The sequence below is a fragment of the Panthera pardus genome, unplaced genomic scaffold (genome assembly GCF_024362965.1).
Source record: "Panthera pardus isolate Hobbes unplaced genomic scaffold, ASM2436296v1 HiC_scaffold_8, whole genome shotgun sequence".
Lineage (NCBI taxonomy): Eukaryota > Metazoa > Chordata > Mammalia > Carnivora > Felidae > Panthera > Panthera pardus.
Genome location: NW_026527013.1, coordinates 5,021,460 through 5,080,952, shown reverse-complemented (window position 1 = coordinate 5,080,952; position 59,493 = coordinate 5,021,460). Strand labels below are relative to the sequence as shown.

The following is a 59,493-nucleotide window of genomic DNA, read 5'->3' as shown; positions in this document are numbered from 1 at the left end:
AGAAGGCACTTTAAGACCGAAAAGCAAAGCAAGCCACTGCGTAGAGCCGACAGAGTTGTGTTCAGGGTGTCTTACGGACAGGGGGATCGGGTGGGCGACCCCCGCATCCTCCGCAGCTACTCTCTGCCCAGTCCTGACGTAATCCCCAGCTTTTATGGAGCAAGGGGCATGGTGGTGAGGTCACGGGGTCGTTACCTAAAGTGGGGCCTTCTGTGCATTACTTTAGGGAAGATCAGAGCACCCACAGGCCTAGGATTCGCAACCCCCAGCGAGGTCATTGCACCTGGCGGGGGCCAGAGATGGAGTCAGTGCCGTCAGTGCTCCTAGCAGGTTATCCAAAGAATGAGATACCTGGTCTAAGCAGGACACTGACCCCTCAGAATGGGCACTGGCTGTGAGCCTAACACAAGATCCAGGGGCCGCCTCTAGGGCCAGCCACTAATGCATCAGCAGCTGGGTCACGGGATATCTGACGGTAAAGTCAGCTATATGCAGTTGGCTTGGAGTCATGACTACGTACCAGCTAGAATGGAAATATTTCCATGTCTTTTTAGGTTTAAGATATACAACGTTTCATTTGATATGTTTCCATATGACCATCTGACGGCTGCCAGGGCATTACCTAACACCTCCGTCTCTATCCCGTCACATAATTACCGTTTCTTTTTTCTGATGAGAACAGTAAGACCTAGTGTCTTTGCAACTTTGTTAACTATAATCACACTGCTGTGCAGGGATCCCCAGAAGTTATACTTACTCGTCTTCTAACTTAAAGTTTGTGCCTTTCAACCAATGTCTCCCCATTTCCCCCACCTCACCCCCACTCCTGGTAATGACCATTCTTTAAAAAAATTTTTTAATGTTTATTTATTTTTGAGAGAGAGAGAGACAGAGCACGAGCAGGGGAGGGGCAGAGAGAGAGGGAGACACAGAATCTGAAGCTGGATCCAGGCTCTGAGCTGTCAGCACAGACTCCGACGTGGGGCTCGTACTGGTGAACCACAAGATCATGACCTGAGCCGAAGTCAGGTGCTTAACTGACTGAGCCACCCAGGTGGCCCTGGTAGTGATGATTTTATTCTATTTCTACACATTCCACTTTTTTAGATTCCACATACAAGTGAGATCATAACAGTATTTATCTTTCTCTTTTGGACTTATTTCACTTAATATAATGCCCTCAAGTTCTGTCCTTGGTGCTGCAAATGGCAGGATTTTCTTTTTTTTTTTTTTTCTCCTGTCTAAATAATATTCCCGTGTGTGTGTGTGTGACATGTTCTATCCATTCATCCATTGATGGACACTTAAATTGTTTCCATGTCTTGGCTATTGTTGTGAGCAATCCTGAAATGAACATACAGATTATCTTTTTGATATCGGGTTTTGATTTCCTATGGTTATATCCCCAGAAGTGGGATTACTGGACAATATAGTGCTTGGCCAAGAGAAATAAAAGCATATATCCACAGAAGGATTCCCCCCACAGATGTTTGCAGCTGCTTTAGTCACAATTGCCGAACTCTGGACAGAGTTCCAACGTCCATCGACAGGTGATGTATCTATGCAGTGAAAACAGAATTACTGAGCCCCTCAACAATGCAGATGAATCGCAAAGACCTTATGCTCAGGAAAAGAAGTCAGACAGAAAGGACACAAAAGAGTGAGGTGCCTGGGTGGCTCAGTCGGTTAAGCATCGACTTTGGCTCAGGTCATCCTCTCACGGTTCATGGGTTCGAGCCCCATGTCAGGCTCTGTGCTGACAGCTCGGAGCCCGGAGCCTGCTTCAGTTTCTGTGTCTCCCTCTCTTGCTGCCCCTCCCCTGCTCTGTCTCTCTCCCTCTCTCTCAAAAATAAATAAACATTAAAAAAAAATTTTTAAAGACACAAAACAGCAAATACTTGAAGAATTCTGTATTAGGGCTCCCCAGAGAAGCCACAGCAAAAGGAGTGAGGGACTCCAAGGAATTAGCTCTTGTGATTGTGGGGACTGTCATGTCAGAAATCTGTAGGCCAAGCCATCAGGCTGGGGACCCAGGTAAGAGCTGATGCTTCTGTCTTGAGTCTGAAGGTTGGAAACTCAGGCAGAATTTCTAGATTTCTATGTTGCAGTCTGGAAGCAGAATTCCTTCTTTCTTGGAAAACTTCTTTGTTCTTAAGGCCTTCAACTGGTTAAACAAGACCCATCCGCATTATGGAGGGTCAGCTGCTTTTCTCAAAGTTGACCTATCTCAATGTTAATCACATCTTTAAAATGCCTTCAGGGGCACCTGGGAGGCTCAGTTGGTTAAGTGTCTGATTCTTTTTTTTTTTTTTTAAACACTTGTTCTTTATTTTATTTATTTATTTTTTAACGTTTATTTATTTTTGAGACAGAGAGAGACAGAGCATGAACGGGGGAGGGCCAGAGAGAGGGAGACACAGAATCTGAAACAGGCTCCAGGCTCTGAGCTGTTAGCACAGAGCCCGACGCGGGGCTCAAACTCACGAACTGTGAGATCATGACCTGAGCCGAAGTCGGCCGCTTAACCGACTGAGCCACCCAGGCACCCCTAAGTGTCTGATTCTTGACTTTTGGCTCAGGTCATGATCTCAGGGTGCTGAGACTGAGCCCTGCACCAGGATTCTCTCTCCCTCCCTCTCTCTCTTTTTCTCTCATAAACAAACAAATAAATACCTTTACAGCAGCATCTAGACTGGTGTTTGACCACACAACTGATCACCATACTCTAGCCAAGCAGACATAAAATTAACCATCACAAAGTCCAACAGCAGGATATTCTAGAAAATGCAAACCATATATTGTTGGTGGAGGGGAGGGGGACAAATCCTGGGGTGGGGACTGGAGGCAGAGGGAGAAGGAGGGAGAACACGGGGCTTAAAGAAAGTTAGGAGATGATGGAAAGGTTCTGTATCTCCAGCAGAGGCTTTCAAAACTCATCAAATTTTACGTTGTGAAAGGAAGCAGTTTCTTGTACATAAATCACTGCCTGATAGAATTGACCCCAAAATAAAGAGTGCCCACGATTCCACCGAAGTGTTTCATTGTGCATCGACGGAAAGGAACCCAATTAGTTTATGCTATACAAAGCGACCAAAAGACACGGGGTGTGAGTTTCTGTGGTGGGGTGTGGCCTCTGAAATTTGTTTTCCTGTAGAAGCTGATCTCATTTCACAGCGATGAACACATTTGCCCTAGAAAACTATAAAACATTCTAAATCTATACTTCCTCAAAAGTTAACCATGAGACAACCGAATGCCCACGGCTTCTGTTTCCTAACTGCACTCTGACCCGAGAAGCAGTATTCCTTGGGCATCCATCCTTGACAGACTCGGTCACCGTGTTTGGAACCAACACTGGATGCCATCGTGGGAATGCGTGGGGACTTGCTAATTCCTTTGGAGCAGATACCTGGCGATCGCCAGAGTTCCTACCCCCCCATACTCTCACTCTCCCAATTTCTGCAGAAACTCAGCGCCCTGGATGGTTTCTGCGAGTGCTGCATCTCACGAGGGCAGAAACCACAGCCCTAGGGATTGTTCCCCCGGATCTCACTCAGACGCTGCCAGAAGTAGGATGTGGACGTGCAGAAGCTTTGAGAAGGCAGTAATAAGCCATCATATTTGTTCCCCAAACACGGGGCCCCGGAACCCAGGCAAACAGAGGACAGAATTTGAGGGAAGTGAAACTCCAAGAATGTAAGAGGTGGTGGCCTAAGAAGACTGTGGTGAAAATAGGATTTTTTTTTCCCATCCCTCACAGGATTCCCATGCTCCTGTGCAAGGTGCCTGGCCGAGGGGGACACCAAAGTTCATCATGGGCTAAGTGGGGCACCCTGGGAGCACGCCTGCACCTGCCGGGGTGGGGGGCACCTTCTTCTAATCTTCACAAAGACTTGGAGCAGGCCAGCAGGGGCCACCATAGGAAGCTCTCGCGGGGGGAGGGGGGGGTTAATTTTTACTAATTTTTTTAAATTCTTGATCTCACCAAGCTCATTCTTCAGACCTCAACAGTGGTCTAAAAAACTAAAGAGAGAGGGGGCACCTGGGTGGCTCAGTCGGTTAGGCGTCCTGCTTTGGCTCAGGTCATGATCTTGCAGTTCGTGGGTTCAAGCCCCATGTTGGGCTCTGTGCTGACAGCTCGTAGCCTGGAGCTGCTTCGGATCCTGTGTCTCCCTCTCTCTCTGTCCCTCCCCTGCTTATGCTCTCTCTCTCTCTCTCTCTGTCTCTCTCTCTCAAAAATAAAGAAATATTGAATTTTTTAAAAAAATAAAAACTAAAGAGAGAGAGAAAAAAAACTGTCCCATGCTTGACTTGGTTTCCTGAAATTCCACTATTAGTCATTCCTTTGGACAAAAGCATTTCTCTTCCAGAAAACTCAGGGCATTGACATAACAGGCTCCTGAGAGCCTTGCCAGGCTTGATGATTCCTCTGCCCGAAACACAAATTTCCTCCCCACTTTTCCATGGTGCACTTTCTCCATGAATTCCGGCCTCAGCACAGACGTGAGGGAGGCATTCCCTGGCCACCCAATCAGGAACAAGTCCCCCCCCCCCCCAACCCCAGGGCTGGTGACTCAGCTTTCCCCGCTGACCCTTTCTGCTTTCAGAGGCCACTGTGTCCCAGGCAGGAAGGGAGATGCGGATTATATAAGGCCCTATGGGTCATCCTACGGATCCAGCCTGATGCCTGGCCTGTCTGATGTCTCTCTGTGCTTTTCCCAAGTGGATCAGAAGTGGGGGAGACTGGTACTTGGGGCGCCCGGGGGGCTCAGTCGGTTAAGCGTCTGACTCTTGATTTCAGCTCAGGTCATGATCTCACGGTTCATGGGATCCAACCCTGCATCAGGCTTTGCACTGACAGTGTGGAGCCTGCTTAGGATTCTCTTTCTCCCTGTCTGTCTCTCTCTCTGCCCCTTCCCTGCTCGTGCACACTCTTTCTGTCTCTCAAAATAAATGAATAAACATTTCCGAAGAAAAAGACGGCCACTAGAGGGCAGCACATAGCTTCAGATTAGTGCCTGAGCGGCAAGAGAGTTTAGGTGACCTGAGACCTCAGTCTTCAACACCAAGGAAACACAGCATTTTGGGTCCCTGAGGAAAGGCTGTCCTCGAGTAAATACTCCCCATGCAATATGATGGGGCCCTCCATGGAAATCTGCCGCAGGAAGAAACTTTGGGAGGTGACCGATATGTTTTTGTCCTTGATATTGGTGATGGTTTCACAGGTAGAAACAGTATCCCCAAACTCACTGTCATGCATACATTCAACATGCACAGCTGTTTAGGTATTGATCATACCTCAGTAAACTAGTTTTAAAAAGAAGAAAGGAAATCTGCCCCAAACCTGACTTCACTGAACTTCCACCATTAGAGAGTCATTCCTTTAGATTAAGCATGTCTCTTCCAGAAGATAACAAGGTACTGACTCAACAGCCCAAGTGGAAGCCCCTGGAAGGGATTAGAGAAATGGGAAGGGCCTTGAGACCACAGTAAAAGGTTCTGGATAGAGTCCCTTCCACCTGCAAGACATTTCACCACCTTCTTAACAGTACAAACATGAACATACCCATCAAAGACCCCAGATCCAACCTCCCCTTCCGGGAAAATCCTCGCCCCTCTAGGCCCTTCCATCTGTATTTCTCGCTCTGGCCCCATTCTGGCCTCTGGAGGCTGGGAGCGCTTGTATCCAGGAAGACCCTGATATTAAGACCTCCAGGCGTCCCTCGGGACGTGTCCTTCCCTGTGGCTTCGGGGGAAGGAATAGGGGTGTCATTAGTCAGCATGACGAGGCTGATCAGCTGTGAAGCCAAAAGCATCAGGAGCCCCTGGTGGTGCCCAAATCTGGGCCCATACAGACGGGCTTGTGGACAAGCACACATGTGCAGGTACACACACAGACACACTCACACACACATTCTTTCCCTGCTCTCTCCTCCCTTCTCCAAGCAGGGACCCAGGTCGGCAGAGCAGGTCAGGACAGTACTGCCACCGTCCACCAGGGGGCAAGCTTGGCTTTACTTTGCAGCCTTCTGCTGCAGCAATGCCTCCAGGTCGTGGGTCTTGCCTTTCTAGATGTTTCTGCCCGATCCAGGGGCTGCCCGCCTGTGTCTGAGGTCGGCCGCCACCAACTTCACGTACGGATGTCTCCATCTGAGTCTGTGAGTGCCCAGGAGAGGGCGCACGAACGAGTCTACTTGAGGGTGTGGATTTCCAGGGATGGGCTTGTGAGGGTGTCTGGCTGAGCCTCCGAGACGTGTCTCCACGTCTGTATACATATGCACGTGTGTGTGCGCACGCGGGATTGCCTGTGGACACAGCGTGGTGGTAGTGTTGTATCCGTGTGTGGTCCTAGTTTTCAGTCTGTGTTTGACGAGTTTGCAGGAGCATTTGGGTCTGGGGTCTGCTGGCCTGTTGCGGTGTGGGGAGCCTCACTGCGCCTGTGTGTGTCTGGACCAGTCTGTCTGCAGTTGCACGCGGGCAAAAGCTTTGTGTCTGGCTGTGTCCATCTGTGCGTCCGCGTATAATCGGCCGCTTGTGTGTATTTGGGGGCTGTGTTTCTTCCTGACCATCTGTATGTGCGTTTGTCCCGATGCTGCGGGGTTTCTTTGTGAGGCCCTTCGTGTACACGTTACGTCTGTGATGCGGACGGAATTACATGCTCCCCCAAATCCACATGGTGAAGCCCTCAGCCCCCCAGCACCTCAGAACATGACCTTATGTGGAAATAGGGTATTTGCGGATACAACGAGTTAAGTTGAGGTCCTTCTGGAGGCAGGGTGGGCCCCTAATCCAGCCTGACTGGTGTCCCCATAAGAAAAAGAACTTTGGGCACAGACATGCACACAGGCAGGATGGCTTGTGGACACTGGGTTGTGTGGCCGTGAGCCAAGAAGCTTCCAGAAGCTCAGAGAGGCACCTGGAACAAATCCTTCTCGGGCATCTCCAGACCGAGCACCCCCTTGATCTTGGACTTCCGGCCTCCAGAACTGAGACAGTAAATTTCTGTTGTTTAAGCCACCCCGTCTGTGTCCTTTGCAGCCCAAACAAGGTGATAGAGTGTGTGTGTGTGTGTGTGTGTGTGTGTGCGCACTCATGCACAAGTGTGTGTATGCATCCCCAGGCAGCCAGACGCAATTGATTGCCAGCATTAGAGAACCAGGACATTGTGGGGCTGCTGTGTGTAACCTTTCTGCACCAGCAGAGGGGATGAGAGCTGTGCCCTCGAACCCAGCTCCCCAACCATCAGCAGGCCCCTCCGGGGCTCACCTGAGGCCCCTCATCCTCACCACCTCCTCCGGCAGGTGTCTTCAGGAAGCCAGCCACAGGCTCTCCTTTCCTGGCCCCTCTGGGGGACACGTAAGAAGATAGGTCCTACACCGGGCCTGACCTGGGCTCAGTTTGACACTTAACTCCAGCCCCGCTCTCTCCCTTCCCTCCTAAGAAAAGTAAACCGGTTCCCAGATTCCACAAAGCACACCCTCACTTGCACCTCTCCCTTAAGAAATGTCCCTGCATTTTTCTTAAATACTCCAGCTCATTGTTCAGGTACCACCTTAGGTGTTCCCTCCTCCAGGAAGCCCTCCCTGACCATCCCCTCACCCCAAGACTGGATGAGCTATGTCTGTCTCTTTTCCCATAACCCCTCGCGTCCCTCAGTATGAAACACGTCACTGTGTGTTCTGATCACCTAGCTGATGAAGAGTCCCCGTTAGATCGTATGCACTTTGCAGGCAGGTCTGTGCCCGATTCGGTCACAGGGCACAAAGCTGGTGTATGCGTTTGCTCAGGCTGCCGTAACAAAGTGCCACAGACAGGCCAGCTTAGGCAACGGAGGCGTGTTGTCTCTCAGAGGCCAGAAGTCCAAGATCAAATGTCAGCTGGCTTGGTTCTTTCTGGGGGTTGCTCTCCTTGGTTCACCGATGATCCGTGAATGTCTGTGTCCCCATACTTCCAAGGACACAGGTCACATTGGATTAGGGCCCACCCTAACGACTTTGTTTTGATTCAGTCACCACTATAAACACTTCATCTCCAAATACAGTCACATTCTGAGGTCCTGCCTAGGACGTCAGCTCCTGATTTGGGAGGGGGTATAGGTTACCCCATAACAGCACGTGTCATTAACTGCTTATCACAAACACAAGTGAATGAATCATGAATGAACGATTTAAAGGTCTCTCTGGTCGATTCTCGCTTTGCTCCAAATACACCTCTCTCTGTGTGAGGATTAAACATTCCTGCCCTGTTAACGTCACTCTTAGTTGTTCAACCTGCTTTAGCCAGCGCAGTGCACAAGGGAGTGGTTCTTCCATTCTCCAGAAGAAACTCTGAGAGCCACTGAGTGGTCCTGACATCTCTCCTTTCTTTCTGCCATGAGCCTTGTGTATCCTGAGCCTGGTATGTCTCAAACCGTGTCTTCTCCTTCCGGAAACTTCTTCAGCACAGTCGAAGCTAATACACTAAGGAGTTGTTTGTAAGTCACGGAGATATGAAAGTCACTCGTTACTGCAGAACACGTGGCCTAAAGTGACTGACTTTACAGCTTGTACCGTAAAGACCCCCAGGTCTGGGGTGAGAGCCCAAGGCATCACTGGGGGGTCGAAGCTCAGCCTGTGGCTGGAGGACGGTGATGCTTAGGACCTCCAAGAACAAGTTCATCACCTCAACCTCATCAACACCATTGAATTAGCCCAGGTAACCACCTTAAGCAAATTCACGGCATGGCTCAGGGGGTGAGTCATGGGGGAGGGCAGAAAACCCCCACATGGTCCTGACCTCTGTGACTCCAATACCCCCTTTCCAGCTACATGGTCCTTCAAACACAGAAGACGCTTCCAGACTCCGGCGTCCAGATCCCGCACCTGGCCAGGTGTGCACAGGTGATGTCTGGGCCCTGGTTTCCTCTGCTTGAAGACAGAACTAGGAAATCTACGGTTCCCACCAGCCGCTGGAGTGACGGGTAAGAGGGTGGCTTTGCACTTCATCGCTGGACAAGTCTACACCCTCGGACAGGTGACTTCTCATCTTCCTCTAGTTCGGAGAAGTGAAGTCACTTTCCCAAAGTGTTACAGCTAATTTTCCAGGACCGAAACTGACCTGAGGATCTCCGCGGAGTCCTGGCCATGCAGCTCCGCTGTCCCCAGAGCTGGTTGTGGCATCAGGCCACGTTGCATGTTTGACAGGAGGGCCGCCTCTGTTATTGTGTGCAGGGGGTGATAGTCAGAAGTATTAACTATTTCCCCCCAAATCAACATATAGCCCATGGCCCTTCCCCAGCCTCCAAAGGGTTATTTCTGCAACCTTCAGGAGAGTTACAAAAAACCCAAACAGCTTTTTGGCTTTTGAGTTTCAAAAGCCTCTTTTAGTGGGGCGCCTGGGTGGCTCAGTCGGTTGAGCGACCGACTACGGCTCAGGTCATGATCTCACGGTTTGTGAGTTCGAGCTCTGCTTCGGGCTCTGTGCTGACAGCTCAGAGCCTGGAGCCTGCTTCTCATTCTGTGTCTCCCTCTCTCTCTGCCCCTCCTCCACTCATGCTCTGTCTCTCTCTCAAAAATAAATAATAAAACATTAAAACTTCAAAAGCCTTTTTTAGAGATTTTGCATCTTGGCTTTTGAGCCTCAAAAATCTAAAAAGGAAGGAAAAAAGAGGTTAGAGTGGAAGAGAGCCAAAGCATAAGAGACTCTTAAAAACTGAGAACAAACTGAGGGTTGATGGGGGGGGGGGGGGGGTGGGAGGGTGGGGAGGGTGGGTGATGGGTATTGAGGAGGGCACCTTTTGGGATGAGCACTGGGTGTTGTATGGAAACCAATTTGACAATAAACGTCATCTATTGAAAATAAATAAATAAACAAATAAACAAATAAATAAATAAAACTTAGAGATATATATATAAAAAAATCTAAGCCCCAAAGGATTCCTGATAAAAGTCTGGCCATAGCGGGTTCTAGGGGCTGGAGGGAGGAAGGACTGGGGAGTTGTTGCTTAAAGGAGACAGGGTTTTCATTTTGCAAGATGAAAAATTCTGGAGATTGCTTGCACAATTAATATACACCACAGTACTGGATGGTGCACGTAAAACTGGTTAGGGTGGTTAATTTTATATGATGTAAATGTTGCCACAATTTTTTTTAAGTAAGTCTAAAAATTAAAAGAAAAAAAAAATCTGGCCATGTCTGTGGAAGAGCGTTCACCACGCTGAAGCAACTTTTCCTGCAACAAGATAGTTCGTGGCTCCCCAAGGTGGGGGAGAAGAAACAGGTCCAGAGAAGCATCCCTGTACCCTATCCGCACACCCCTGTTTAGGTGGCTTCAGGGTGATACGGGAGGAAGAAGGTTCCCTGGAGCCCTATGGAACCCAGGGTTTAGCAAGCCCTGCAGACGTTCCCCCGCACCCTGCACATGGCACCTGTTGGGTAAGGATGGCTGCTCGCAGACACTGTGAGCACCCCGCCCACAGTTCCTCAGTACTGACAACATCCAACAGGTCAGCAGCTCCAGAAACACCTGTGGTCCTCCAGCCATCAGCACATGCACCGCCTAGATACAAGCTGTTCTCAATCAATGACTGATAGACATTGGCGAACACACACCCCAGCTCCTTGTCCTTCAACTGCGAGGCATGTCCTATGCAGACCTCCAGGGATCCCCAACGAGAATAAGCCCCCAAAGCCCACGGTTGTCACCTGCCCATCAGGGCTCCCTGTACTGCCTCCTTCCTTTTCCCTTCTCCCTTCTCTCTCCCTTCTGGCTACTTCCTGGGATCACCTCCCGGATTAACTTTGCACACCCAAATCCTTGTCTCAGGCTCTGCTTCTGGAAAAGCCCAACCTAAGACAGTGACCGTACAGTCTGTCACCCAAACCAGGACCCTTTGAAGAATGAAAAGGGTCGTGATTAATAACTACACCAGGACTGTTGCAGGTAAACCAAGAAGTACGGTGGTTCCACTCGGCATTTCAGGACAAACAGCCAGATGTCTGGCGTGTGCCAAGAGAGACACGGAAGACATAGAGGAAACAGAGGTGAAGCAAAAGGAATGACATCTGTCTGCAGATGGCAGTGTGATAGGTAACCTCCAAGTACCAGCTGTCTGCCCAACACCCTAGTGCCAAAGGCCCTGGAATTTAAACCTGATCTTGGGGGGAAACGGACTAACATGAAGTCTCCACCTCTTAGCAGAATCGGAGAGTAGTGAAGGTCCAGCACAGACAAAAACAAAGCAGAGTTACACTTTTTGTGATCTGGAATCTGTGAGTGTAAAATTCTTCCCTGCCTCATGGGGGCCCCATTTCCTTCGTCGGGTCTTATTTTAAATGGCACAGTAAGATGATAAAGCTGGGAGGCAGGGATCGGGGAGAGGACTTTCATCGGTGTCCCCATGTCCTCTCCCACCCTTCCCCGTCGTCCTGAACGACTACAGTCCTTCCTTTCGACATTTTATTAAAAGCTGTTGCCTCGAGCCCCGCCTTCTCGAGGGGCCCCAGGAGGAAATCGGTGTGTTATAAATTAACCGTGGCAGAGCATCATCCCAGGAGCCCTGCCAGCTGGACGCTGGCCCTCCACCATCCATACCGGTGCTCAGCCCGCTGGGACCTGTCACAGCCCCCTGGCCCTGCTGCCTGCTCATCCTGGGCTCAGAGCCTGGAGTTTCTCGTCTCTTGGCCACTGTGCCAAGCTCAGCAGTATTCAGAGTAATCTTCCTCCACGTAGTTGGAGGGGAACCAGCCAACCTGGAGAGAGAGGAGGAAGTGGTTAGGACAGCCTCTGCACGTTCCCCATTGTTCCCCAACACACCGGGCAGGTTCCCTCTCACCTCAGGACCTTTGCACCTGCCACACCTTCTACCTCAGAAAGTACATCCCCCAGAGGTATACATGGCTGACCCCCCTCACCCCGCCTTCCAGAGAGCTCTCTATCATATGTCACCCTATTCATGAGGTCTTCCTGACCTCATTTAAAATTGCAAACCCCACCCACCTCAACACCCCTTATCCCTATTCTTGGCTTTATTTTTCTCCATAGCACTTGTCAGCATCTTGTTGATTATATACCTTACTTATTTATTAGCTTGTTGTCTGTCTCCATACCCCTGCTACCCCATGAGCTCCCCAAGGGCAGGGATTCCTGTCTGTATTATTCATTAGATTCCCAAGAGCCTAGAATAGTTCTGGCACACAAGAGATTAATAAATATTTCTTAAAAGGATGGATGGATGGAAGGATAGACAGATGCATGGATGGATGGATGGATGCGTGGATGGGTGGGTGGGGACACAGATGGGTAGATGGGCGGGTGGGTGGATGGATGGATGGATGAGTAGAGGGGTAGTGGGATGGATGGATGGATAGATGGGTGGATGGATGGATGGATGGATGAGTAGAGGGGGAGTGGGATGGACAGGTGGATTGATGGGTGGATGGATGGGTGAATGGATGGATGGTGCACGGATGGGTGGATGGATACAATGATGGGTGAATTCATCATAGCCCAGACCTTCCCATATACCCCCAAAAGGCTCTCTCAAACCCCAACTGTCCTCCACTGCATACTGAACTTACCTTCCACAATTCTTAAAAAAAAAAAAAAAAAAAAAATGTTCACCTAAGCAATTATCCAGGCTGTTTTTTCATGTATGTCCCCCCCTGGTAGAACATAAGCTCCTGACCAGTGTCCTTATCATCATTCAACAAATATTTTTGAGAAGCCATTACAAGCGAGGCAGTGTTCTAGAGACTAGGAATTAATTCATGGGTTAAATAAAGAAGACTCCCTGCCTTTGTGAGACAAAAATAAGAACCAGGTAGAAACGAACTTCGTTTGTTAGAGGTCCCTCCTGACAGTCCAAATTCAAGCAGGCAAAAAAGCACAAAAGGCAAGAGTGGTCAGTTCCAATTATGCCTCTTCATGCATTCAATATTTATGTGCCACACGCTGTTCCAGGCACTGGTGACCCCGCAGTTAACAAGATAGACAAAAATCCCTCCCTCCGTGTCCCCCAAACATGCCAATCACTCTCTCACCTCAGGGCCTTTGCACATGCTGGTCTCTGCCTGGAATACTTCCCACCACCCCTCTATGATCTTCTCACCTGGCTAACTTCACTCATCCCTCAGGGAAAACCTTGGCCTCTCTGAAGTGCTTCTGACCTGCTCCCATCCTGCCCTGTGATTCCCCATCTCAACCCTGACCACTCAGCATTGTACCTGCTTGGTTACAAGTCTAGCGTCTTCACTAGACTATGAGTTTCATGAGGACAGTGCCTGAACAGCACTCATTTTTGTCTCCTCAGCACCCAGAAGAATGCCGGACACATAGTAGGCTTTCAGGAAATAAATGCAAGTTATGTGAAGGAATGAAGTCTTTATGTCCTTTCCTCCCCTCTGACCAGGGAAGACCTCCCCACCTGCTCCATTCCACAATTCCAGTACACCTCCACTAAAGCCAGGTCACCCCCATGCCCTTTCCCCAGGCTGCCAAGATTCACCCCAACTCACCCGGCCATAGATCTCCCCTCGCCACCAGCCCTGTTGCCCCTTCTTGTTAAGGATCTTGATGATGTCACCCTCCTTGAGGGACAGCTCTGATCGGTCCCGGGCACAGAAGTCATAGCGTGCTTTGGCTGTACCAAAATACTTGGTGCTTCCTGCTGTGTAGGGGAGAGCAGAAGTGGGCAAAGGGCTTGGAGCAGATACCCACCCACCATCTGGGGACAGTCTGCTTTCAGGAAGGTAACAGGAGGATGGAAAGTCCCTCAATGTTTCTTTGTGCAGAGGATTAGATGCCCTGAGAGGACACACCTGTACTTCTGGAATCATCTTTCCAGCCCAACCAGTATCCAAATTTAGAAAATAATGCCATTTGTGTCTTTTTTTTAATGGTTTCTCTATATCTATAATGAAAGAAACAGAGGAAAGCTATGGAAAAATTCATTTTACGCTGTTAATATTAATTATCCTCAAGAGGACCAAGGGTAGAAAAAGAGGAATAAAAGAAAGATGAACAGGGGGGGGGGGGAAAGACACAGAACATTTTTCATAGTAAAATATTAAGCAACACTGTGGAATGTAAAACTACTCTGTAGTATTTCTGCAAATGTGCTGAGATCCGTGTATACATCAGGGCAAATCAGCAATGTGCAGACAGATACATTTATTTCACTGGGTGATGGGGATCCTCCGTTAAGGATTGGAGTCCTGATGTTATGTTGCTGCTGCTTTTTCAAAAATGTAATATTTTAACAATAATTAATTAAAAAAATTTTTTTGTACATTTATTTTTGAGAGACAGAGTGAGACAAAGTGAGAGTGGGGGAGGGGCAGAGAGAGAGGGTGACACAGGATCGGAAGCAGGCTCCAGGCTCCGAGCTGTCAGCACAGAGCCTGCCGCGGGGCTCGAACCCACAGACCGTGAGATCATGACCTGAGCCGAAGTCGGACGCTCAACTGACTGAGCCACCCAGGCGCCCCACAATAATTAATTTTTAAATCCCTCTTTTTAAAAAAAATTCTGGATGTATAAGAATTCAGAAACTTCAGGATGCGCTCCAGCAAAATGAAATGTGAATCAGAGTAAGGAATTTAAAAAATAAGGAAAAATATGGAAAACAAGAAATACAGACACAGGCTAAATAATTCTTGATATTGTATTTGAGAAGTCAAATGCAATCGTTAAGAAAAAATTCCTTAAGCATATGTTGTAATTATTTTAGTTCACAGCAAACTGTATCCAACATCCCAGATAATGTCAGTGAACCTATGGGTGAGAGAGGCAATTTTAGATACTAATTAGCGCTTGATATTGACCTCTACCTGGTGGTTTGCTGATGGCTCTCCTCTCAGGCTCCTTGAAGGGGAACTGCAGGCAGGTGTCCAGAGACTTGAAGCAGTCCTTCAGGGAATTCTGCTGGTAAAATTCCACCAGCTCCTGGAGGGACAGAGGGACGGAAGCTCTGCCAGTGGGCCAGCCCATGAGGGGCCAGGGCTGGAAGGGGTTACAGCTACCTCCTCGGGTGCAACAGATCCCTCTTCTGACCTCCCTGGAAAGTGACTCCTGGACTGTTCCCCATGACGGGGGGGCTCATTCCCTTCCTGAGCAACCAGGACTGTTTTATGGGGAAGAGATCACATTGCCTAAAGCTGGTTCTCTTAACAGCCAACTCACTTGATAATGAATTTAACAAATAATCAACTTGCCTGATAACTAGCTCACCAAAATCAACCCCCCCCATGGATATCAAGAACCTTATTTTTATAATTATTATAATAAGAATAATTCTGTTTATTGAACACCTACTATGTGCCGGTCAGTGTGCAATCACACATCATCAGAATGTCCTAACAACCGTGAAAGGTGAATACATTCATGATTCCCCCATTTTAAAAATGGAGAAACTGAGTCACAGAGAAGCCAAGTTCCTTGTCCAGGGTCTCATATCTGGAAAAGGGCAGATCCAGAATATAGTCCCCTGGAGGAAAGGGGCAATAGAATGTAGTAGCTAAGACAAAACAGAATGTCTCATGGTTTGGAGTTCTAGATTTCAAAAATGCCAGTATTATGAAAGACCAAAAAAAAAAAAAAAGAAAAAAAGAGAGAGAGAGAAAGAGACATTTTAGAAAGACTGACAAACTATTACAAATGAAAAGAGACTAAGGAGACAAAAGCTAAATGCAATGTGTGATCCTTAATTATATCCTGGAGGAAAAAATAGAGCTATAAAAGATATATACGGGGCCATCAGAGAGTTTGGAAATTGGACTGCATATTACATAAATTTTGCAGCAATGCTCAACTTCCTGGGTATAATAATGATACTGTGATGAGGTTCAAGAATGTCTTGGCTCTTATGGATATTCATGCTAAAGTATTTTTTGAAGAAGGGTCTTGACGCCTGCAACTTACTCTTATATACAGCAGAATAAATGTGTGTAGGGGGCGGGGAGGGATTAACAGAGGACACAAAAGAGGTAACAATTAGTAAATGTACATGAAAGATTCATGAATGTTCCTCTCACTATTCCAGTAACTTTTTGGAAATTTTTCAGAAATAAAAAAAAAAATGAGGAGCAAAATTTTCAGAAACAAGTTTGGGAGAGGAAAAAAAATTGTGGAATAAATTAACAGTCCCTAACCTTTCGGGGAGCCAAAGATCCATTGGAGGATCGAGTGAAATCTGAGACCCTCGCCTCCAAGAAAAATACATTCAGGTATGTGCAAAATTCTGGATGTTCTACCAGAGGACCCAAAGCTTGGCAGGGATCCACAGACCGTAGGTAAGATCCATGTGTTAGACCCATGGGCTTAAAATGTCTAAAAGATTGCCCAAAATTACAAGGCACCAAACAGGCATTTGAATTCTCAGTGAAAAGATCATTGAACAGATGAGGTCTTGAAACAAGACCAACGCTCTTCTGTGACACAAGGTAAGGACAAAACATCGATTTCACCTGCATGTGAAATGGGATGTCCCACAGTGACTTAAGGGAACACTGGAGTTCTTTCTACAGCATGTCTGGCAGTCACTAAGTGCTCAGTAAATGCTCATTGCCATTCATCATCAGCCATCAGGGGAATGAGTTGAAGGCCAATTGTTCCACAGTGTTCTTTGAGAGGCTTCTCTGAGTGTGTGAAGGTGAGGGGGGGGGGTCCCCAAGATGGAGCTTCAGGGAGGACCCTGCCTCGATGCTGGGAGACTGGGGATGGGGTAGATTGGCCCTTACCGTAAGCCCCCGGAAAGCCTTCTTCTCTGTAATCCGGTACAATCCTTCTGCTGTCATGATTTTAATGTGTTTGACCTCAACATTATACCTGGAAGCAGTGAGAGAGAGGCCCGGATGGTCACTGGGCCCTGAGGCTGGGGACCCAAGCTCATCTGTCCCCTGCCAGGTGTCAGCCCCAGTCTATACACCCCCAACCATGGAAGGCACAATCTTGACAAATTCAGGGAGGGCGAGACCACTGAATCACCTTCCCTGATTCAGAGGGTTGTTAAGAAGTCACAAAGATCTTGTAAAGAAAGACACGCTCTATAACAGAGAAGATGAGATCTATCCTTCCCCCAAGACGAAGGACCTAGAATCTATAGGATGGGAAAAGAGACTCATTTCCACCTAGATGGCAGACCACAGATCAGTAAGGGCATGGAAGAGATATTCACATCTGCCAACAAGGAAACCTAGATAACAACAACAACAACAACAACAACAACAACAAAAATCTGACTACAGAAAACTAGAAATGATGAGGAAAGAAAATGCTGAGCTCTCAAAAAAGCAAGGGAAATTCCCAATGGCCAGAAATGAGGTTGAAACTAAAAACCAAGCTTATTGCATGAACTGCTACCCTACAGGGTTTGTTTATCTTGGTCACCAAGTATCTTATGCCTTGATGACCCCACAGAGACATGGGATGAGTTACTGGGTCCACGGAGGTGGAGTTAGCAGTGAGACCTGCCTACACCCCATAAGCCTGGACGGTCAGATGCTACATCCTCTAGAAAAACCACCCATCGCACAGGCAGCCAATAAAAAAGGTCTGTCTCAGACTCAACACAGAAAAGTCACCCTTGTGAATTCAGAACCTCGGACCTGCCCTCATGCAGGTTTTGGTGTTTGAACTTAAACCACATGTACAGCCTGGGAAGCTAAAGAATTCACCTAAAAACAAATCCACCTGTGGGTGACCCCAATGAAAACAAATGCAAAATCTCTGGAGACCCAAGCAGCAGAAGACTGCCACCAGGAAAGCCCCACCCGAGATCACAAGACAAAATTTCAGGGGCGCCTGGGCAGCTCAGTTGGTTAAGCATCCGACTCTTGATTCTGGCTCAGGTCGTGATCTCACGGTTCGTGGGATAGAGCCCCGTGTCGGGCTCTGTGCTGACAGTGCAGAGCCTGCTTGGGATTCTCTCTCTCCCTCTTGCTCAGCCCCTCCCCCTCTCTCTCTCTCTCTCTAAATAAATAAACTTAAGGAAAAAAAGACAAAATTACAAAACCAACCAGGAAACAAGTCACCATGAGTGAGAAGCTCACACAACAGACAGACATGAGTGAAGGGACCCACTAGCCTTGGGTCCAGGTGGCATTTCTGCCTCCCACTAGGATGAGCTAAATGCCTTTTGGAGACTGTCTGGGAGGCATATGTTTTTCTTGCAGGTATCAGTCAAGTAAAAGGAATAAGACGGATAAAAACACCCAGGACGCCACAGGGCTCAGTGAGAGATGGCTGTCAGGATAGTTCATTCCCTTCCTCCCAGGCTCCTTCCTGCAGCACCCAAATCACAGGGAGTCAGGGGTGGGAGGAGTTACTTAATGCTGATGGCAAATTCTGCTGAGTCCTTCACCCGCTGCCGCACCAAGAACGTCCCATCCGAGCGGTTGGTGAGGATACTTTCTGCCCCGGCGCGCTCCATGGGGCCAGCGTACCTGTCAGGATGCATCAGGGAGAGAGGTCCACACGGCCCCTATGCTTGAGCCCCCACGTTGTCATACTGAGGCCACTCTTTCCCCCATCCTGTGATTTTTCAGCAGGTGACAGTCCCAGGGCAGGCTGCTCCAAAATGGGCCACTTTGGTGTCAAGACTATTTTGGGTTAAAAAGCAATCAAAACTCTTTATCTTCCCCCCGCCGCCCCACCCGACCAAAAAAAAAAAAAGAAACTGCCCCAAACGGATTCGGACAGAGCACCTGCTGGGGGCAAAGAGCTGTCAGCAGACACGTCCATTAGTCTACGAACAAAGTACCACGGACACAGAGGAACCTAGCAAGTCCTGTTTGATCAAATCCTCTGTGACCCACGGCTTTTGAGTGGCCCAGCAAACATATGTGTACCAAAGATTTCCTCTTCTTCATCTTCCAGGGAAGTGCCTTCCTTCCCTTTCAAGTCCCACACCGCTGCTCCCTTCTCCTTGGTTCAGAATGACGTACATGCCTCCGTTTGCCCGACTGTCTTGGGATTTCAGCGTCTGGGTGGCGTCCCCACACACACAAAATTCAATTTGACTTTTCTCCTCTCACTCTGTGTCGTGTCAATCTGATTCTTAGTTCCCCTAGAAGGACCTTGAAGGGGACGGGAATTCTGGCTCCCTGACATGCCCTTTTATAATGAACTGGTAATCTCCTAAGTAAACCATTTTCCTGCATTCTGGGAGTTTGTGTTAGCAAACTGGGGACGACGTTGTGGGAACCTCTAATTTACAGCCGGTCGGTGGGAGGTCCTGGAAGCCTGGACTGGACATTGGCAGCCTCCTGGGAACCGACCCCTAACCGGTGGGGACTGCAGTCATCTCTAGGTGGGCAGTGTCAGAAATGAACTGAACTGGATGACAGCCAGCTGAGAGGGGAGAATTGCAGAACTGCGTAGATGTGGGGAAAAACCCACACGCTCGGCTGAGACTGTGAGTGTAGAAAAGCAGACGTTTTCCCCTTTACTCTGGAATTTGGCATTACTGGGACGGGCATTTACCGCATCCACACTACTCGCCCGTCTCTGTGGCCACCAGGACAGAAGCTGGATGAGAGCGGTGAGACACTAGCCTCGGAGACCAACTGCGAAGAGGGAGCCAAAATACTCCGCCAGCAAGGTAAAAGATAGCAAGTGAAGTAAGGAGTATTTTAATGCAATACTTTTAAAAGTCAAAATGATTGCCAAAGCAGCCAGAAAGGGAGCAAGGCTCTGACATGCACCGCTTTGTGGACGGATCCCGAACATAGGATGCTCAGAAAAGAGAGCCAGAAACAAAAGGCCATGGAGTGTGTGGTCCCATGTGTGTGGAATGTTCAGAAAAGGCACATCCACAGACAGGAAGGGGTCAGAGGTAGGTGCTGGGGGCTGGGGAGGCAGAGGGGTGACCACACACAGGGGCAGGGTTTCCTTTGGGGGGATGGAATGTTCTAGACTTATAGTGATGATGGCCACCCAACCTTGTGAATGTAGTAAATGCCACTGGATATAAATATATTTGTGCCGTAATGTAAATATATAACATAAAGAATATATATTAATATATTATATATTAATTATATACATAATTAATTATATGACTATATATTATATACTATATTATAATTATATATTATATAATATAGTATATAATATATACTATACTATAATTATAATATATAGTTATATAATATGTTATATAATATATACTATACTATAATATATGTTAATTAATTATATTATAATTAATATATCATATAATATATTAATATATGTTATAGATAATATACAATTATGCATGACACATAAATGTGAATATGAATGTATTATGTTATAACTAAATACATAACACACATACTATTTACTAGTTTTGGATGATATGTAATTACAGATGATATATAAATGTGGATATGAATATATTTATGCTGCAAATGTAAATATATAACAAATAATATACCATTAACTTGAGGTAATACATAACTATATATGATATATGCATGTGCATATGTAATATAAACATAAATACTAACATAAACGCCACTTTAAACGGTTAGTTGTACGTTATGTGGATTTCACCTCAGGTTTTGAAATGAATGCAAAAGAAAATCCATGGTGAACAAAATGCCAAAAGGCTTTAAATAAAGACAAGATCCACCTCCATACTCATGGTTTCAACTCTTTCTACCCCCAGCCCTGTCGGGTCCTGTCTTTATTTACAGTTTTGAGATTTTGCTTATCATGGATTTAGTGTGCCTTGCTTTCGATTATTTTAAATGCCACATTGAACCATCACGGATCTCAATGCCTGAGTGTTTGGCTGCCTCCTCCAATTCTGCACCTAAAGTGCGGGTCTCGCTCTCCTGATACAGTTCCACGCCTGGTGACCACATCCCAGCAGGGGAGGGCAGACACCAGGTCTGAATCCTGGCTCTGCTACTTGGCTGCTCTGTGACCTTGGGAGCTGATTTTGCCACACTCTGAGCCCCAGTTTTCTCTTCTAAAAAAAAGGAGGATAAAACTACCCTCTGCAGAGGACATTTCTGACCAGACGTGGCTGAGGCGCCTAACACGTGGTCTGTCAGCATCATGACTTTCCAGAGGCAGTAAGGTCAGGCTCTGGAGTCAGGCAGATGGGCTCCATCCCATCTCCGTTCCCTTCCTCACTGTGTGACATTGAACAAGTCACTTCCCCTCTCTGAGCCTCGGTTGCCTCCTTCTTCCCCAAAAGGAAAGGAGAGTGGCAAAGGGTTGGTATGAAAATTCAACGCGCTCCCTAAAGCACGGACACAGCAGCCATAAAAACAGTCCCGTGTTACATCATCTAAGAGGCCAGTGATCATAAAAGGCACTGTTCCTTCATGGGCCATTATGAAATAAAAACCACTACCCATAAAAGTAGGCAGAAGACTGATATTCCATCGATTGTAAAAGCGATTGCAATGTCAGAGATGTTAAAAACATGAAAAATAAAAAGTGCTTACTGTGTGCCAGGCACAGGACTAACAGCCCATTAAAGCCTTACAACAGCCCTAGGAAGCTAAGTCGGTTTTAGTCTATTTTCCGGAAAGGAAAGCTGAAGCACAGAGAGGTTGAGTTACTGGCCCAAGGTCACACAGCCGGGAAATACTGGACTCAGGATTTGAACCCTGTCAGTGGGCTCCAGAAGCAACACTGTAAACACCCGCCCCTCACTGCTCTACATTCAATAGGTGCTCAAAAAACAGGGGCGAGGGGCTGCTGGTAACATCACCACCATCATTTTCCTTCCAGTGAGGCCCTAATCGCCCAAAGTCAGGGACCTTCTTTTGTCTGCTTGCGCCTCAGCAGCCCTGGGCCCAGGGCTCCATTCAGCACTCGATGCCCAGAGTTCAAAAAATGAATGAGATATTGGTTTGGAGTCGCCTTCCGTGCCCAGCCAGGGAACCCACCCCAGGGGGCCCAAGTTGAAAATAAGAAAGGTAGTTCCACTCACCAGAGATGAACAGTCAGGTCCTGAGGGGGACCCTGGGGACACAGAGACCGAGACTTAGGGTAAAGAGCCAAGGTTAGCAACGGAGTGCAGGGTGCATCACTCATATACTCATTCACTCTGCCATCATTTATTGAGTGTTTATTATACGCCAGGCACCGTGCTATTCACTGAAGACACAGCCTCAGAATCTAATGGGAGAGACTGGTCCACTTCCAATCAGGGGTTGTCCAGCCACTGTGGTAGCATGACCCTCAAGTTAAGAATGGATTTTATGGGGCGCCTGGGTGGCTCAGTCGGTTAAGCGGCTGACTTCGGCTCAGGTCACGATCTCACGGTCCGTGGGTTCGAGCCCCGCGTCAGGCTCTGTGCTGACAGCTCAGAGCCTGGAGCCTGTTTCGGATTCTGTGTCTCCCTCTCTCTCTGACCCTCCCCCATTCATGCTCTGTCTCTCTCTGTCTCAAAAATAAATAAACATTAAAAAAAAATTTAAAAAAAATAATGGATTTTACATTTTTAAATGGTTGACAAAAACCAAAGGAAGAATAATATTGCTCGGCATGTGAAGATGGGGTGAAATTCACATGACAAGGTCCAGAAATTCAGTTTTATTGGGACAATGGTCAGGCTCACTCATTTGCACATCGTCTGTGCTGCTTTTGTACCATTTTGGCAGAGGTGAGAAATCACAAAGAGAGCATCTGACCCACAAAGATGAAAATCTATATTATCTGTCTGTTTACAGAGAGCCCAACCCCTGGTCTGAATACATGTAAACGTGCACACTTTCACCACATTAGGACGGCTATTGTAAAATAACAAAAAACAAACAAAACAAAACAAGAACAGAAAAATAACAAGTGTTGGGAAGGATATAGGGAAATTGGAAACCTTGTTGCGTTACGGGCAGAAATGTGAAATGGTACAGGTACTACTGAAAACAGACGGTGGTTCCTGAAAACCTAAAACTAGAATTACCATATGGCCCAGCGATTCGTCTTCTGGGTATCTACCCGAAAGAATTAAAAGCAGGGATTCGAAGAGATATTTACACATCCGTGTTCCTAGCAACGTTACCCATGATTGCCAAAGGGTTAGGTCTCCATCAACAGATGGACAGATAAACCAAATGTGGTATGCACACACAATGGATTATTAGCCATAAGAAGACGGACATTCTGACATCTGTTACAACATGGATGAACTCTGAAAATGTTATGCTCACTGCAAAAGCTGGTCTCAAAGGGACACATATACCACTCATCCGAGGTCCCTAGAGGAGTCAAATTCACAGAGACAGGCAGTAGATGGTGGGAGCCAGGGGCTGGGGGACGGGGTGGGGACTTAGTGTTTCAGCTCTGCAGGATGGAGAGCTCTGGAAATGGACAGTGGTGGTGGTTGCACAAACGTACGAATGTACCTAATGCCACTGAACTGTATACTCAAAAATGGCTAAAATGGTAAATTTTATACAATTTGTGTTTGACCATAATTTAAAAATAGTAATAATACGGGGCGCCTGGGGGCCTCAGTCAGTTGAGCGTCAGACTTCAGCTCAGGTCATGATCTCACAGTCTGTGGGTTCGAGCCCCGTGTCGGGCTCTGTGCTGACAGCTCAGAGCCTGGAGCCCGCTTGGGATTCTCTCTCTCCCTCCCCTTCTCTCTGTCCCTCCTCGACTTGCCCTCTTTCTCAAAATAAAAAAAATAAACTTAGAAAAAAACAACAAAAATAAAAATAGTAATAGAAAGAATGTGGAACTACCACCTGTATCTAGTTCTGAAACATCACTCCAAAAGAAAACCCAAACACATCATCCATTAAACAGTCGGTCCCAAAGCCCCCCACCTCCAGCATCTGGGAACCACCAATCTGCTCTCTGTTCCTGTGGATGTACCTATTTGAGATATTTCACACAAATGAAATGATTGCAAAATGTACTATACCACTGAAGCGTGCACTTTAAAATGGTTTTTATGTTTTTCAAATTTCACCTCAATTTGTTTTAAAGGGGAAGAAAAGAATGAAATATTCTGTGCACAATATGAAAAGAGCCCAAGATATATTAAAAGGCAAGCAGGGGGCTGCAAAATAGTATTAAATCTTCTGAATAAATCATGGGGCAAATGAGAATTGCTATTCATATCGACTTAGTATGTATATTAAGAAACTCCAGACAGACACTCATAAAACAAATACAATAGTAGCTATCTTGTAAGGTAGGTGGGACCAGGAGGATGGAATCCTTCAGTAGAAAGGAGAATTGTGTTTTTTTCTATCTTTTCTCAGAGCCTTCATTGTAATGAGAGAGAAGGAGGCTAGGACAGGTGTAGTTTTAAGAAGGCAGTACATTTGGAGGCAGAAATTGGAGAGATGCCCAGATCTTGGCTTCTGAATGCCGTGTCCACTGAAAGGACCACGGCTCCTTGGAAAAACAGTTGATTCCAAGACTGAGGCATGGGAAGTACAAGGTAGGTCTGGTTTTGTGCCAGAAAATAAGGAACAGCTCAGAGAATGATGGGGACATATCAAAAGGACAGATTAGCCAGCCTGATGGGGCTCCCGCTGGCCAAAGCTGGGACCATTTTTAGAATAAGAATCCACAGGCATTCCCTGAGATACATACATGCATACATACCTCATTGATTAGTAATTAGATAGATACCTGCCTACATAGAATTATAGATGTTCGATACCTATATAGGTATGTAGATTGATATATAAATAATTGATGGACACACAGAGACACAGATAGATAGATAGCTGATCATTAGATATACAGATGCCTGATTGATAGGTAGGTTGAGTGACTGATTGATTGACTGACAGAAAGGGAGGCAGCTCATCCTTACATCTGCTAATAAACTTGGACAGAACAATGACGTTGGAAATGCATAGCTCCACAGTGGAGAAACCTGGGAGACCTCAGGCCAAAAAAGAAAAAAAAAAATCTCTAAAAGACAACTTAGGGAAAATTGTCAAAATTAAATATGGACTACAGGTTAAATTGTAGTATAATGTCAATGTCAAGTGTTAAATTCATGGTTGTTAAAATCACACTATGGTTGGGGCGCCTGGGTGGCTCAGTCGGTTAAGCGTCCGACTTCAGCTCAGGTCACGATCTCACGGTCCGTGAGTTCGAGCCCCGTGTCAGGCTCTGGGCTGATGGCTCAGAGCCTGGAGCCTGCTTCCGATTCTGTGTCTTCCCCTCTCTCTGCCCCTCCCCCATTCATGCTCTGTCTCTCTCTCTGTCTCAAAAATAAATAAACGTTTAAAAAAAAATCACGCTATGGTTATGTAAGAAAAGGTTCTTGTTCTCAGGAGGTATTTAAGGGTGAAGGGAAAATATATCTGTAAACTTACTTTTAAATGTCTCAGGAAAACAATAATATGAAATTTTTAAATAAAATAAAATGTGCAGAGAAAGAGCAAATGTGGACAGCTGGTGAATCTGGGAAAGGCTATTTGGAGTTGCTCGCATTATTGTAGCCACCTTTCTGGAAGTCTGAAATGATACACAATTCAAGCAACAGAAGGGGAGTTTCCCTCTGCGGGTTCCTATTTGGGCTGTGAAGCAGGCAGAGGGGTATCTGCAGTGAGGGAGAGGTCTGGGGAGATGGGAAAGACCTGAGGTCATCGTAGAGCGAGGGGGTTGGGTGAGCAGAGACTGGGCACAGTGTGGGCAGGTGTGTCCACAGGAGCTGGGCCGAGAGGCCTGGGTGGCCCCAGCACCTGATGGGATAGCACTCGCTGCCTCTGAAAGGAAGCCAGTGACTGGCCAGCCTTCTGGCCACCCCAGATTTTCTGCAGTACCAGGGAGAGGACCTTCATACAGGGAGAATCAAGAGGGAAAGGATTGGTCATCATTCTCCGTGTAACCCCCGTCCCCCCGCCTCCACTCTGGGCTTGGTCGACACGTTAGGCAGAGCACGGAGTTTGGGAATGACTTACCGTGATGGGCAGCCCCTCTCTATCTCAGGGGTGTTAATTCAAGGCTTCCCGCCCTCGCAGGACCCTCTCCAGACCCCCCTTGCCCTCTCTCCATCCAGATTTGAGGCACTTACATGCACGTAGGGCTTGACCCTGTTACAGGGAAACCAGCCAACTTCATTGGTAGCCGTATTCCTGCCCTAAAAATCCGGGAGGGAAAGACACGGACGCAGAAGTTACTTGCATTCACGTGCGTGTATGTGTGTGTGCCCATCTTTCTACCCACTGGCCATCTGCCCACCCATCCATCCCTCTGTGGCCCGCATGACCCATGGAGTTCTAGCCAGTATCAACCACCTGGCAAGACGGCCAGCTCAGAAGGGCCGGGCCAGCCCTAGAAATCCCCATGTATAACACCCTCCCCAGATGCCTCGTCCAGACCAGCCTCCCCTTGCCAAAGACTTCCCGGGACCGCCTACGCCCATGACCCCACACTCAGATCCTTCTCCATCACTCCCACCGCCCAGCCTGTACCTCCCACCAGTTCTGTTCGGCCTCAGCCTTGGTGAGCTCCACGATGTCTCCGGGGTTGAGCCGCAGGAAAGGACCAATGGCTCCAGGTGGTGGGGGAAGCCCATAGTATTCCTGGCACACCTCCATCTTGGGCAGGCCTGGAGGGAAGGGAAGGTGGTGGCTCAGTGCGGTTGGCGGCCACGGATTTTCAGACCTGAGCCTCACCACCCTCCAGGATGGCGAAAATTAGAGACCAAGAGAAACACACCCTCGTGTATGCCAAAAGTCCGAGACGGGCTGTCTTCGCAAGAGCCCCAAACTGGAAACAACCCAATGGCCTCAATGGAATGCATAAACTGAGTGTGACAGAAGCACACAACAGAATGTGACACAGCAATGAACAAATTACTGTCACAAGCAACCACGCCAATGAGTCTCACCAACACGACGCAGGAGGAGGACATACCACAGGATTTCATTTTTACGAAGTTCAAGGAAAGGCAAAACTGACCTATGGTGGTCGGGGTCTAAGAGTGGTCCCCTCGGAGAGCCAGGCGGCGGGGGGGGGGGGGGGGGGAGCTGAACAGCAGTCTGGTAAAGCCTTCTGTGTGGAGGAGTTGAATAATCTCTCCTGTCCAGCAGGGCAGTCATTAGTCAGAGGTGGTGAGCGAGAGCTCACAATGTGGCTAGTGTGGCTGAGTACGGGAGTTTTAAGGTTATTTAAATTAGTTTCAATTTGCATTGGACAGTGTAGTTCTAGAATTCGGTGAAACGTTCCATATCTTGATCTGTGTGGTGGTTACAGGGGTAGAAATTCATGGCGCCATGCAGTTAAGATTTGCTCACTTATACACATTACAGTATGTATTTTCTATCTCAATAAACAGTGTGTGTGTGTGTGTATATATATATACAGACACACACATACGTATGCATATATATAATGGATATGTACAAATGTGTGTATTAATACATATATACAATATGCATAAATATAAATACATATAATAGATACACACACACTTACTTTTCTAAATTGCATCTATTTTTGACAGAGAGAGAGTGCAGAGGAGGGGCAGAGAGAGAGGGAGAGAGAATTCCAAGCAGGCAGTGCAGAACCTGATGTGGGGCTTGAACTCATGAACTGTGAGATCATGTCCTGAGCCTAAATCAAGAGTCGGACACTTAACCAACTAAGCCACCCAGGCACCCCTACACACACACACACACACGCACACACATAAATATTTCCCTCTATTGAGGACATTTGGGTTGTTTCTGGTTTTTGACAAATAAAGCTGACATACACTTTTGTATAAAACGGATTATACAACGCATATAAATCTATGTATAATTATATATACGTTCTTCTTATTGAATCATTTGTTTCTAATTTTTTATTACTTCAAATAAAGCTGATATATCTATCTATAGACACAGATTATAGATATCTATAGATCTTTGTACACTGACATCTATATATGAATATATATAGACACGGATAGATAGATATGAAATCTGAGCCTTTACACTGACTCTGTATTATTATGAGCAAAGGTTTTACTTCCTCAGCCACACCAAACTGTTCTCACGTGTTTAATGCTGCCTGGCTTCCCTGCCCCAGCCTTTGCGCATGCCATTCCCTCTGCCTGGAACACCCCTGCCCTCCTCCCCACCTGCCTAACCGTCTCATCCATCAAATGTCTGCCTAAATGTCTCCTCCTCTGAGAAGTCTTCCCTGAAGGCTCAGATCTGTCAAGTCCCCCAGGTTCTATGTTCCAGAGAACCTTCTAGTCCACCCACTACAAGGTAATGTCTTAAAATTCTCTCCCTCACCACTGGTCTCAGAGCTTCTGGAGGATGAGAGGCCCCAGATGTGACCACGTATACAGTAGATATTGAACACAAGGCACCCATCACTGCTGTGATGCCACAAAATTCATCAACATAGGAATGAGTCCAGCCTTTCCCCCCTGCCATTGGGCTAAAATGAATCTGTGCCCTCCACTTCCCCATCCTCGAGTGGAGGGCACTCTGCTGAAACTATAGATCATGATAAGATTCTGTGGCACAGAATCAAGAGGAGAGGAGGTAAGGACCACCAGAGGCGTGCCGCGTTGGAAAGCAAGGAAAAAGAGGCGGTGAAGAGGAGAAATTGGACGGTAAGATAAAGAGCACCTTTACAAGGATGGCTCCTGCCCCATGCCTTCTCTTCCTAGTGTTTGAGCAAAGCAAGTAAATAATTTGGGTCATTTTTAAAGTTTTTTTTAATGTTATTTATTTTTGAGAGAGAGAGGGAGACAGCATGAGCAGGGGAGGGGCAGAGACACAGAATCCGAAGCAGGCTCCGGGCTCCGAGCTGTCGGCACAGAGCCCGATGCGGGGCTCGAACCCACCAACCGCGAGATCATGACCTGAGCCAAAGTCGGACGCTCAACCGACTGAGCCACCTGGGCGCCCCCAGTTGGTTATTTTTAAATTCCTTTCGGGTTTCTAGGACTGCAACCAATGGCTCACAGCTTTACAAGCAGGACCTTATGTGATCGTTAATATAACTGTTGAGATCTGGGGCAGAGACCAGGCTTCCTCCTGCCCCACACAATGCCCACCCCCCTCAGACTCACCCAGGTCATTCCGCTTTTTGTCCTGAGGTCGGCGATGTGGCTTATCCTGGAGGGAGACAGCAAGACTGCAAGTGTGGCTCCCCAGGCCCAGCCTGGGGCCCCCTCAGCTCCTATGTGAGCACCCAGCAAAGGACCATGCCCACTGCTGGGGTCTCCTGGGTCACCCTTCCTTATCCCCCATGATTTCTCATACAGAGAAAGGAGAATGGGGGTCTTACCTTCTTCATAGTTCCTGAAAAATCTATGGGGGGTGGGGAAGGAAATAGTTAGCATGGAAATCCCCCCCACAGGACCAAGCCCACCTGCCCCAGTCTCTCCCACTGGTACCTTGCCCATGTCGGCCACATGGAGGGACCCTTCCCAGACACTCCTTGTGTGCAGGTGACCGGCACCGATGACAACGGTAACCCTGATAGAAAGTGCCTCTGGGATGCCAAGGGGAGATTAAGGGACGTCAGTGATGTTGACTGGACACAGCCGATCATTTTGCCAACAACGTGAAGGGTGCCCTTGGGTTCTCTTCAGGGCAAGAGAGAGATGCAGAAGCGGAAGCCCAAGGGAGAGCCTCCCACCTCCCAACCCAGGGGACAGACAGCCAGAGAAGCCCCTCTGAGGAGGACGAGCTGACCGCACCCAGGCCCCAGGCCCATCCCCCCAGACCCCTACCTCAGCAGCATCTGGCAAGCCTTGCATGACGTGGTCTCCTCAAAGGAGAACATCTGGAAGTCGTGCCCGTTGGCAGTAGCGTTCTCAGGGTAGATGTTGGAGCTGGAGAGGGGAGAGAATTCCCTGTGACGGAACAGTATTCAGCCACACAAGGGAATGAAGTACCAACACGTGCTGCCCTTTGGACGTATCGGGGCAGCCATACTGGATACGCTACATAAACCATAAGCCGTATCTCCAGCCCTCCACTGATGGGCATTTGGGTGGAGACAGAGAGCAGACCGGTGGTTGCCAGGGGCTGGGAGCAGGGGAAATGGGGACTGAGTACTACATGGGTGCAGGGTTTCCTTTTGGGGGGATGACAATGTTTTGGAACTTAGAGGTGGTGGTTACACAATATCGTGATGCACTAAATGCCATTGAATCATACACTTTAAAATAGCGAAATTTTTGTTACGTGAGTTTCATCTCAAGAAGACGAAGGAAGGGAGCCTGGGGGGCTCAGTCAGGTTAGCATCCGACTCTTGATTTCGGCTCAGGTCACGATCTCACTGTTTGTGAGACTGAGCCCCTCTTGGGGCTCTGTGCTGACAGTGCAGAGCCTGCTTGGGATTCTCTCTCTCCTTCTCTCTCTCTCTGCTCCTCCCTCACACACACACACACACACACACACACACACATCTTGCTCTCTCTCTCAAAATAAATAAAACAAACATTAAGAAGAAAAAGAGGAAGGAGGAGGAGGAGGAGAGGAAAGGGAAGGGGAAGGATAAACGGAAGGAGAAGAAGAAGGAAGAGAAGGAGGGAGAGGAGTGGGAGGAGGGGGAGAGGGAGGAAGGGGAGGAGGAGGAGGAAAAGAAGAAAAAGGAGGAGGAAGAGGGGTTCAGGCTGGTGGCTGAAGCTCACACACAGAACACTGACATTCTGAGGATACAGACAGCATTAAAAGCCTATGCTTCCCATTTCACAGATGGGGAAGCTGAGATTCAGAGTGGCCCTACGGAACAGAGCACAACTGCCTCTCAGCCCCTGTCCACTGCAGACAGGGGGTGGGGGAGGGGGGGGGGTCTCACATGGCCATCTCGAACTGCTCCAGCCACTTCTTCTTTAGTTCTCTTGTCTTAAAGAACAGCTCATAGCCCTGGGAACCTTGGTCCTCGATCAGGAGAAACATGTGAGTCCACTGCAGGGAACAGGGTTCAGAATGAAGACACCCAGTCTGCAGAGGATGGGACCACACACCCTCTTCACCCCTACCCCTGTGGGGAGGAAAGGGTCAGCCCCGTAACAGCCTCTCTGCCCCTCCGAGAAACTGGGCGCGGGCACCCTTGGAAGGGTCTGCCTGGGAGAACCAAACATACGTGCACAAATCTAAGACCACGCGTGTCTTACACACACACACACACACACACACACACACACACACACACACACACACGGGCATTCTAAAGCTCGAGTGCAGAGCCTCAGCTCTCCCAGCCCTGGGGACCCCAGATCTGGCTTCGGAGCCCCACCTTCTTGTTTTCTCGCTCTCCAGAGGAATCATCTCGAACCTGGAAGCTTTGCAGATCCACAACATTCTTGAGGTCGTAGGAGTCCCCTCGGCGCTTGCAGATGAGCAGAGCTTTGTCGAGCAGGAAGGCGTACCTGAGAGCAACTTGGGTCAGGGGCCTCTGTCTGGCTCCCCTCGGCCAGCTCCTCCCCACCAGCTCCACCTTCCTGGCCCCACCCGGCTGTCCGTGTGGGACTCCCGCCCTTCTCCTCCTCTGTGGCCAGCTTGGCAGGATTGGCCTACCCATCCTGACCTCGGCCATAAGATCCTGCCGGGTCCCAAGCACCTGCTGGTCTTGGCTCCACCCACACGTCCACGCTGGTCCCGCCCCGCCCGCCCACCCAGGCCCCACCCCCTGGTGTAACTAGAAATCCCGCCCCGCCTTTCCGGTACCTGTTGGCTCTGCTTACCGGTCCATCTTGGAGCGCCTCTCCACTGAGGTGATCTTGAGCTCCCCATCGATCTTGGGCCGGCCATAGTGGGCCAGAGACTGGTCCTACGCAGCAGGAAGAGGGTCTGGCAAGGGGCCACCCAGGGGGAGGCCGAACACCGTCCCACCCCACCCCCGCGGCCACACCCCTGGCCCGTCCTGCCCTGCCCCCTCACCAGGTTCTCGATGGACAGCTGGAAATTGGTGATCTGCCTTAACGTCTCGTTGTCCCGCTTGACCTCATTCACACACTGTGCCAGGTCCTGGGGGTGGGGCAGGGGTGAGCCTGGGCCCCCAGCCTGGCCAATCCCCTATCTGGTTGGCCATAGGGGGTCAGCCCCCACCAGGGGCTGGCAGGAGGCGTAGAAAGGGCATCCCCGCATGTACTGTCCCCAAGCGAGACGCTAGGAATCACTCGCTGGTCACATGGGCGTGTGGTCATTGATGGGAGGAGAGGTTGCCCGTGGGTGTGACCGTGTGCCCTGCCTCGAACGTGTACACGCCTGTGTGTGACCACTCACCCTCATGGCGTCCAGGGCCTGCCTCAAGTTCTCCTTCTCCATCACGTCCTGCGTGTGTTTGACCAGCTCCTGCACAGCCCATGGAGACAGACATCACCTGGGCCTGCCCTCTCCTCTTGGGGACCCTCCAGACAAGCCTGGCCTGCCAGCTTCCTCCTTCCTCCCAGAGGGTGCCAGGCCCCAGCCCCGGGAAGACCGCTCTGCCCCACGCCTGTGACACGGAGAGGGAGACAAACCAAGCCCTTGCCTGGGGGCCCCCACTCGTGCACCTGGAGAAGGAGGTGATACTTGAGCACCCGCTGCATGGGCACCATCAGCAGGTCCCGCAAGGTGAACCTCCCGTTGTTTGCTCGCTGAGAACACTCCTGGGGGGGTCAGAGAAAGGGATGAGCACGATGAGGTGCAGACAGGTGTGGATTTTTCTAGAACCTGAAGCATCATCGGGGAAACAGTGAAGGAAGAATTTCCTGGAAGGCTGGCAAACACTGCCTGAGGCAGGATTCCAGGAGCTGAGTGGAGCTGGGGAGGGAGCGGGGGACAGGACTGCAGGGTCCCCACAGTGGAGACCGACGAGGCCGGATGGACGGTGCATGCAGGTGGCCCGTCCTCATTTCTGCCCTGTAGATACACTGGTTCCGGGGCGGGGGGGGGGGGGGGGGGTGCTCAGCCCAGGATCGGGGCTCAGTGTGAGTTGGGACTCAGCCCAGACTTGGGGCACGGCCAAGGCTGGGACTCAGCGCAGGCTGGACTGGGGCTCAGCCTGGAGTCAGAGCTGAGGTCGGGGTCAGGACTGAGTCCAGAGTCGGGGTTCAGCGGGGGGTCAGGGCTCAGGGCTCCCACCCACCTCTTCCTGCTCCCTTTCTCCCACTCAGCTGGGCAGTACCTCCCACCCCAAACCCTGGCTGGGCTGCGATAGGAAGTAGCACCACCAGCTCTGTCTCCTCCCCACTGCCCCTGGGGCCTGGGAAGGGGTAAGAGAGCCCCCCAGATGGTGCCCGGGCCCCACCTCCAGCTTCATTTGCACATCCTCCCGGGCGGCGGCCACATGGTCCAGGTGCTTGCTGGCTGACTCCACCTGGCTGCAGTAGCGGCCGTAGACGAGGAACCTGAGGGAAGGACAGGTGGCCGGGTAACGGTGGCCCGCACCATGGTCAGGCAAATCTGGGTGTCAGTCCAGGCCCCGCCTCTTCCCAGATGGTCTGAGCCTCAGTCTCCCCATCTGTAAAATGGGCATGACAATGGCACCTCCCACATGGAGCCACTGAAGCACCGGAGGGAGATGATGCGTAAGACACGCTTAGCACTCGGTATATTGTGTCCTCAATGTTCGCTCATCTAACAAGCACTTACGGAGCACCTACTGTGTGCCGGGCCCTGTGCCCAGCACTTTAGGCATCCGTTTATTTCATCCTCACCCTGGGAGGTACATTCTGCGCCACGCTGATTTGACGGGTGTGGCAGCGGATGCTCAGAGAGGTTCAGTGAGTCTACAGTGCCACACAGCCCGGCAGAGGCAGAACTGGGGACTGACCTACAAGTGGCCAGTCCCTTCCCTTGCCCACGAGCAGAGAGGGAACAGCCCTGCCTGTCCGGTAGCCTCTGAGGGCAAGGTCGACCAAATGCCCGGCGCGGGCAGGACGGGGTGACTTCCGGGGGTCTGGGCTGGCCGGCTGAGTCTCACCTCTCCTTGTATTTGATGAACACCTGGTAGAGGGTGGGCGCGCCTGGGGTGCCCAGGACTTCCTTCATCTCCTTTAGGAAGAGAGTGTGCACACGAAGCAGGTCCTACTCAGAGGAAGGAGTGGGGGCTGGGGTTCAGGAGGCCCACCCTGCAGTGCTCAACTCCCCGCCCCCACTCTCCAGGCACAGGTGGAGCCAGCAGGTCGTCCCCACTGGACAGACGCCCGGGAGGGCTGGGGACCGGCCAGCTCACCTCGATGTTGATGAAGATAATCTCAATGTCTTGGGGTTTGAGGAACCGTTGCAGGGGCTTCATGAAATGCTGCAGGAGCGGGGAGAGCAGGATGAAGGGGGCAGGACCCCTCCCTCCGGCCCAGGCCCAGGGAGCCGGGGACAAGGAGACAGAGTCAGAGACCAACAGAAAGAGAGGCTGAGAGACAGAGATGCACCACGGCCACCCAAACACCTGTTCGCGGCTGTTCACGCCAGCGTTATTCGCAACAGTCGAAAAGGAGGGACCAACCCGAACGTCCAGCGATGGGTGAACGGATAACAAGATGGGGTCCACCCACCCACCAGAATGTCGCTCAGCCACGAAGAGGAGCGACACTGGCACACGTGGACGGACCCCCGAACACACGACGCTCGGTGAGAGAACCGGACACAGAGGGCCACGTCGTGTGTGATGCCACGTGTGTGCAATGCCCAGAACAGACACATCCACGGAGACAGAAAGTAGGTTAGCGGCTTCCAGGGGCTACAGAAGGACGGGGGCGTAGGGGGTGATGGCTGAAGGGTACGGGGTTTCTTGGGGGGGGGGGGGATGACGAAAATGTTCTAAAATTAAACAGTGGCGATGGTTACACCAAAAACCACTGAATTGTCCACGTAAAGGGGTGAATTGTATGGTACGTTGAGCTCATCTCGATAAAGCTGTTGAAAAAGCAATGGCCAAAGGGAAGAAAATAGAAGGTCGGAGAGACAGTAATAGACACAGGTGGACAGAGGTGAGGACACAGGAAAAGATGGAAAAGATACAGACAGGGATAGAGGGACACCCAGGGAAAGGGAGACCGAGGAAGAAGGAAGGACAGACCGATCAAGTCAGGAGATGGCATGAAAGAGAAAACCGGCGGCAGAGAGAGAGAAGAAACAAAACAATGGGGACAGAGAGGAACCCCAGGCCCGCTTGGGACACACGGGGCTTCTAGGCACGGCCCAGAGGCCGCCGCTCGGGCCGGGGGACGCGCACGTGCCCGCCCAGCTCCCGCGCATGCGCCCCCGGGGCTGGGTCAGAACCCCGCACCTGTTGGATGGATCCCAGCGTGTCCGTGTACTTCTCCTCCGTCTGCTGGATCTCCCGCAGGCAGCAACACCGCTTGTCATACTCTGTCATCTTGGGCTGAGAGTGGGGAGCACAGGTCGGTGTTGGGGGGCGCGCCCCCCTCCCCCCACCATGAGGCCTCCCAGACGCCACGCCCCGCCCCACGCACCGGCATGGGCACCGGCTCCGCGGAGCGCATGAGGTCTTCGTAGATCTCATCACCCTCTGCCTCCTCGTTCTCCACACAGTCATACAGGTCCTCATCCTCTTCCACCGTGTCGCTGCGGGGTGTGGGGTCAGCTAGGGCCACCCGAGCCCCCAGGCCAGGGACCCCTCAGACCCCTCCCAGATCAAACTCTTGTCCCCTCAGGCCCCCCAGGGCAAAACTATGTCCCCTCAGACCCCCCAGGACAGGGCCATGTCCCCTCTGACCCCCAGGGCAGGGCCATGTCCCCTCAGACCCCCCCAGGGCAGGGCCATGTCCCCTCTGACCCCCCAGGGCAGGGCCACGTCCCCTCAGACCCCCCCCCCAGGGCAGGGCCATGTCCCCTCCGACCCCCCAGGGCAGGGCCACGTCCCCTCAGACCCCCAGGGTAGAACCATATCCCCTCAGACTCCTCCCAGATCAAACTCATGTCCCCTCAGGCCCCCCAGGGCAGAACCATGTCCCCTCAGACCCCCCAGGGCAGGGCCATGTCCCCTCCGACCCCCCAGGGCAGGGCCATGTCCCCTCAGACCCCTCCCAGATCAAACTTGTGTCCCCTCAGACCCCCCAGGGCAGGGCCACGTCCCCTCAGACACCCCCAGGGCAGGGCCATGTCCCCTCAGACACCCCCAGGGCAGGGCCATGTCCCCTCCGACCCCCCAGGGCAGGGCCATGTCCCCTCAGACCCCTAGGGCAGGGCCATGTCCCCTCCGACCCCCCAGGGCAGGGCCATGTCCCCTCAGACCCCTAGGGCAGGGCCATGTCCCCTCCGACCCCCCAGGGCAGGGCCATGTCACCTCCGACCCCCCAGGACAGGGTGGTGGTCCCAGACACTCACTCGATCTGGTCAGACAGGCCACTGTAGATGTCTTCATCACCCACGGTCTCCTCCTCAGTGGGGAAGGGCCTGAGGGAGCCCGGATGGTATGAGCCAGAGGCCTGGGGGCCAGGGACGGGGACTTGCAGGAGGGGTAGGACTGGAGCCAGGTCAGCCCAAGGATGCCAGCTCAAATGGTTACTCACATGATCCCCTTATTCTGGGCAATCGGGGTCCAGGACAGAGCAGACAGGGTGTAGATGACCTGTGACAAGGGCCATGGGCCACTCAGTAAGCCCCTTGCCCACCCACGTGCCAGAACACAGGCTCAGACGCCAACCCCCGAGGCTAGATTATCACAGTTAGACTCCATTCCCCTGGGAGCTAATTCAGGGTTTTCTCCCCCTTCCCACTCTTCTGTGTGAGCAGATCAGGGTTCCCTTAACTGAGCACCCACCACTCGATCCCCTAACTCTATGCAATCGTCATAACCACTCAGAAAGGATAGGATGATATTATTCCTGTGTTACAAAGGAGGCACCTAGGGCTCAGAGAGGCATGGCCACAGATCTGAGGTCACACAACCAGTTAGCAAAGCAGGGACTAGAACCCAGTTGTGCATACCCCAAGCCAACCCCTTTGCATCTGGTGTATGGCCTGGTCTGACTTCTCTGTCCTTCCCCCCAACAGCACTTAGATTTCCCAGCGTAAATGTTCATGGAAACGAACGGAAATCCAATCTTCCACCTCTCTGTGCCCAGCTCGCGGGAAGTTCGGCACCAGCTTACCTTCCCAAAATCCTGGACATCAAAGAGGTCAAAGGCCTCAAAGAGTTCACTCCGCTTGAGGCCAAACTTCTCACAGCAGGTAGACAAGAAGGTACGTATGTTCTTAAGGCACAGGAACTGCGAGGAGAGACAGAAATGGGGGTGGAGGGAACATAACGGGACAGGGGAGAAGCTGAACCCTAGGCAGTCTGACTTGGGAACTGGCATGGAAGGGGGGAAAAGAAGGCACAGCCTCCCTCTCCCACCCTCTTCTGATAAAGATAAGTGTACCTGAAGCTTGATCTACCCCTGAAATCTTTTTTTATTGAGGCAAAATTCACATAACATAAAGGTAACCATTAACTGATAACAAAATGTATTCCGTACCTACAATGGAATATTACACAGCCAGAAAAAGGAGGGGAATTTTGATTTATGCTACAACATGGATGAATTTGGAAAACATTATGCTCAGTGAAATAAGCCAGACACAGAAGGATAAGCCAGAACAATGATTATATGATTCCACTTATATGAGGTCCCTAGAGTAGGCAAATTAATAGAGACAAAAAGTAGACGGTGGGAGCCCGGGTTGGAGGAGGGAATGGGGAGTTAGTGTTTAATGGGGACAGAGTTTCTGTTGGGGAAGAGGAACAGTTTTGGGTACCGTGGTAATGCTTACACAGCACTGTGAATGGGTTTAATGCTACTGAATTGTACACTTACAAATGGTTAAAATGATAAGTATTCTGTTATTTATATATTCTCCAGTTTATATAAATTTGTATTTATATTTATCAAATATATTTGTATCATTCTATTTATGTATATAATATTGTGTCTCTTTTACCATAATAAAAAACCTAACCATTAACCACTTTAATTTTTTGAAGTTTATTTATTTTTTGGGGGGGAGGGAGGGGAGGGGCAGAGAGAGAAGGGGAGAGAAAATCCCAAGCAGGCTCCACACTGTCAGCGCAGAGCCCAAAGTGGGGCTCAAACTCACGAACCACGAGATCATGACCTGAGCCGAAGCTGGATGCCTAACCAACTGAGCCACCCAGGCGCCCCCCAACCATTAGCCATATTAAAATTACACTTCGGTGACATTTAGCATATTTGCAATGTCATGCAATGATCAATTCATCTAGTTCCAAGACACTTTTCTCAGCCCACAAAGAAACCCTGTACCCATTAAGCAGTCACCTGTCATTCTGCACTCTCTTCCTTCTCCCTGGGAACCAGTGTCTGTTTTCTGTCCCTACGTATTCACCTATGTCCATAACTGATAAGTGGATAAACAAAACGAGGCATATCCATACAATGGAATATTATAAAGCCATACAAAGTAGCAAAGTACGGATACATGCTACAAAATGGATAACCCTCAAAACTGTGATGCCCAGTGAAAGTGGCCAGGCACAAAAGGTCACATATCGTATGGCGCCATTTATAGGAAACATCCCTGAAGGTTGCAATTTCACGAGTCAACACATTCCTTTCCTGTTTAAATCAGTCTGGGTTGGGTTGTAGTGACTTGTAACCAGAAGATATAAACTGATGTAGCAGTCAGACCTACAGGATGTCCCTCTGGGTTTGGGGAATTTGGTTCTATTGTTGCCTTATGTCAACTCACCCAAATGCCCCAATGGGCTCTGAGGTCCCTAGATCCTACGGAATCCGAACCAAATTTCTTGACCACAGTTTTATCTCACTGCCTTGCATGAGCACGTACCATGTGCCCAATCCCAGCTCTCTCTATATGCATATATATTTAATATGTATATATAGTATTGTATACATTAAAGGCATACTATGTGATGATTTGATATGCGTATTCATAGTGAAATGATTGCTACAGTCCAGCAAATTAACATCGCATCTCCTCACACAGTCACCATTGTGTGTGGCTCAGCACACCTGAAATCTACTCTCTTAGCATTTTTCCAGTGCTCGAGACAGTATTATTCAGGACGGCAGCTACATCATGCCCATACATTAGATCCCTAGACTGACTCATCCTACCTAACTGCGATTTTGGATGCTTTGACCACCGTCTCCCCATTTTTCTCATCCCCCCCCCCCACCCAGTGCCTACTAAGCTTCTACTCTCTGCTTCTATGACTTTCTCTCTCTCTCTCTCTTCCTCCTTTCATCCCTCCCTCTTCCCCTCTCTCATATTCTTTCTCTGTCTCTCTCGGAATTCTTGCAACAATCCTGCAAGTAATGTTATAGCCTCATTTTATAGAGAAGGACACTGAGGCACGGACAGCCAGCCAGAAAGCAAACCCAGGCAGTGTGACTGCAAGCATTTTGCCAGAGCAACATAATTGCTGCATCCACAGTATACCCAACCCATTATCTATGTAACATGAACTTTAAATAAACCTTAACTGAAATAAGTGTATTTAAGAAGAGAACCTTACACCCTACTATCAAAAAAACAAAAACAAAAAACCAAAAAAAACAACCCTAGGATCATTTGCTATGAAAAGAAGCCAGTGTAAAATAAATGTGATGTAAACAATGTTACTAAGTGCCAGCTGGATATTCTGTTGCCTACCCAAGGCTTGTTCTCTCTCTGTTCAAAAGAGATTAGCAACAGTAACAGATGCCTAAAAAACAGCAATTCAACATCCATTTGTGATAAAGAGAGAGAGAAAAGGGGAAAAAATGACTCTTGGTGAAGTAAGAATGGAAAGGAATTTCTGTAACCTGATAAAGAGAGCATCTTCAAAAAATCTTAAACCAGGGCGCCTGGGTGGCTCAGTTGGTTGAGCGACCGACTTTGGCTCAGGTCATGATCTTGCAGTCTGTGGGTTTGAGCCCCGTGTTGGGCTCTGTGCTGACAGCTCAGAGCCTGGAACCTGCTTTGGATTCTGTGTTTCCCTCTCTCTCTCTGCCCCTCCCCCGCTCATGCTCTGTCTCTCTCTGTTTCAAAAATAAATAAAAACATTAAAAAAATTTTTTTTTAATCTTAAACCTCTGTTTTAAATAAAAAGCAAAACATTGTATTTAATGGTGGAAATGTTGAAAAGATTCCCTGGCATTTGAAATCAAAACTAATCAGGGCTGTTCCCATTACCATTTCTAGGCAACACTGTGTTGAAGATCTTAGCCTGCAGTACAAGACAAAACTAAAGGAAAAAAGGAAGGAAGCCAGAGAGGGAGGAAGGGAAGGAAGGAAGGAAGGAAGGAAGGAAGGAAGGAAGGAAGGAAGCAGGGAGGGAAGGAGGGAGGAAGGGAAGGATGGGAGGAAGGAAGGAAGGAGGGAGGAAGGGAAGGATGGGAGGAAGGAAGAAAGGAGGGAGGAAGGGAAGGATGGGAGGAAGGAAGGAAGGGGGGAGGGAAGGAGGGAAGGAAGGAAGGAGAGAGAAGGGGCATTCTGCAGAAGGTGCCATCAATACAGAAAGCCCAAAAGAATACAGATAAATAACCAGAATCAATACAGTAACTTAACAATGCTAGTGAATACACAATCAACACACAAAGTTTACTGTGTGATGGTACATTAGCAAAAATTAATCATAAAATGTTATTTTTTTTAAGAAAACATGTACAAAATTCTAGAATAAGCAAAACTAATCTACGGTGATAGAAATCAGATCAGTGGTTGCTTCTGGGGTGGGGAGGGTGGCGGAGATTGACTCAGAAAGGCCACAAGGGATGGAAATGCTCAGTGTCCTGATAAGGGTGTGGGTTGCACAAGTGTATACATTTGCTAGAACTGGTTGAATGGTAAACTTGAAGAACTGAGCATTTCACTGCGCGAAAATTGCACTTCGATTTTAAAAGGATACCACTGACCGTAGCCTAACAATTGTAAAACAAACATACAAAAAAGCTAGTGATGAGTAACAAATCTAACAAAAAGAAGTGAAAAACTCTTTTATGAAAAAAATTAAAATTGTATTGAAAAATATGAAAGAAGATCTGTACCAGTAGGGTGAAATATATACTAATTCTTGTCCAGAGAGACTCAACATTTAAAATTGTTCAGCCTTCTCAAAAATTGAGCCATAGACCCAATGCAGCACCAATTAAAATCTCAAACTGCTTTTTCATGGAACTTGGTGCAGGAATCCTAAAATCATATGGACACAAATAGCACAGTCACAAATAGCCAAGACAAGTCAAGCCGGGGGGAAAAGTAAACTGCGACTACTCACATCAAGACTTAGCATACAGCTACAGTAATTAAGACAATGTAACAACAGTAGTCAGCCTCCAAGATGGCCCCCAAATGGCCCACAGATCCCAGGACTTGTGTCATTTTTGTAACTGCCTCTCTCACGATTAGCCCTGTGTGAGTAAGTATGCTGGAAGTAACAATACGTGACTTTTCAAGGCTGGGTAACAAAAGGCATTACAGCTCCCACTTTGGCCTCTTGGATCACGGACCGGCCGCCATGTTGAGACCACTCAGTCAGCCCTATGGAGGGGTCCCAGGGGAGAGGAACTTGGAGGTTCCGTGTGGCTGAATCACCTAGGAGGCAGACCCTGTAGCCACAGTTGAGCCTTCAGATGACTGCAGCCTCACGAGAAACCCGCACACGTGCCTCGGTGAAAGAGCACTGCCTGTGTGAGCCAGTCCCTGCCTCCTGGAGCCCCCAACCCTTCCGGGGAGGCACCCTGGATTGAGAATGTAGCCTCTTCCAACGCTGGGATGAAGAGTTTGGCATGCATAGGTTTGTTCCATCCTCCCAACAATGTTGCTACTGAGGTCTAGGAGGTACGCTCTAACCCCATCTGTCCTTCCGATTGTTCGAGCCCAAAATGTTGGGGTCACCTTGGCTCCTCTGTTTCTCTCTCATCCACTTCCAATCCATCAGCAAATCCTGTTGGTTCTGCCTTCCAAATACAGCCAGAATCCCGCCCCTTCTCTGCACCTGCCTGGCCCAAACCACCATTAACATTCACCTGCTTTATTGCAATGGCCTCCTTATTGTATCCTTGCTTCTGCCCTTGGACCCATATCATTTATTTTCAAATATTGTCACAATCTTCCCAAGACTCCCACCCTACCCAGATGCCAACCACAAGGCCCCACATGACATGCCCCATCCCCTCCCCACCTTCCCCTCCTCCCTCCCTTCTCCTCACTCTCTCTGCTCCAGCCATACAGGCCTCCTTGCTGTCCCTCCAACATGCCGCGCACAGTAGTGCCCCAGGACCTTTGCACAGGCTGTTCCCTCTGATCAGAATGTCCATCTCCAGTTAACACAGTGCCTCCCTTCCTTGTCTCTTTCAGGCCTTTGATGAAATGTCACTTCTCAATGAGACCTTCCCAGTCACTCTACTTAAAACTGCACCCCCCCCCACACACACACACCTAGCACTCTCCGTCTTCTCCTCTGCCTTGTGTTTTTTCTGGGGCACCGTGTATTTCTCTTATTTATTTTGTTATTGTCAGTCTGTCCCCCTTCACACACTAGAACATCCACTAGGAGAGGATTCTCAGTATAGTTTGTTCACTGCTGTGGCCTCAACGCCTAGTACAATGCCTGGTACCCAGGAGATGCTCCACAAAAGTTGGTGAATGCGTGAATCCATATTTTATAGATGGGACACCTGAGCCTCAGTGAGGATGTATCACTTGCCTGAGGCCACACAGGAAGGAATGAAAAGCCAGATACAAGTTCTCGGAGCCCAGAGGCCATGCCCCTAACCACTGTACCACTGCACCTCTTTGAACCACACCAGGCTGCCTCCTGATGCCACAAAAGAGGTTCGGCACATGACAGGAACCACATGTAACACTCTCCTGCCCAGCAGCCTTTGCACGGCGGTAGGCTGACTCCAGACAGGGCTCTCAAGTCACCAGGGGCAACAGAGCACTTGGCCTCATCTGGCCAGAGGGAGGAAGTTCCCTCCTGACCTCAGGGAGATCAGCTGAGCCTTGAGACTTCTTCCCCCCAGTCATGTGACATCTCAAGGGGCGAAAGGGGCTATGACTCATCAGCCCTCCTGGATGGGGTAGGCCCAGCTGAAAAACGGGGGGCTCCCTCAGACAGCAGGAATGACTGAGGTTAGACCACCACAAGGACTTCTCGGTAGCCCAAAGCGTGGGAGAAGGTGACAAAGGACAGGAGGCCTTTTAACCAAAGGTAGGAGGGGCGTGTGAATACATTTCCTCCCCGTTGGTGAGGCGAACCCCTCAGCCCCCCTCCCCCTTCCACCAGAATATCGTAGAGCTGGGCTGGCATCTTGCCCATATGCAAATCAGCACCCAGACACTTCCCCTTTGCCTGCGGGCCCCTCACCACCCCTGCCCGAGACAAAGAAAGAGCCATAGAGAGTTTGGTTAGCTTGCCACCCTCCTCCAGGGAACCAGTGTGCAGGGACGGAGGCCCCATTTGGTGGCTGGGGGCAGGGAGCAGGAGAGGGACCCACAGCTGAGCACAAGTGCAGCAATCCGCTCCCCCACCCCCAGCCCAGCCCAGGGAGCCACCGGAAACAGGAAATGCCTGTTACCAGGGCTTGCTCAGGGAGACAGAGGAAGGGGGGGGGGGGGCCTCCGTGTTCAGCCCTGAAGCCCCTTAATCTTGGGACTGCAAGACTTCATCTTGCAGACCAGAGAGGCTGGGCATGCTGTGCACTCTTTTTGAAGCCTGGAAGCAGGGGTGCAGAGCATCACCTCCTCATCCTGGCCTTCAAAACCTCCCCCCACGCCAGCCTGTCTCTCTTCTCTCTCCTCCCCTCTCACCCCAGTACACACTCAGCTTCTCAGTGCCTGTCAAGGGGGTCAGAGAGACATGGTTCGACTCCCAGCCCGGCGGCCGCCCGCTGAAGAAACTTGGGTGGGTCACTGCACCAACTTGGGGGGGGGGGGTCCTCATCTTCACTCTGGGCATGAAAATACCAACTGAATCTCCACTCCAGCACCTGGCCCAACAGCCAGGCTCATTCATTCATTCATTCATTCAGCAAGCATGTATTGAGTGCCTACTGTGTGCCAAGGCCTGGGACCCGGTGGTGGCCAACACAGACAGAACCCCGTCTCTACAGAGCTTACAGTCTAGTGGGGAGACAGACACTGAACAGACAGCGACATGAGACCGTTACAGCAGTGGTGAGTGAGCACGGGAACCAGCACAGGGAGCCACGGGAGGGATCTGGTGAAATGGCAGAGGTGACTGATAAAGCCAAGGACCGAGGGGTGGCGAAGAGGGAGGAGCAGCGCTCCAGGCGACCCTCACACCCCGGGGGCTGGGATGTCAAACGGAACCACCAAGTTGGAAGGATGGCTTGGCAGTTTCTTAAAAGGTTAGACATTGCACCTACCACGCGATGCATTCTCCCCACCCCCACGGCGTTTACACAGAGAAATGAAAGCAAACGTTCACAGCAACCATACCAGTGGCAGCCAAAACATGGCCACCCAAAGTGTCCATCGACGGGAGAAAGGATTAGCAAAGTGGGGGGGGGGGCGTCTGTGCGTGGGAATACTACTCAGGAATAAGGCAGGAAGGACTGATGCACACGGCACTGCAATAAATCGCAAAAGAAGGTGCCGAGTGAAAGAAGCAGACTACCACCCCCCCAACCCCCGCCCCCGCCCCGGGTGGCTCAGCCAGTGAAGTCTCCGACTCTTGATTTCTGCTCAGGTCAGGATCTCACGGTTTGTGAGTTCGAGCCCCACGTCAGGCTCCACACTAACAGCATGGAACGTGCTTGGGATCCTCTCTCTCCCTCTCCCCGCCCCTTGCCTGCTCATGCTCTCTCTCTCTCCTTCTAAATAAATATATAAACTACATTTAATTTATAGAATTTATAAAATATATAAAATAATATATAAATATATTTAAAAAAAAGAAGTAAACTAAAAGGGTACATAACATATGATCAGATGATGTCACATGAGAGAACACTCTAATTTTGCAACCACCCCTTCATTGATTCAACAAATATTTATTGGGCATCACCTAGGCCCCAGGTACTGATTCCGGTGCTGGGGATACAGCTGTGAACAAAAGGGATACACACCCCTGCCTGTGCGAGGCTGACGCTCTGGTAGAAGGAGACACACAACCAAAGTGTTACACGAATACGTATGTGGAGGGGGGGAGGTATTAAGGAAGAAAACTAAGTGGGATTAAACGGATGGAAAATGCCAGGAGGGGGTGCAGTTTTAAATAAGGAGGTCTGGGAGGCTTCACTGAGAATGTGATGTCGGTGCAAAGCCTTGAAGGATGGAATGATCCAGGTGGGTGCCTGCCTGCGGAGGGACAAGCCAGGACAAAAGCCCTGAGGCAGGAGGCTGCCTGGTGCATAGGAAGAAGAGGTCAGAGGCCACTATGGCTGGAGCAGAATGAGAAAGGGGGAGTGGGAGGGAGTGAACAAAGGGCAGTATCAGGTGCTGATCTGCCAAAACTGGAGAGCAATACTGTGCCATCAAAATGGGGCGGGTGCTTGTCCCCCAAGCACCCCACCCTTTGGCCATATCTCAGAGTCCTTGAGAGGGAAGCACAAATGATTGATGCCTTTCCCCCAATTCCCCCAGTCCCATGCCCCAACACAGAGCACACTGAAGGGAACAGCCGCACATCTCTTGGGGTGCTGGATGCTGTACTCAGGTGGGGATCATTCCGAGCCCCCAGGACAAACAGGCACAAGACAGACAACCCCAGGTGGATTTCTGGAAACATACTATCCACTGAGCAGCCATGAAGGGGCTGTGGTGTTCCACCAGGACTGGAGGTGACTTGGAGGAAGCCGGGGACATAATGACGGCAGGAAGATCTCTGATGGGTTGTCTAGAGGAAGGCTGATGAGCTGTGTGCTGGTGGAGAATCCTAAGAAAGGAGATCTGGGTTTGATCTAAGATTGAGCTGAACTCCAAAACCACCAGAGCCATTAGAGCTAAAAAGGACCGGGCCTTGCAAATTAAAACCGCTGCATTTCGTCTGTTCTCAGGCAAAGAGCAGTAGCAGCTGCTCCCGTTGAGATAATACACTGAGCTCAAAGAGGCAGTCACTATGAGGACCGTTGGCCTGCTTGCTCTCAGAGCCATTCCCTGTCTGCCATTTGCTCTACTCTGTAGCAAAGGGAACTACATTTCCCAGGCTCCTTTGCACCCTGGCTTCCAGGTAGGCTTAGCCAATGGGATGCCCAGGCAGGAAATCAGAGGGCGGGAGAAAGAGAAACCAGGGTATTTCTCCCTCTCTTGCTGTGCCTCTTCACAGCAACAAATATGTCTCCTTCCTGGTCTGAGCTCCCTGATGATAATGGCTCTTGAGCAACGTCCTGGATCCCCTGCATGGTTCTGGCCTCTGGATCCTAGTCACGTCACCTCTTCTACTGTTTCTCTAGCCTAGTGGCCACTCTCTGTGTTGCCTCAGTATTCCCCATCTGTCTGCTCAGCTCCCCCATCATCCATGAGCCATTCCCTGAATTAAATCCTCTCTGAAAGATCTAAGATGATTTCAGCTTTCCTGGCTAAACCCTGACTGAGAAAACCAGAAATTTGAAGCCAAGACTATCTTCTAAGGGTCATATGTCCCTTCAGAGAGGCAATATTCATATAGTGCTTATGGTGGTCACAGGTTTGGGGTTTCAAATCCCAACATAGCTACTTGTTAACTTGGGCGACTCACTTAAACTTTCCATGTTTCCATTTCCTCATCTGTGAGACTAGGGTTAATAATCAGTAACAGATTGTGCTTTCCCAAGATGGCCACAAACATATCACCCATGCAGCAAGCTCTTCTCAGTGTGGTTTGTCACACCACCCTCAGGGGGTGGAGTCTGATTCCCCTGCCCTGGAATCCAGGCCGGTTTTGGTGACTGCAGCAAAGCGACACTACGTGGTGTCCAAGTAGGTCAGCGGCTTCCACCTTGTGAAACACTTGGTCTCTCCGCACTCCTTCTCAAAACCCAGTCACCATGTTGTGAGGGAGCCCAAGCCACACAGAGAGCCCGCATGCCAGTGCTCCAGTCACCAGCCCCAGCTGAGCTCAGCCTTGAGTCACCCCAGCCCAGACTGGGAGCGAAGGGTACTCCAGCTGATTGCAGCCCTCAGACATTCAAGGCTTCTCATCGTGGGGCTGACAAACCATCATCGCCACACTCCATTTGAATTCCTGACTCACAGAATCTGTGAGAATTCTAAAATAGTTGTTCTACGTCATCAAGTTTGGGGTGCTCTGATTCACAGAAGAGGTAACCTGAACGTAATGGCACCTACTCCATGGATTTGCTGTGAAAACCAAAGGAGGTAATAAGTTTTACGTACTTTGGACAACACTTGCACATAGTAAGGGCTCCATACATCGGACCTGTTTCTATTGTTGTTATTTATTATACTTTCCAACACTATTCCCATCCACTTCAGTAAAACTGTTCTTTTCCAAGTACCAACACCTCACTGTACTCAGGTGGGGATCATTCTGAGTACACTTTCCTCTTTTGGCCTCTGGATACTACATCCTTCTGGCTTTCCTCCCTCCTGAGTCACTGGCTCTCTTCTGACTCCTTGGCTGCTTCTTCCTCCTCTCCCTGACCTCTCCATGCTGCTGCACCCTGGGACTCAGACCCCTTTCCTTCTCTCTCTCTCTCTCCCTCCCCCCTCCCTCTCCAGATGATCTCATCCACCCGAATGAGTTTGTTTACCAATCACAATAGGTTCTGCTTGCGGCATGTGACGACTTCACAACCATTATGCTCACTTAATTCTTGTGACAGACCTATAAGGCATGGGCTATTGTGACCCCCATTTGAAAAGTGGGGAGACTGAGTCATGGAAAGTTTCAGTAAGTCATCCAAGATCCCACAGTCAGGACTGGAACTCAGACCCCCATGCAGCTAGAGTCCTTGCCCCTGGGATTATAGGACAGTTAGGATATCAGCAGCACCCTTGTTCTTTACCCACTAGATGCCAGGAGCACACAACTCCCTCCAGTAGTGACAACCAAAAATATCTTCAGGCATTGCCAAATGTCCCCTGGGAGGACAGAGCTACTCCCCACCGCACTAACCATTAGGCTATGCCGCCTTCCTTCTCCATGGTAACTCAGCCCCATCAGAACTCCTCAAAACCTGGCTCTCCCCAGCCTTCCCATCTTAGCAGACAATGTCCCCATTTGGGCAGGTTCCTAAGTTATAAGCTTAGACAATATCTTGCCTCCTTTCGTTCACTTCTACGCCTCCCCCATCTGGACCATCAGAAACTCTGATTGGCACAACCACCAAAATGGGAGCCCATCCATTAGTCCCAAGTCCTAGTCCATGGCACCATCACATCCCTGTGGGACACCTCCATCGACTCCCTCTGCCCATGTCCCCTCACTTCCATTTCTATCACCCTTACAGCCTGGTCCCCCCCAGAGCAGCTAGTAGGACCCCTTTAACCTACCAGTCTGCTTAAACCCTCCAAGGACTTCCCATCACGTTTAATTTTGCACACGTACCCACAGCCAGGCCAGTGAAGTGCCTTCCTCCCAAATCTTATTCCCAGCTCTCTCCCTTCATCGTTCACCTTCCTTCAGACCCTCCTCACAACAGGGCCTTTGCACAGCATTTGCCCCCCCACCCCCATTCTTCCCAGAACTAGCTCCTTATCCTACAGCTTTCAGCTTGTCTTGACCACCCTCCAGAAGCATGACCCTTTCCTCTTCTCCAACTTGACCCCTGGCCTATTTTGTCTGCAGCCGTTATTGTAATATTTTGTTGATTTTCTTGTTTACTGTCTATAGTGGGTTGAATGCCGGCCCTCCCCAAAAGATGTGACATCAGATGCGTAGAACCTATGAATGTGACATCATTCAGGAAAAAAAAAAAATAATAAAAGGACTTTTCAAGATGTAGTTAAGGATCTTGAGATCATGAGGTCATCCTGGATTACTGGGGAGGGGGGCACTAAATCCTTCAACAAGTGTCCATACACAAGATACACAGAGGAGACCCACAGATACACAGATGCAGGGGAGACAACCTTGTGAAGACAGAGTGACACAGCCAGGAGCCAAGCAACGCCTGGAGCCACCAGAAGCTGGAAGAGGCAAGGAACTGTTTGCCCGCAAGAGGCTCCAGAAGGAGCTTGACCCTGCCCACACCTTGATTTCAGACCTCTAATCTCCAGAACCATGAGACAATATGTTTCTGTTATTTTAAGCCACCCAGTTTGCGATCCTTTATTAGGGCAGCCACAGGAAACAAGTACACTACCCTTCTCCCCCACAAGGCCATGAACGCCGGAGAGCAGTGAGTGTATCTGTTGTGTCCCGTCCCATAAGCCCTGCACTCAGCACAGCGCCTGTGGCTGATACTAAAATAAATGATTATTCTAACTCAAAGAAGCTCACAATCTCTTCTTTACTGTCCTCAGACAGTAATTGTTCATGCACGTCTCTTTGGACCCTCCCCAAGACACGAAGCTCACTCCCTCCAAAACAGAGTTTCTGTTTTGGACACTTTGACTGCAGACACTTTGTTGTCACAACTGCAGGGGAGAGGGTGCTACATGGGGTGGGTGGAGGTCAGGGATGCTTCCAAAAATCCTGCAATGCACAAGGCAGCCCTCAGGACAGAGAAAGATGCAGCTTCCAATGTCAACGGTGAAGATCTGTGCTGAAGTTAGTACTTGAAGCCAATATAAACGTGGGGGGCCTCCTGACATCTACCCCCCCCACCTTCTTCTGCCAGCAGACCCTCAGTGTCCCCTATGGAACCATGCCCCCTCCTCCTAATCTTGCTCCTTTGGGTGGGGACCCCTCCTCCCCAGCTGCTGGAATGGGTGTGTGACTCCAACCCAGCCAATCAGAACACTGTATTCCACCAACCGCAACAATTGGTTTGGAACAGACACGTGACACACACACCCCCGCCCCCGCAAAGAAATCCCGTCCAATGAAGCATAGACTGGGCTTGAGTGCCCATTTTCCACTGCACACAGAACTGCAGGCAATACGCTTGGAGCGGCTGGGCATCCTTGCCCACCACGATGAGGGGAAAGAATGGCCGAGAATGCAGGAAAACACTCACAAGACAGCAGAGCCAAGAGATGGGGGCGGGGAGGGGTTCCTGAGACTGTCAGAGCCTCTGGATCCAGCTGGACCTGAAGACGTTTTCTCCCAAGCTTTTCACTTATGGGAGCTAATAAATCCGATTTTTTACTAAGCCAGTTTCAGTGGGGTTTTCTGTCACAAGGTCTAAAACTCTTGGTGAAAATTTCTGCAGACTGAGCTCAGAATTTCCTCAAATTTCAAACTTCTCTGACTGAACATCCCTTATTTCTTCCCCAGGGGACCTGACCCCCAAGTTCCTCCTAAAGTCCAGGTCTCAGAACACCATCCCTGCTATCAAAGGGCGACAGTTCATCTCTGCATTGTGGTGAGGTCTTTAGGAGCTCAGCTATGCCCACCCAACACAACCTCAGGTTCTGCCCACTTCCTGGCCATTAGTGTTAACAAGGGAGACAAACAGAACTTATTTTGGCTCCTCAAATATGCCCCAACCTCCCACACTCGATCGGCATGTCTCCTCCTCCAGGAGGCCTACCCTGATTGCTTCTGGGGGTCTCCTCCTCTCTGCGCCCACAATGCCCTGGGCTCCACCCACCCATCATGGACTGTGCTCCGCTCCTTTGTAACCGCCCATTTCCTGGTCTACTTCAAAGAGCTGCATGAGGGTCTGTGTCTCGTTCATCATGGAATTCTCTATCATCCTGCACATGGCCTAATAAAAGGAAATGTCTATGACATGGGTGGTGTCATTATTGTTATCACTAGCATCATCATCATTTTTCCCATTTTATAGATGAGAAAACCAAAGGCAGAAGAGGCCTTGACACTTGCCCAAAGTCACATAACTAGGAACGAGTAGAAGCTGGACTGATCCCAAGCAATCCATTCTTAACCACTGCTAAACCACTACCACTAACCAATAATAAGTAAGCACTCAACAAATATCCATTATATCAGGGAGCAATTGGAAAACTCTGTAAAGAGACAGATGGTAAATTTTTTTTTTGGCTTCGTGTCTTTGTCATGACTAGTCATATCATGAAATCAGCCCCAGACAAAACGTCCATAGATGTGTGATTTGTTGTGTCAATTAAATTTTGTTTCTGAAATGAGGCAGCCACCTGATAAGTGATAGTTTGCTGTTCCTGTATGAAAGGGACAATGAATAGATGAATGAAGTGAATAGTCAGTAAATATTTATTGAGCACCTACTATGTGCCAGGTGCTGTTCTAGGCACAGGGACACAGCTGTGAACCAAACAGACAAAAAGCCTTTCCCTGACATCCAGTGGGGGGAAGTGGATAATAAACAAACAAATAAAATCTATGTAAGTCAGAGGGCGGTAAGTGCTACGGAAAAAAATAAAACAAGAGAGAGAACAGACATGCAAAGGCCCTGAGACTGGATGGGGCTTGGTGGGTTCTGGGAACAGCAAGGAGGCTCTTGTGGCTGGAATAGAGTGAGGAAAGAAAGTCCTGAAGGGTGACATTTCCCAGTACTAGACCCAGAAGGAGGTCAGTACACAGAATAAAACGTTAGAAGAGAAGGCACAATACCAAATGTTGACGCTCCCAGACTTCCAGCCCCATCAGCCGTAGTAGATATTTTCAGATAAGATCTTCTGGTCAACCCAACCCAACCTACTTTGCTGCAATTTTCTCCCACCCAGGCTTTCCCATCCCTAGCTGGATCCCTCCCCTGTGGCTTTGGTTCAGGCCCTCCTTATTCCTTTTCCCACCATGGACTCCTCCAAGCCAACCCCTCCAGACCTGCATCTCTGAAGGCAGCGAGGCATCACTCCGGGGTTCTACGACATTGACTTTTCTATGTCCACCCAACCCATTTCCTATCCTCCCTGGCTCCCAGCCAGGCCATTTTCAGCCTCTCTTGCAGTTGGAGGGGGCCATGTGATGGAGTTCTGGCCAATGGAACAAGAATGGAGGCGACAGCACCACTTCTGGGCCTGGCCCATGACGGCCTCTCATGGGTTCCCTCCTCACACTCCTCCCCCCTACCTTCTGGGATAGAGACGGCTCCAAGGGCTTCAGGGAGAGAAGGGCCATGGGATGGGGAGAGCCCAGGTGCTACAGGGACTTTGTAAAGAAGAGCCACCCTCTTAAGCTCCCAGTTGACCCAAACTGGATTGTGATGTCAGCAAGAAGTAAACTCTTATTGCCACCGAAGTGAACAGTTTGTTACAGCAGCTAACATCACACACGCTGACTTACGCCACATCGTACAGCCAACTCAGACTGACTGAAATCAAATTAACCAAAAGCGTGCCTCCACCATTTTAGCATTTGCTAAATTCAGCACATCAATCACATTAATAAGGAATTTAACTTAACCTATCACATTTAAGGCTCACCCAAGCCTTAAAGGTGCTATTCACATCCCACTTTATAGATAAGACAACAGACAACCTCAGACAGGTTAAGCAACATTTTTTTTTTCCTTCAAGATCACAAAGGTAGTAAGTACCTGACTTGAAATTCAAGCCAGCTTAATATGTAAAGAGTTTCTAAAAATCAATAAGAAAAAAAGGGAAACAGTCCCAGAAGGAAAAAAAAAAAAATGATGGGCAAATGAAATGAACAGATATTACTTTGCCGAGAGAAAAGAGAAATAGCTCTTAGACAAAGGAAGAGGTTCAACCTCACTCAGAATAAGAGAAATGTGAATTGATCTATAGTGAGCTTTATCACCCATTAAGTTGGCAAAGCTCCAAAAGCTTAACAAGAGAACAGTCTGTGGCAAGATGAAGGACAGTAAGCACTCTTATGCTTTGCTAGTGGTAATGTAATTAGAACATTAGAACAGTCCACAGGGGAACAATCCCATATGGAGAACAGCTTGGCCATATGTGCCAGAAACACTAAGGCTCACACACGTTGGGCCGGCAAGTCCTTCTGAGAACGTATGCCATGAATGTACGTGCTCATGTGTATGGCAGCAATAGTAAGATTTCTACGTAGCCAGGGACTTTTGTACGTTCTTTAGAGTAATCCATTACCTGTCACAACGATGCTTAAAGATAGGGATTTATTATCCCCATTTTACAGATGAGGAAACTGAGGCACGGACAGGTTAGGTAACATGCCCAAGGTCACAGGGTGGAGTCTGCAAAAAGCGATTCGTGGACAAGGTTAATGGCTGCAGTAAATGTATCATAACAAAAGCCCGGTACCATCCAAGTGGCCACTGAGAGAAAGGATGATCAAATAAATGATCACCCAGCTGAGCAGTGGGACAGAGGCATTTTAGGGCGACTGCGGACAGCAAGAACCCCAGGACCGGGCTGCCCACGGTTCCAGTCCCCAAGTCTGCCGCTTCCAAGCTGGGTGCCCTGCAGCAGGTTACTCAACATCTCTGTGCCTCCATCACTCATGTGAAAAATGAGGATAGTTACACCTAATAGGGTGTTGTGAGAATTAAACAAATGTAAAAACTGCTTAGAACAGGGATCTGCAAACTGTTTCTACAAAGTTCTGTATAGTAAATATTTCCAGCTCCACAGGGAGGACAGTCTCTGGGGCGACTGCTCAACTCCATAGCTGCAGCTGGAAAGCAGCCATAGACGATATATACACGCATCAGTGGGGATGGCTGCGTGCCAGTAAAACTTTATTTATAAAAACATGCTGTGGTCCAGATTCCGCTGTTGGACTATAGTTTGCTGGCCCCTGGTTTGGACTAATGCTTGGCACAGAGTTAGCGCAACAGAAGTAATTTGTTTAACAAATGGATTATCCGGCATATCATACAGTCATTTTTTTTTTTTTTTTTGAATGAGGACACTCTCTCTATATTGATTTGGAAAGATTCCCAAGACGATATAAAGGAACCAGTTGTATGTACCATCTTTCAAGTTAAGGGAGCAGGGTAGGAAATAAGAACCTACATTTCTAGTTGCCCATGTTTGCAATAAAGAAATTCTGGAAGGATATACAGTCAACTTAAAAAAGAAAAAAGTTACTTATGAGGAAAGGAAGGAGCTGGGTATCTGAGGGACAGGACTAGAAGTTAAACTTTTCCCTGTGCACCTTTTTATGTGTTTTAATATTTGAACCATATGAATGTATTATTTAACTAAATATTTTAAAGACTTTTGCAGGCTCTCTGTCCCCTAGCATAGGATTTCTCAACCTTGGTACTATTTTCAATTGGTTTTTCGTTTGAGAGAGAGAGAGAGAGAGAGAGAGGGGGGGGGGGGAAACGAGCAGAAGAGGGGCAGAGGGGGAGAGAGAAAAAGAAAGAGAGAGAGAATCTCAAGCAGGCTCCACACTGAGTGGACGCGGGGCTCGATCCCACAACCCTGGAATCATGACCTGAGCCGAAATCGAAAGTCGGATGCTCAACCGACTGAGCCACCCAGGCGCCCCTCAACCTCAGCACTATTGATGTTTGGGGAGATCATTCTCTGCTGTGTAGGATACTGAGCGGCATCCCTGATACCTACCCACATTTCAGTAGCATCTCCCAGATATGATGGGGCCAAAAACGTGTCTAGACATTGCCAAATGCCCCGGGGGGGCAAAATCACTCCAGCTGAGAAATACTACCCCAACCCAAGTTCCTGCTTGCCATTATGCTACCCACCCTCCTGCTACCCCCCGTCCTTCCTAAACAGACAGTTTATCAGGCGTTTTCAGGTGTCACAGACTGTGCTAAGCAGTGCTGACATAGTACAACCATCCTCCCAATAAAGGTGCCATTTGTACCCATGTTTCACAGATGGGGAAACTGAGGCTCAGAGAGGTGAAGCCAGGAAGTGGTGCATCAGAATTTGAACTCTGGCCCCTCAGAGCCACCTCCCTCGAGCTGAGGCCCTGTTCTAACTCTCCTGCCCTCTCCACTGCCTTGCCAGTGACCGGGGCATTCACAGGCTGGGGACCTTGACATCATCCAGGGCCCAGCACCTGTCCCTGCCAGGTCTAATCAGCTCCCGTGCCCTGGCGGGTCTTTCCCACAATGACTGTCACTTTCATCCCTCCCTCCCCACTCCCTTGGCCTTACACTTTCATCTCTGCCACCCAGACTCCCAGAGGAAGGAGCTGAGTTAGGCTGTCTGCGGCTCAGTGTGCCATCTATGAGGATATGATCCTGTCTCGGCCTCAGATCTCAGAGGAACCATCCAGCTTAGAGACTCCCCCTGGTCCGACCTCAGTCATGAACCACTCCCACCAGACTCTGTGGGCACCCACAAGCTCTCACCTCAGGGCCTTTGCACTGGCCGCACCCCTGCCAGGAGCACTGTATTCACAGCAATTCCCTGAATTCACAAGGCTCATTCCCTCACTTTCCCCAGGGCTCTGCTCAAATGTCACCTTACCAGCGAGGCCTCCGGGACCCCCTATTCAAAAGCATGACCCGCACACTCCCACGCTCCCTCCCCTGCTTTGTTTTGTCCCTCCCCTCCCCACAAGTTAGACATTGTCGGTCTCGCCCACTGCAATTCGGGCTCCTCAGCAACAGGGCTCTGTGTGTGTGTCTCAGCACCAAGAAGAGGCCTGACACACATTGTAACTGGTGATGAGTGAATGCCCTCTGCCAGCCCTCTTCCCTGGAAACAACCGAGAAAAAGCAGAGTAACTGTGAAGAGGAAAAGAGAGAAACAGAGAAGTATCCAAATTCCAGCCAGCCGCTCAGCCCAGGAGCATCCCCACCCCTCCCCGTTTCTCCCTCTGCCCTTCGCCCTTCTGTATCCCAAATGCCACTGCCACATCCCACAGGCAGTCCACATCCCCAGCTTATATCAGTTGACAGACGGGGCCCTGCTCTATTCATGTGGCACCTCACCTCCCTCCACCTTACTGGAGCCACCTTTTAGCTTCCTGCACACATCCCTGCTAGGAACAGCGCACAGGGCTGAGCTTCGAGGGGAGACGAGACGAGCAGGGGGCAGGAAGGCACAGAGCTCCAGATGGGGAGGATTGGGGGACCCCCTTGTGCAGCCTGGGGCCTGACACAGCTGGGCACAGGAAGCCAGAGCAATGAGAGAACTCCTACTCATGCTGCAAAACATCACACAAATGTCCCCTCTTGTATAAAGCCTGACATCACCAGGCAATGTCTTGCCTTTGCCTCAAGGGCCCCCAGCCCAGAGGTTTCTCCCTCTGTCCCAGTCCTGACAACACAGGGCTAGGGGTGTCTGTGTCTCCCAGCCTGGGAGCACCCGGAAGGCCACGCCTGGGTCCTCCGCACGGCCCGGCACAAAGACAGAAGCTGTATCCCTGCAGCCCCCCTCAGCCTCCCTCCTAGAGAGTAACTCCACGTCCCCGTGCCCTTCCTTGGGGAACCAGCTGTAGGCAAGATGCAGGCAGGGGTGGAAGTTCATCCTCAAGTCTACCGACTTCCTGATTAGCTGTTGTTAGAGCCTCACTGGGGACCCTGACTGCCTGCCAGCCTGGGGCCAGAAGGGACGTTTGGCTGGAAGCTGGGAGGTAAGCAAATGTAGGCAAATCTGGGATGGCCTGTGGCCAGAGGGGCTGGGCCTCAGGAGTTCCCTCACCCTTACAGGAAGCCCTGCCTAGGCTAAGGAGGGTGGGCCACCCACCTCTCCCACCCCATGGCCCTGTCCCTGGGGAATGCCCCCAGGGACCCGCCCCTCCTCCCCCGCCATGGGCCCACTACCCTAGCATCTGCACATGGCCTCTCGGACCAGAGAAAAGGCCCCAGAACAATGAAACAATGCACAGATCCCGGCACAAAGCTTTCATTCCAGAGTGGAGCCTGAGGGCCAGAGGCCAGGGTCCCCTCAGACTCCCAGGGCAGGTGAGGCAACCAGAGCCCCCAGACCCCAGCACGCACGGCCTCCACCCCGCACCCAGGAGACCACAGCGGCCCAGAGAAGGTGCTACAGACAGTGGCCCCAGTCACGTTATCTCCTCCACCCCCACCACATTCAAATAGGGATTTGAATATGTTTCCTGAGCCTGGCAGGGCCAGCTCAGTCCATCCACCCTCCCCGGACCTGGGCCCTTGCAGAAAGCCCTACAGAGAAAGGGCAGCTGTTTCTAGGCTCCAAAACCCCAGGATCCACTCTCGGGCTCAGGACCAGGGGCTTTTCTCAATGCCACCTAGGGATGGAGAGAGCTAGGAAGACCAGAGCCCAGGGGCCCACAGCCCCCCACCCACCCCATGCGCCCCAAACGCCCCAGGCCCAGGCAGGAAGCGAAGGGGAAGAAGATGTGAGGGGAAGGAAGGGGCCCAGGCCCGGGAGGAGGAGACACATGTGGGGGAAGAAGTTGGTGGAGGCCCCTCCCCCATAGGCAGAAGTGGGGGGGATGTCAAAGGAGGCCAAAACCTCAGGCACCCCATTGGACACCTGGGGGTTCCCAGGTGTCCCTCGATAACCCCCACACAGCCCCACCTGGGGCTTGAACCTCAGTGGACTCAGTCCGGGACCCGAGAGCATTAACCCCGAGTTTGCTAGTTCTCAGCCTGGACGTGCACTAACTCAGAGCCTGTTAACCCACTCCTGTTAACCTTGGGTGAAATACCCCAGAATCTCAGAGTTTACCGCCCCCTCCAGCCGCCCCCCATCCTCCCCTCCACGCCAGCCCCAGAGCTGGGAGTATATTCCCTTCCACATCACAAGCCCAGAGTTTCAGTGCCTTACCCCTCCCGGTGCCAGCCCAGGGTGCACCCCCCCACTCCCAGCCCTTGGCTCACCTGAGACATCTGGGGGCGCAGGTTGACCTCACGCAGGTTGATGGCGTGGGGCAGCAGGTTGTTGAGCAGCTGGCACAGAAGGACGCCATCCCGCAGGGCCTGTGCCAGCTCGCACACCTGGGCCCCATCCCAGGTCACACGGTGGCTGGGGGGCAGCACCCGGCACTGGATCAGCCAGTGGGTGCACTGGCGCCACAGCTCCATGGTTGCTGCCTCGCCGGGCGGCCCGCGCCCTCGCGGCCTCCACCGCCTGCCTGCCTGCCTATGCTAGCCGGCTACCACTTCCTCTTTGCCTGTAACTGTCGCCCCGGAGGGGGTAGAGGAGGAGGAGCCATGGGGGGGGGGGCGGGGCGGGGAGAGGCGGGAGCATCAGCAGTCCGGCCTCCCCTGTACAGGACTCTTTTCCCGCTCAACACAGCGCACCTAGGAGTGGGGGGCTGCTGCTGGAGCTCCTGAGGCCGGATGCCTTCCGCCACATCCAACCCACGAGCAGTAACCCCCCCCGGGGCAAAATACTCAAAATCTGCTCTCTTCTGAACCCTCTCTCTTCTGCCTCCACTCTGGCTTGGCCCCCCAACATCCTAGCTTGAATCAACACATTCCCCCTCCACCCTGGTCCCCAGGCTCCCCACCTTGCCCCCCCCCCCCCCCACAGTCTATCCTCCCCACAGAGGAGCACACCTGTGAGCACCCGGGTCAAGTCGTGATGCCCCCTTCTGACAGCCCACCTCCCTGCAGCCAACGAGGCCCCACATGACACATCCCTGTACCCCTCCTTGCCCTCATGTCTCCCACTCACCACTTTCCCTCAGTCAGCCTGCCCCGGCCACGCAGGCCTCCTCACTGTTTCTCCAACACTTCAGGCCACCGCAGAATTTTGCCTCCAAATCCTGCCACAGGCCCTTTGCACATGCTGCTCCCCCTGCCTTAGGCAAGCAACTTCATGGCTAGCTCCCCGGCCCCAGCAGTTCTTTACTCCATGTCACCCTCTTAGGAAATCTTCCCAAATCTCTCCATTTTAAATCACAGCCTTTCTTTCCCACTTCCCCGCGTTAAGCCCTGACAACCATCCGACAAACCTGACATTTTATGCATTTGTTTCTTTGTTGTCTATTTAGAAATGTGTCTCATTTGTTCCCAGCACCTGGCACATATATACGCGCTATAAAACTTTCTTGAATGAATAAATAAATGGTCGGAAGCTTTTTTTTTTTTTTTTTTTTTTGGCTCCACCTCTGACGTTTATCCCAAGCTCATCCATATACTGCCATGGCCCTGGCCCCCACCGTCTTTTTCCTTGTAGACATCGATGGTGTTGTTCGTTAGTCTATTCGTTAAGCAAACACTTACCATCTTCGTAGCCCTTATCTCTACCTGAAAACATCTCGTCTACAAGGTCTCTCTCTCTCCACCTCCACCCCACTAAGCTGAGTAGACTCGACTCCCCTCTCCCGCCCATCTCACAGGCACGCCCCTCAGATTTTCTTTTTTTTAATTCTTCCAACCACTAGGGGGCGCTAGACTCCCACACTGGACAACCCCCCCCCCCCCCGCCCCCCCGCCCCGCTCTACTCTCTGCACCGAAACTAGGCGGGAGGGGGTCAAGGAAAAAAAAACGCTCCCCTCAGCTCCTCCTCCGCAGCCTCGAGTCTCTTCCACATTTCGCGGAGGGGGAAGCCAAGCCTGGAAATCACCAGCTTTGCGATCCCGCAGGCACCGAAACTTTTCATCCCCAAGCGTCCTTGGCGCTCTACGACTCAATTTCCTCATCTGTAAAATGGGTGATGGTAACCTTCACCGTTTAGAATTTATGGTACGGATCAGAGGTGGTGGGGCTGGGCTGCACGGATGAAAGCGAGGAGGACAGGATGGCGCTCCAGGGCTCGGGGTACGAATCCCACCTCCGCCACTCACAAGCCGGGTC

General features: G+C 50.1%; 1 protein-coding gene across 4 annotated transcripts; it reads right to left on the bottom strand.

Annotated features, from left to right (window-relative positions):
- Positions 1–11,423: 11,423 nt before the first annotated feature.
- Positions 11,424–57,872, bottom strand: VAV1 (vav guanine nucleotide exchange factor 1). 4 transcript variants are annotated; one of them, XM_019439550.2, is made up of 27 exons: positions 57,570–57,872; positions 36,954–37,070; positions 36,372–36,430; positions 36,187–36,255; positions 35,313–35,424; positions 35,126–35,221; positions 34,073–34,141; positions 33,821–33,924; positions 33,146–33,245; positions 32,409–32,504; positions 32,140–32,208; positions 31,795–31,881; positions 31,599–31,684; positions 31,151–31,283; positions 30,710–30,819; positions 29,637–29,738; positions 29,298–29,395; positions 29,189–29,211; positions 28,971–29,016; positions 26,368–26,504; positions 25,968–26,033; positions 21,909–21,940; positions 18,304–18,420; positions 16,717–16,804; positions 14,803–14,923; positions 13,495–13,646; positions 11,424–11,730 (listed from the first exon to the last, which is right to left on the bottom strand). In XM_019439550.2, exons 1-27 carry the CDS (start codon positions 57,771–57,773, stop codon positions 11,677–11,679), a joined length of 2,547 nt encoding a protein of 848 aa, XP_019295095.2. In that variant the 5' UTR covers positions 57,774–57,872; the 3' UTR covers positions 11,424–11,676. The 4 variants fall into 4 exon arrangements, with proteins under 4 accessions (XP_019295095.2, XP_019295096.2, XP_019295097.2 ...); XM_019439551.2 differs by having other exon boundaries at positions 13,495–13,643; XM_019439552.2 differs by having other exon boundaries at positions 14,809–14,923.
- Between the last annotated feature and the right edge of the window lie 1,621 nt (positions 57,873–59,493).

Coding starts and splice junctions, on each gene's coding strand:
- VAV1 (XM_019439550.2), bottom strand. CDS start 57,773: ATGGAGCTGTGGCGCCAGTGCACCCACTGGCTGATCCAGTGCCGGGTG. Junction 33,925..34,072: donor TTATCTTCATCAACATCGAG/GTGAGCTGGCCG, acceptor TCCTCTGAGTAG/GACCTGCTTCGTGTGCACAC. Junction 32,505..33,145: donor ATGTGCAAATGAAGCTGGAG/GTGGGGCCCGGG, acceptor TGACCCCCCCAG/GAGTGTTCTCAGCGAGCAAA.